Below are 72,089 nucleotides of genomic sequence, written 5' to 3' on the forward strand. Positions count from 1 at the left end.
GGTTAAGACATTTGACCTGGAACAGTCTGGAAGGGAAACTGTCTTTAATCTGTGTACAAGAATTAAATGTTTGTTACATCCGTTACTGCTATATCTATATATCTATAAATATATACGACTAGTGTCTGTGTGTCTGTCTGTGTGTCTGTCTGTGTGTCTGTGTTCGCGATGCACGGCCAAAGTTCTCGATGGATCTGCTTCAAATTTGGTGGGCATATTCAGGTAGACCCCGGACACAACCTGGTCGATGAGAATTTTCAACGCGTGCTCTCAGCACGCAGCGCTGAACCGATTTGGGTTTTTCTGTTCATCTTCCCAGATCCATTCCCAGTAACTCTTCCTTATCTTCTCCAGTGTTTTGCGTTTATCTCCCTTCCTTCGTTTGGCGTCAATCCATATTCCCGTTACTATTTTTAGTCCACAACGCTCAATCCATATTCCCGTTACTATTTTAGAAGGTCACTGTCCACAACTCTTCCTTATCTTCTCCAGTGTTTTGCGCGTTTATCTCCCTTCCTTCGTGCGCCGGCGAAGCCGGGTATTCGGCTCTACCTCTTCCCGGCGAAGCCGGCTACCCGGCGAAGCGGGTATTCATCTAGTATATATATATACACACACACACGGCATACACACACACACTGGCACACACACACCACACACACACACGTGCAGCAATAGACGCTGTGTAATTCTGCGTATGACCAGAATTAAAATATGTCTACAATAATATCTTAATTATAGTTAGTAGACAGAGCAGACGGTGATTTAAGTCTGCCGTAGTAGGAACTATAACTGGTTTTTGTTGACTACACACGAGCCGTGAGTAGATTCCTGTAAATTAGATATCGTGTGAGGCTGTGAGTTCACGGACTGGTTGTGTAGTTTTATACCTAAGTGAATAGTTAGCTGTTGCTTTTCGGGTCCAGCGGACCATAATAGGCCAAATCAGGACCCCAACCACCTAAGTGAAGGGTAGAGAGTTTTGTTATTGCAACTGTGTACGAGATTGTAATCTCGAGTTGGTTTTTTTGCCTACACAACTGTGAGTACTGGATTTTTGAATACCTAACATTTATGTTCATGATTGTGTGTATTTGTGTGTATGTCATAGCCGTATAATACAGTGGAGGGAACGTACCTTTGGCGTTGTGTTTGATTCCTGTATGACAGCATATTAGCGCAATTACATTCATTCACACCACGAAGTTGTTCCGCATGATTTAATACACAGAAACGAAAGCGGTTTGTATGCATGCTGGCTGAGTCAGTCACAGTAAAGAAGTTTCAGGGTACAAAAAGAAGATGAGTTAAGTTATGCCCCCTGGTGTTTCTGTACTAAGCAGCATTTTTTTGTGAGCACAATCACGCATGAAACCTTGATTTCATCGAAAATTTGACTACATTCGAGAGAAACATGGTAAAGCACCAAAGAAACGCTGTTCATTTGCTCAATATCCACAAAAACAGACGTTTCAGACCATGTCTAACTTTTTTGGGAAAGGGCATAATGATTAAATGTATTACGAAAAAGTACCAGAACAAAATAAAAGGGTATCCCATGTGCTCAGTGTTATGCGTCCCAGACAATTTTATATTTTAAGTGTTACGCGCCCCAGTCCCTCCGTGTTACGCGCCCCAGTCATTGAAAATAGTCTTTATAACGCCGTCCAGGTTCATACACAAACTGAGATTATTTGAACCCAAATCTGCTAGTTTTACGTGATAATGCTCAGAAGGTTTGCATCTTAGTCTAGTAACTCTTGTTCTTTCTTTGTTACATTTAAACAAATGGATTTCAGATGTTACTACTGTTACTACTCTTACTTTGAACTCTTCAAAGACCACATAAACCACGGTGTTAATAGTCCGTGATCTAACTGGTCCAATTGTTATCATTCATGGCTCCCACATATTCTCTACTGTTTTGTGAAGAACGGTATCGCTGATATCTTAACTCATTGTCTCCCAGGTACGGATATATCCGCTCAAAACTGTTAGCTTCAGTCGCTTCCTGTAACGTCGATCTAACGCCTGCATTCGAGCGTATTGATACACTGACAGTGTCTACACAGTTCCTACAATTCTGAGTGACCTGCTGCAGCACAGCTGGTCTCAGATAAAAAAAAAAAACTTCAATTGTGAAGTTTGTTGTTAACAGCCTAATGGTGTAACGGGTTCTTTGTTGTTTTTTGTTTTTGTTATTTTGTGTGTATATGATGTAGCTGTGCCTAACGTTGAGATTGCGGAAGAATACCGCTTCCCTTCTGCCCTGCTTTCCTGTCCTGGCAACAACAACAAAACCAAGTCGCGTGAAGCGATATAAACACATTTAGTCAAGCTGTCGGCATAAAAAGAACAGATTAACACAAAAATAACAGTCATCGCCAAGACTATATTAAGATAGTCTCGACTAACCACACGGAACAACCGAGATAGTCACGCTCGTCTCCGCGTAGCGCGCGAACGCAGTACTTTTCTTTGATTCTGAGCACATTTTTTTTATAGTAAACATAACATATGTATTCGAGTCTACCCCTTGAAAAAGGGATGCTTGTTTTTAAAGTGTACTTTTCACGAATTTTCACTAGCAGATTTAAAAATTATTGCATCGTATTCCGCAATTTCTCCTGATTTCAAAAACATAATACGAGTACATATGTTATGTTTACTAAACAAATGTGCTCAGAATCAAAGAAAATAAGAAATAAGAAAATAAGTACTGCGTTGAAGATCGGTCTAGCAATTTTGTCTAAATTGCTCTGCACATACACACAGACAGACAGACAGACAGACTGACAGACTGACAGACACACACACACACACACACACACACCACGACCCTCGTCTCGATTCCCCGTCTATGTTAAAAATTCAGTCAAAACTTGACTAAAGTGCAAAAACGAAGAAAACACACAAAAACACACATGTGTTTATCGACCGACCGTTTGTGTTTGTCAGAAGCACCGTCATAGAAGGCGCAATGAGTCTTGTTGCTAGATGGTGCCTTTGTAATAACAGTTCTTAAAACTTAAAATAGTTTATTTAACGTCACTCTGTAAAAACATTGGCCGACATTTATCTTAGATTAAAACACACAAATGCGCGCACACACACTTTCCCTTTTTGTACAGTATGTTACCACCCTCCCTATATCCCGCACACTCTCGCTCATCTAATTAACAGTGGTAATAAGAGATACTTGGATATAAAAGGGTACTCTTAAAATGTTCTGATAAAAGTATAAAGTAGCTATGAAAAGCAATGGCGTTAGTTACAGTAATATTTCTTCAAATCCATGCACCAAGTGAGTGCGTGTGCAATAGTCTAGCGATAAGTTTGAGAACTTATAATAAAGTAAAAACAAAGAAGAGGCGCATTTTTTCTCTTTCTCACACCTGACAGGTGTTTCACTGGCCTTTCGCACCACCTCTATTCTTTTCACACCTTTAATCTTTTATCAGAAGACTTTCTTCCGGCTTGTCGACTCAGGTTATCGCATCACTTGACTTACCCCCACAAGACACCTGGCGAGGTTTGCCAACAAGATTTGACGTTTTGTGACTGACATAGGCAAACAAACTACAGTCAAACAAGAGTTACCTTGGCCAGTTAAAATTGTGCCCATTTTGGCGTCTCTGTCGCCATACTACAGTCAAGTAATAGATAGATCAAGTTCAAACCTCTACTTTTCGTTGTGTCTCTGTCAGTCTCAAAGTATGGTTGTGCGAACGACAACATGCAATATGCAACGTTTTGTGCGGAAAAGGATTTTTTTTTAAACAACTACAGTCAAACTACAGTTTTCTTGTCAGTCAAATCTCGCCTTGTCCTGGCGTCTGTGTCGCAAAACAATGGAGTGAAACACCGAGTGTAAACCTGAATTGTGTTGCTTCTGTCACTGTCAGTCAATGGTTGCCGACAAGATGGCGCAGATCCTCAACTACCCACACTTTTCGCAGAATCCTTTGTGCAAAGTGGCAAGAGTTGTCTCATGATTTGACTCAACTTTGGAGCATTTCAGAACTTTTCAAAAGGAGCTCGAGGTTTTCGTTGCCATCAGCAGTTTTGTCAGTTGAGAACCCTTGGTAGAATTGGTAGCATTGGTGAATACTCGCTTCCGTAAATCAGTCCATTACTTTTTCTTTCCAGGTTTCCTTATATGCTTTCATAACAGAAGCGTTTGGGTACACCGACAAACAATTGCATGATGACCGCGCAGTCTGCCACCCGTGACAACTTGACCATCCAAGCGTGTCTTGGCCAATGTACGGACCCGTGTCCGGTTCAGGAGCAGTTCCGGCTCTTTCAGACTGTGTTCAATCAACTGAAACTGCCGCCCATCGTGGACAGGCGGGAACATCCACGCTCTGATGCACACAGGGGCATCACCATCGTTGTCCTCGCTGAGCTGGAGGAAGCTCTGAACGTCTTCCTTGAGGGTGAGACAATTATTATTCAACCTGCATCATATAATGTCTTCAGAGTGTGCCTTCCTTAAGGCAAGGTTGTTACAGCTACAACAACATTTGTAAAGCCGGTGTAACACGAAATTTTTACTCCACGAAATATTGACTCCGGAGTAAACATTTCGTACGAGAAAAGAACTCCCCAAGACACGAAAAATTACTCCCTCCACGAAATTTTTACTCCCCATTTGTTTACTTCCAGTAAAAATCTCGTACGCGAAAATGGGATGCGGGTGAAGGGATAATGCCAATATGTGATCTCGCGCAAACGAATGTCGCGCTACCCTCCCTCAACCCCTTCCACCACCATGACTAACAGGGGACAAGGGAGTATAAATTTCGTACACCTGACATGGGAAGTTAAATTGCTCGTGTTAGGGTGAAGTAATTTATTCGTTTTTTATTCGTCTGGGGAGTAACATTTTAGAACGAAATGTTTACTCGGAATTCACCTGTCGTGGGGAGTAATTTTCTCGTGTAATGGGGGAATACTTTTTTCGTAAAGGGGGAAACATTTTCGTACGAAATTTTTACTCCGGAGTAAAAACTCTCGTGGGAGTAATTTTCTCGTGTTACACCGGCCCTTAACTGGGCGACGCTGGCCGCACGGCACGAAACTTTAGCACTGAGTTTTCGGTTAAAGGACTTCGCGAAGTCAACTTCGGGCTCAATTAAGGATCGCCTTGACGCTGTCCTCTCGTCCAGACGATTGCTGTATCAGCAAGAGCTTTCATTGTCTGCTGATTGGCAGTCCTGATATTGAGACTTATACAGCAGAGGTAGCATTACTTGTCCGAAGAAACCATGTTAACAGCTAAGTTTGCATTAGGCTTGTCGAGGTTAACGAAAATAGAGGTAAGTTTATTGTTTTCATTTCTGAGTCGTGCATAAACAGACACAGGTGAGGCTCACCCTGCATTAGTTATTGTGTAGTGGAAATTGTTCTGAGGTCTTCTTTATATATCCCTATCTTGGGGTTCGCATCACGTTATGCGTGGAGTTTGCTTTCATGATTCAAAGTAGTTTAGCTTCAGTTCAATATGTGTTCCTCGTCCATATCTTACTTTCAGGCATATTACTCAGAACTCGGTGTACGGATTACAGAAACACAAAAATACCAAGCATGCAACCCTCGAATAAGGAGTATGACTGCTTAAATGGCGAGAAAAAGAACGACCTATCACGTAAAAAAAACCGACTCGTGCACTATTCACGTACTCAGTCTTCTAAAAGACACAGCAATATCATCTGCGACAAGATGAGATTCGTATGTCTCATTATTCTGAATATATATCTTCAGCTCACAATCGGGCCAAATATAGCCAGTCTTTTTCACGGGATAAGCCGATACCTCCGTTTGGACACATACAAGGGCACAGTGGCGTGGTGGTAACACATCGACCTCCTATTCGAGAGGTCGTGAGTTCGAATCCCGGTCGCTGCCGCCTGGTGTGTTAAGAGTGGATATTTTTTCCGATCTCCCAGTTCAACTTATGTGCAGACCTCAGGGCCGGACCCAGGGGGGGGGGGGGGGGGGGTTCCAGGGGTTCCGGAACCCCACCCCTGGAAAAAGCATGTACCTTGCTTTGAGTGGTGGTTTTTTTTACTAGTTTTAGCACCAAAACAATGCTGCTCTTAACCCTCAAAACAAGGCCCAGAATGCACCAGATTGCACAGATTTTAACCGTTTTTCAAAAATTTTCCGGGGGAGCATGCCCCCGGACCCCCCTAGTTCGCGCGCCTGCTTTGCAGGCGCGCGCTTGTGGCTTCGCCACTTCGCTGATTTTCCCCCTCAAAAAAGGAGGAACCCCTCCCTTACAACTCATTTGGTCCGGCCCTGGACCTGCTAGTGACTTAACCCCCTTCCTGTGTACACTCAAGCACAAGACCAAGGGCGCACGGAAAAGATCCTGTAGTCCATGTCAGAGTTCGGTGGGTTATAGAAACACGAAAATACCCAGCATGCCTCCCCTGAAATCGGCGTATGCTGCCTGAATGGCGGGGTAAAAACGGTCATACACGTAAAAATCTACTCGTGCTAAAAACATGAGTGAACGTGGGAGTCTAAGCCCATGAACGAAGAAGAAGGACACATACACACAAAAAATCAATATCCTGGCTGTTTCCTGTGCAGAGTTAGAAATTGTCGATGAATCAATTTTACAGATCTATAAAAAAAAAACGCTCGCGCTGGACCCGAGTACTCTTCAGACTGGCTCGCTCCCCCAGTATGAAAGTTTTTGTCTTGTGCACGTTTAAGACCAAGTGATTGCTCTGTGTGAATTACAGGCATTCCCTTTGCTATATAAGTACATTGCATGCGAGCCGAGGATGTGCGTGGTGACTGGCCTTTCTCTTTTATTTGATCACAGTGAAAAATATACTGCCGACCCTCTTCATAACTGGTGAACTGGTGGCCCACGAAGTTCTTTTACTGTCCTGGCTCGCGGATTCTTGCATTTATCACGCCCCAGGTAGTTTTACCAAATTCTTTAATGTAAAGTGAAGGTAAAAGACTGAAACATATGTAAACAAAGGAAACTATAAGAAAAAATACAAATAATATGATAAGAATCAAAACACAAAATCGCGACCTCTAAACCACCGCAGTCGCGACCGAGCAACCAACGCTTGGTAGAAAATGCGGTACACAACAAATCAAATTATTCAAACACACAACGCGCAAAGCCTGGCAAATCGTCTCGCATGCGAGACGCATGCTATATTTCTCGTCAGTGTGTGACGCGTTCGGCTTTTCTCATCAGTGTGTGACGCGTTCGGCTGTTCTATCAGCTCAATGGCTGCGTGTTGCCCCGCCGGTGTGAACTCCTCCTACGGCCAAGTCGTTTTTGTGGTTTATTTCGCATTTAGGTCCCAGGTAACATTATGAAGTTTTAATACGATCAATCAGACCTATTATCAAGTTAGTGTATCAACTTTTGAACGAACTGCGCCCAGTAGTTTCCCAGCAATAAGCTGTTAAGTGGAGAAAGACACACACACAGACAGACACACAATTAAAGTCTGCTGAGCCCAAGTACTAGCGTACTCGGGGATAAAAGCGTCCGTAAAGGAATTCATTTATTAAAAAAACAACCTACCCTGCATAGAAAACACACAAGCTGTTGCTTTTGGTACATGTCGAAATGCATAATCCTGGGCAAATTTGAAATGGTCAGTCGAATCGTTTCCATGGGAAGGACTGTGCCAGTAAACTCCCAGGTCTCCATGTCTTCCAAGGTAACCGACAATGTCCGGGTGGCGTACTGCTGGCCATGAGCGCCGGGTGGATGTCACGGAGACCGTCACCTGACCACCCGGACCTGGACACGCTCTACATCCACCAGGCCATGACGGCTGACAGGGGTGGTCAGACCTACCTGGACGTGTTCAGAAATCCGCGACGGGTGAGCTACCTGGTCAACCACCTGACTGGCTTCACCACAGAGTTCCGGAGGACGGAGGGGGAGGAGCTTGCGGCCTTTGGCTTGGACACGCCCACCAGTTCATCCTTGTTGCTCAACCGCAGGGCTGATGATAAGCTTCTGACTACCTCTATGTGTGCTAGTAAGCCTTTGCTTTCTTTTGCCTTTGTATTTTTTGGTCTTGTAATGGCCGAATTATACAATTTTTAACTCACATTTTTCAAATAAGGCATTTTTACTGAGTTACTGTAATGCATTTTACGACTACATTTCAATATAAATGTTTTGCACACACATCTGATCATTCAAGCAAGTACGTCCTTTGGTATTTAAACGCAGCATGGTTTGATGGAAGATCAAACAGCTGATCTACCATGTAGATAATCAACGTCAAGACTTCTCATCGAATAGTAGTTCCAACAAATAGCCTATGTCATGGCTAATCGCAATGGTCCTCCATATCATCGTCTGTACTACCGTAGTAACCTTCACAGACACGCTCAGATCGAATATTTGTTGTCAAGTTGTATTGTTGCACGTGCTGACAGCTGTGGGCGTGGCACACCCTATCACAGTGGGGTTCTGGTTGCCAGGAGACCACAACCTTCACCAACACTACCCCAACAACTACCCGACTGTCACTGCCGTGAAGCTGACGTCACGCGACCTTGACATCAGACACGTGGAGGCCAAGGTCAGAGAATTCCTCACATCAGGGATGTTGGCGGACTACGAAAAGGTACCAGTATGAACTCAGTTATTAAACTGTCTTTGAACTGCCGCTTGTCATTTCCTGTGAAGCAGAGCTCTTAATTGGGAGGACAATAGAACCAAGGGCAAGTGGGCGTGGACATGGTTTAACTAAATCACAACAGCGAGTGTACTCCTAGACGAGCTTAACATTTGCTGTGTATTGTGTACATACAAGCCTGTCCCTTTGATATATCAAACCACGTAAGCGCTTTGTCCTAAGAATGCCCAGGACTCAACCGCGCAGGGTTATTTCAAATGTCTTTCTGAAAACGCCATTTCAAAACATTAATGTGATTTGCATTGTCGATTCCCTAAGATCGGTTAAAAATAGAATAATGTACATGTATTGTGTTATCTCTACTGATATCGTCTTCTGCGACCTAATGTTTTACATTTCCAAACAGGTGGTGGTCAAACCGTTTGGGCCTGCATGGAATTCCTGCAAGGGAGTTAGTTTTCATGACACAAATGACATCACGGGTGTCCTTCAATCTGTCCTGGACCTACTCACCGTTATCAACCTCGGTGACGGTGTGCTCGTGCAGTCTTACCATGCGACCTTTAAACCCATGATAAAACCCGGCCTTGGGCGTCACGCTATCAGTACCGACAGTAAGGAACATTTTTTTGTCATTGCTGTTTTCAACTGCCAAGGTGACAAAGAAAATATGTATGCACTCCTGTTTTCTTGCATAATTATGCAGTATACCTGAATCAGAAAAGTGAAGGCAACAGAGAATATTTCAGGTTTTGACACTCATGTTCAAACTCAATCATTGCGAAAGTAAGTCTGCGAGATTGAGAAAGGAAGTTAATAAAAAAAACGGCCCTCAGCAACTGAGTTAGCTGAGGCCGCCAAATACAAACGAAGCAAAAACAAATATATGACTAATAGTCACTTTAATTTTTTTTATATATATTTGTTTGTATAGCATTGATTATTCAGTTCTACTTTTTTTTTTATCGAATTAAACAAGTTGTTTCATCTTTCCTTTTTCTGTTGTGCACTCTGTAAGTACAGCATTCTGCATAATAGTACATCATTTAATCAGAGGTATTAGCACTGGCCAATCAAATGAAACAAAAGGCCGTCACTCATTTCGTTCATTTTACAGATGTCAGTCTTGGTTTCCGTGTGAGGGCGATTGTGGCCAGGACTCCACAGAACACAGCGCGGATGACACAGGTTGGACCAGTTATTACAATTTGTGTGCATCATGTGACTAATGTGACAAACCACAACTGCTTGTCACCATTCAGTCAATCCGGTACCTTGTCTGCTTATCACATACAAAATCCAACCAGGACAAACTAAAACTTGAATTAAAATACAAACGACGGACTCAATTTCCCAATGTTCATACAATCACTGAACGTTAAAACATCCCGATCATAATGCAATGTTCAGCACGACTGCTTGACAATGCCGATTTGGACCTGAAAAGGCGTTCCTTAATTGAGCCGGAAGTCAACTTCGCAAAGATTTCGCGATGTCATTTTATCGAAATCTCAGTGCCAAAACTTCGTGCGGCCAGCTTCGCCAAGTATAGTAAAATTGTTGTGAACATGCCAACCAGAATAACGAACAACAGTAGCACCTGTCTGGACCTGATTTTAACTCAAACACTCCATTTAGTAAAGAGCGTCGACGTATTGGCACCCATATGCAGTGACCATAGCGTACCATGTGTTATTATTCATAATACTGCAAAGACCCAACAGCCATTTAAAAGAACTATATATAATTATGACAGATTAAACGTACACAATTTTTGTGCAGACTTATCAGATGTAAATTGGAATGAAATTATCGAAAGAAACTCTATCGACGATTGCGCCGATATTTTTTCAGTTACTCTTGTGAACATCGCCAAACAGCATATGCCTGTCCGAACGATAACAGTTAGCCCTAAAGACGCGCCGTGAATAAACGCTGACACTTTGTCACTCATAAATACACGAAACCGGATTCATGCCAAAGCAAAGAGAACAAACTTACCAGAAGATTGGCAATTATTTCGCGAGGTACGAAATTACGCAACCGACAAGAAAAGAGAACGGATTACTGACTATTACAATAAAATGGATTCGAAAATATGTAACTTAGACAATGTAAATAAAAAAGATTGGTGGAAAATTGTGAAAAGGTTTATGGACAAGAAAGGAATTAGTTCTGATGAAATACCACCTATTGAGCATAACGGTAACATTTATTATGATAATGAAGGAAAGGCAAACGTCTTTAACGACTTTTTTTTGTACAGTAGACCACTCTGGATAATGAAAATGATGATTTGTCCGTCGAAGAGGTGATTAACATTATAAAAAGTCTTGATATTAGTAAAGCATGCGGCCCAGATCACGTACATAATAGGCTACTTAAAGCAGCAATCAGTATTATTTCACAACCGCTTACATCGCTGTTTAATCGTTGCCTGAACGAAAGACAATACCCTATATTATGGAAATATGCACATGTTACTCCGATATTTAAAAAAGGATCCAAAATGAGTTGTTTGAATTGTAGACCTATATCATTGTTAAGCTGTGTGGGGAAAGTGTTTGAAAGTGTGTCCACAACCATATTTTTAATTTTGTGAAGCTGAATAACATAATAACGCCTGTGCAATCTGGATTCATACCAGGTGACTCGACTGTAAACCAGTTACTCTGCACCTACAATGATCAATGTATAGCTGCTGATAAGGGACTCCCAACACAGGCCATTTTTGTGGATATATCAAAAGCCTTCGACCGTGTGTGGCATAAAGGCCTATTGTACAAATTAGAGGCCATTGGCATAAGAGGACGCTTATTATGTTGGATTAGAAGTTATTTAAATGATCGATTACAGAGTGTTGTTGTAAAAGTACACATGTCGGCCCCACAGACTGTACCAGCTGGAGTTCCCCAGGGATCTGTGGTGGGGCCACTATTGTTTTTGATATATATATATATAAACGATATTGTCTTAAAGGTTCAATCCACTATAAAATTGTTCGCAGATGACACAAGCATGTACCTGTCAATGAACTATTCCCAATTGCGTAAAGACATTTTAAACTCGGATTTACAGGAACTAAGTATATGGGCCAATGACTGGAAGGTAAATTTTAATAATTAAAAAAACTGAGCTGTTAAACTTTAAACGACGTGATATTGATTTTGATTGTTTGACATTTAATGACATTGATGTTCAGGACACTGCCCACCACAAACACTTGGGCGTTGTTTTACAAAATGATTGTAAGTGGAATGTTCATATTAACAGTATTGCAAGTAAAGTAATGTTATTGATTAAAGGCACAGTAAGCCTCCCGTAAACCATCACAGAGCTCCCCGAGCGTCTACATACAGTACAAGCATACTTCCATTTGAACGCTCACCGAACGAGAACATCCTTGCTGCTTTCTGTCGAGCGTGAGAAATTTTCAAAGAATTTATTTTCGTGGACTTGCTCCTCTACAACAATGGCGCCTCGTTTTGGTGCTGGACGGCTGTTAGGAATATTCAATACCGAAAATCACGCCCGGACAGTAAGCCTCCCGTAAACCATCACAGATACTGTCAGGCTTTTACACAGTACAAACACCCTTCCATTTGAACGCTCACCAAACGGGAACATCCTAGGTGCCCTACGTAAAGAGCGAGCAATTTTTAAAGAATTAATTTTGCAGATTGTCTCGAACACTTTTTGGACCCATCCTGAACTCAGGTCAAACATGAGTTACTTCCCTTCGGGTCTCATTCTATCGATGTAAACTGGCGATAGCCGTGGATCGATGATTATCAAAATGTTTTTGGACCGTGGTGCGTTTTTGTGCTAGACCTAACTTTTAAAATCTAAATAATAAATCGACAGCTTGTTACACAAACATTCTTACAAAAGAATTCTTTTTTCATCAAGACAAGATCAGTACAATTCGAAGTTATGAAAGTTTGAAAAAAGAAAAGCCCGGAAGCAGGGTCACGCAAGGGTCGTAGCAGACGACGGTTTATGCATATTGCTGTTCCTCTCAACCGTCAAATTTAAGCCATCGCTATAGTTCTTGTGAACCACAGCCGTTTCTTTCGTGCATAAAAACGTGCTATTGTAAATAAGCTTACATTTGAGTCGCATTCAAATGACTAACTGACGACTACATTGTGAAAAAGGGAAACTGGATCACACGGGTTCACGATGGCTCAGGGGTAAGATAAACCACGCAAAAATAAATTCTTTGAAAATTGTTCGCTCTTTACGCAGGGCACCTAGGATGTTCTTAATCGGTGAGTGTTTAAATGAAAGGGCGTTTGTACTGTGTGTAAAAGCCTGACCGTATCTGTGATGGTTTACGGGAGGCTTACTGTGCCTTTAACTGTTTGAAATTTTATAAGCACAGGTTTAGTAGAAAATCTTTACAAATTATGCATAAATCCTACGTATTACCACACTTTGATTACGCCGATGTCGTCTGGGACAGTTGTACAGAAGGGTTATCAAACATTTTGGAACAGCTCCACCTCGAGGCCTTAAAGGTAATTGTCGGAGCAGTTAAAGGAACAAGCCACCAAAAATTATATGACGAATCAGGCTTCAGTAGTTTAAAACTAAGACGGGAAAGACATAAATTAATTTTGTATCACAAAATGATACATGGGAAATGTTCACAGAACGTGGCTGATTTATTGCCTCCTCTTGTCTCGACTGTGAACCCCTATCATAGACGAAACCCACTTGAACGGGTCGTGCCACCACACAGAACTGAACTGTATAACAAGTCATTTGTTTTCAGCACTACCCGAACATGGAATTCTCTACCAGATAATATCAAATCAACAAAATCAATTAGCCAGTTTAAACATTTTCTAGGTCGTTCAGATAGTAAAGTTCCTCCTCAATATTATTATGGTAGGAGAAAAGATGGAATTATACACTGCAGATTAAGATTAGAAGTGAGCGATTTAAATAATGATATGATGAAACGCCACTTAAGTGATAACCCGACTTGTCAGTGCGGATATCGAAATGAAGATGTTGAACATTTTAAGTTATTGAGACATCCCAGTGCACTAAGGGATTTATAGAGCAAATCGAGAAAATTCATTATTGAACGAAGCGCATAGCGCTGAGTTCAATAATTATTTTCGAGATTTGCTCTATAAATCCCTTAGTGCACTGGGATTGTTTCAATAACGATATTGTCAGTACCGCCATAGAAAAAAGAAGATTCCAAACGCACACTTTGCTACGCGCATTTGAATAGGCATAACTGTGTGGTCAGGTCGTGTACAGTAAGATCTATTTTTGTGTGGGCCGGTACGTGTCTCAAGTGTGTCGTGCTTTCGTCACACGCATTTTAATTTCTGTTGGTAAATTCCAGTGTAGCGTTAAAGCTGAACAGTGATGATCTTTCAGAGAGACCACATTTGAACTCGAAGAAAGGACTGTGCTCTTCATTATTCGCGATTCGAAACCTTCAGTCGAGCGTCGATGGATTGACTGTGCGGAGTGACTCCCCTTGAATTGACTTCCCCACGAAGGCCTCGACAGTTCGCACATTTTCAAAATAAATGTGGCATATATCTCGTGTTGTATCTTCACTCATCGGGGAGTCTGATACTAAATATGAACGGTAAGAATGCTCTGAACCCTACACGTATTAGACCCTATATCCCCATCGTTTTTGGGTTTATGTCGTCTGCTACTGCTAGGCTAGAACAATCGAACCACTGCAGTCTGCACTGTCACTGAGTCTGCACGAATAAGGCAGACTGGTAATAAGTCTTATAATTATATGGTAAGAACGTTCTGAACCCTACACGTTTTCGATTACGATTGTTCTTGCCTTGAAATAATAATTCGGAAACCATTCATTTACTGAACTGATGCAGTCGTATTTCAGTGTAGTCTGCTACGTATGACAGAGTCGATCGAATCAGTCTTCCAAATGCTGTGTACGTTATCGGAATAACACTTGTGTTTTCTGTTAGCCGCTGGGAATTGTATGCTAACTCATCATTTGGAAATGTGGATGATAAGCTACATGCCACTAACACGGCATATTATGAGAAGAATCTATGCAAGTCGGCGAAAATGAGATGAAACACAGCGGCTTCTATTGTTAGATCAGTGGCACAGGCACATGCAATCTGTCAGAAAAAAACCCCACTTCTGCTTTAATTGAGAAGCAGGGAATTTATGGTCATTTGGTATTGTGGAGAATATAAGCTACATGTCATTAATTAATTCTGAGGATGAGAGAGTGCGCTAACAGTTTTAGCGCATCGCCATTAGCCAATCAACAGGTTCACATCAGTCATGTGACACCAGTACTTACTGACAATATTTATTATTTGTAGTAATTACGATGATGTCCGAAGAATAACAATACACACATTACCGAATGATCATCAAAATGTACAATGTTTATTGTTTGGTCTGCCAAACCTACGTTTTACCGAAAACATTGAAATATTCGAAAAGGTACATAGTTTTATAAGGTTAAGTGATAGATTTTGATTACCCTGTGGTCACCATGTTAATGATCCAGTATTTGATTATTGGCAGGTCATGTTGTTTTACGCTTTTACTGAAGGTCAAGTTTGAGTGAATCTTTCTTAAAGGTTTTTCTGTGCTTTCACATGACTAATCTCAGCTTAATTAGTTTGGACGACACTTTGGATGAAATTATAGCTGCTGCAGGAACATTGAATTGGCAAGTCTGTGACAGTCATCGTCTCTCTGACCCCCCCCCCCCCCCCCCCTGTATACCCACCTTACCGACTTATATCTCCCCGATATTGCTGAAAAATAAAGTTAAATCCCTTCCCGTCCTCTGTCACATCCTCTGATTCTTTTGCTGTATTTTTTCCTCTTTTTTGTAAAAATTGTATCTTGTCTGTCTTACATTTCTAATAAGGGTATACGCGATTCTCTGACCTTAACATAACGCGAAATAACATTTCCTATCTAGATGTACATATTTATAACCACACTTAATATAAGCTTAGCTTGTTGTGTGGTCACAAATGTTTATATCGCATATACACGCCACCCTGTATTTCCTTAATAAAATCTTGTTTAAATCAATTGTAAAAGGCTTAACGGTCGCATATATGCCACTGTTTCGCACAATTAGCCAGCTCCATTCAACTTAACTGTGTCGTGTACCTTGGGCCTGACTGTTCTTTATTCATCACACAGGTGGTATGTGCCGTCAACGAGGACAGCAAGCCCATCGGCAGAGTGAACACGGCCCCCGCCTCCCTGGAGCTGACGTTGCAGCAGTGGGGGGTGACGGACGTGCGTCAGCAGCGCAGCATCCGCCGCTCCTTGCGTCACAGCAGCGAGAGACTGATGACGGAGCTGATGCAGCAGGAGAGGGGCCTGACGTCACAAGAGAGAGGAGGCCATGGAAGTCAGACTGAACTAGTGGGTATGTGCATCCTTGTTGATCTGGTCAGCTCAGTGCTGTACAATCAAACCTAACTTTGTTATATACCCGCTCAATGAAATGTGGATTTAAACATCAGCATGAATGAAGAAAATTTCGTTTCTGTTATTAATTTTTTGGATGTCTGCCTCTAAATCTGGACACTGCCTTGGAAATAAAAATCATCCACTCATATGTGCACGGACGACATGCAACCTTGAATACAGCTAACAACTGCGCACATGTGCATTTTTAACTATCCTGAAGCTTTCTGTGAAGCATGATTTTTGTGTTGACCTGATGTGCCCTTTGATAGTTCCTACCATTGCCATATGCATGTTTATAGCCGCCTTTATGCAAAGCATAAAGAGGCTATTTAGGATTCGCTCTGGTCACACGGCCACAAGGCGGCTAACTTGACCTCCGTTAAGGTCAATGCTTGTTTTGTCAGGAATCGACTTGATCCTGACGGAGATCAAAGGCGACATAGTGCCCGTGGTGATTGAGGTCAATGCGCACGACTGCCTGTATCACGCGACTGTGTTTGAGACCATGCAGCCCCACCGACAGGGACAGGCCACGCGCACGTTTCTTCACACAATGATTGACAGGTTGGTTATGTAGTCTACTGGCTGATACATGTAGTCCTTATATGGCCGGGAAATAACCCCTTGAAAAATACCTCGGAAAATGTTTTAACGGTTTTGGGTAGTTTTGTTCCTGAAGTTTACAAATCCGCAAGATGACACCTTTTAAATCCTTGGGCAAATTGAGACAAATTGATTATAGAAAAATTATGAAACCTTATACTCTGCAAAATAAGTGCCTTTGCTTACTCTGATTCCACATCCCCATGTCGCAAATTTTAAACACCCCCCCCCCACCCACCCCCAGCAGTGCGTAATGACTGAGGTGGTTTCTATGTTGACTGAGTGGCAGACACTGCGAAGGATACACTTAATCCTGTGCAGACTCTAGCTGAAAATAAAGACAGTGTTTAATTTTGCTTTTGTAGAGGCAGCTGCTGTCAGTGTTTTCAATGGTTATGATATAAAACATTGGCAGCTTTAAAAACGTCAGTAACTTCACTTGGTGTTTTCATCATTGTATTCATTGTGTTAATGACTGTTTTTGAGCAGCTTTAGCTATGCTGTTGCTGGCATGAAGGGTGGGTTGTCTGCCTGACAACATTCTTGTCAAAGTCAGTCTGTCATATCTGGCTGACATTGTGTTTTGATGGAAATCCAGATGCTTGTTTGTACTGATTTAAACTTGAAAAATAATTTTCTTTAAATGTTCCAAAACATGAAGGAGGCGATATAAACCAGTCACGTCCAAGTGAAATAAAATTGAAATAAAAGATAGCCCTAAAACGACACCTCATTTTGAATTATCACAAAAGCTTTCTTTATCCTTTTACAGCAATGTACAATGTTCTTCCGTAGGTCGCAGACGTTTCTGATGGCAGGAAAGACGGTGGTGGTGATTGGTGCAGGAGGGTACAGCAAGAGAAACATCTGGAAAGACGCGGACCAGTATGGTGTTAAGGTATGTGACATTTATTTATTGACATTTTCTGCTTTGTATATTTGTGAAATAAATGTATACCTCGTACCTATCTATTTATTTGACGTACAAAACTAACTCTACGAGGAATATCATGTTTGGCGTTCAAAAAAAAGAAAAACGGCTGCCACAGATCGTTCTGGGTTTTTACATGAAACAGTTTGGAAAACTGAACATTTCATTCCGCTGGCGTTAAAGTAAATTCTAAATGATTTTGAGTTTAGCTATGGCACAAATATAATTCAGAAACGAAGACGTCTGCTTGGTTCTGCTGCCTGCGCAAAGCAAGGGATATCAATCTTGCAGACCTGTTCAGTGAAAAATAATTTCCGAAAAAAATTCAAGTCGGTTACATATCCATAGGAACACAAATCAGTCAATTCCAGTGTGCAAAACACGGCCCTTTTTGTAGGCTGACAGTTTACTCTCGGTAGCCTTCGAGCAACAAGTCATGGCTCATGGGAAGGAATGTGGAGTCCGATTTTTGAATCACAAAACAGCCCTGTGTTGTCAAGTCTTTTTTCAAAAAGTAAATTACACAGGTATTACATTTACTTTTGAGAGAAAGAATATTGACTGTATTGAAACAACCAGTTTAAATAAATAAATGAATACAAAAATAAATAAATAAATAAATAAATAAATAAATAAATACATAAATAAATAAATAATTAAATAATCAAATAAATAATTACATAAATAAATAAATACGACATTCTCTGTTCAACTATGTACAGGTCATCCTGGTGGACTCGAACCCAGACCACCCGGCCAAGTCTGAGGTGCACACGTTTCTGTACGTGAACATGGTGGACCACACACAGGACAAGCAGCACGCCAAAACCATCCTCGGCCTGCTGGCCGCTCAGCTACCCGGGGTACAGCCAGACGGGTGCCTGACCTTCTGGGAAGACTGCGTCCCTCTTGCCGCGCTCGTGGGGGAGGGTCTCAACCTGACGCACAGTCCCTCCTTCAGGTGATTACATAAACACCGAACATTGCACGAATCGGTCGATTGGGGTGCTGTACAGTTGGGGTGTCAATTGAGGTATGTTTGCAACGTATCGTCAAACCATGGGGAGGTATGTGATGCGGAAAACAGTGACCGTGTTGCAGGCTAAACAAATCGAGGACGGTGAAGAGGCCCGATTGATATTTGACAACCTAAGGCTTTATAAACTACAGACAGGGAAGTAGCTTGAGGCCCAGAGACCGTGCTCGTCTGTAGATGGCTAAGAAAAAGGCTGAGCACTTCTGCCCCAAAATGTGTCTTTTTTTCAACAGCTGTGCTGATAAAATTAAGGTTCGGGTTACTTAGACTTGTCAATGCTAGCACTGCAATAAGTGGGTATCATCTATGCTCTTGCGCCACTAGATATAACGGGAGGCTTTGCTGTCCACAGGGCGGCGATGAACGCCAAGTCCAAGGTGCTGACACAGTCAGTGCTGTGGGCGCAGACCTCAGAGTCACCTAACGACCTGCCGCTCGCAGCCTACGCCAGTCCATCCGTCAAGGTCAACGACATGAATGATCTGGAAGAAGCGGTTAAAATGGTGAGAGTACCTCCGTGGTCGGCTTTCAATACTCCATGCAGACTTTTCGTTCCTTTAATCTATTCTCATCGGGTTCTACTTTATCCAGTCGCTATAATGGCGACAATTGTGTGCAAAAATGTTACTTTAACATCCGTGCTAAAGCTCTGTAATATGTCGTACCTCTGTAACCTCATAATAGAGCAGACCAAATATAAAGAAAGGAGAAAATGCTATACACTTTTTTTTTTTTTATCACAGATGATCGAATTAAGGCGGGACAACTATTCTTGAAGCCCCGATTCTCATAGTTTGTTTGTCTATTGTTGCTTGTTTGTCCCAAGAACTCAGGGGGTCACGCAAGACCGATTTCGCATCAGACTTATTTTCTGTTTTGTTCTCGCCCTACTCTTTAAAAACTACTCACATTTCAAATGTATCACAGTGAAAATGTAGAAGGTTCCTTTATGCTCAGATCCGATGTCAGCGAAACTCAAGCCAGTAATGTTTCCGTTTGCCACAGGTCCCCCTGCCAGCAGTGCTGAAGCTGGAGTTTGGCTCAAGCCAGTAATGTTGCTGTTTGCCACAGGTCCCCCTGCCAGCAGTGCTGAAGCTGGAGTTTGGCTCAAGCCAGTAATGTTGCTGTTTGCTACAGATCTCCCTGCCAGCAGTGCTGAAGCTGGAGTTTGGCTCAAGCCAGTAATGTTGCTGTTTGCTACAGATCTCCCTGCCAGCAGTGCTGAAGCTGGAGTTTGGCTCAAGCCAGTAATGTTGCTGTTTGCCACAGGTCTCCCTGCCAGCAGTGCTGAAGCTGGAGTTTGGCTCAAGCCAGTAATGTTGCTGTTTGCTACAGATCTCCCTGCCAGCAGTGCTGAAGCTGGAGTTTGGCTCAAGCCAGTAATGTTGCTGTTTGCTACAGATCCCCCTGCCAGCAGTGCTGAAGCTGGAGTTTGGCTCAAGCCAGTAATGTTTCCGTTTGCCACAGGTCCCCCTGCCAGCAGTGCTGAAGCTGGAGTTTGGCTCAAGCGCGGTGGGCGTGAAACACGTGCACAACTTTCAGGAGGCCGTGGAGCACGTGAAACACTTGCAAGACACGCTCCGCTCTGAGGCCGACCGCCCGGGGGTGGGTCTGGGACACGGGTACAGCCTACTGCTGATGCCCTGCCTCTTGGGCACCGAGCACGACGTGGACGTCGTCCTCTTTGAAGGGCAGCTGGTGGCGGCTTTCCTCTCTGACAACGGTCCCACTCGCCTGCCTCTCTGTGCGGAGACTGCTGCTGTCATGCCCTCTGTGCTTCGTAACGGTGAGACTTCATGCGGGCAGCACTCTTGTGTACTGCCCTGGTTGTTAGAGACGTATAGAACTTATAAGAATATATATCTATACATCAGCAGTCTCAGTCTGCATGCCATTAGCTTCTATGTGAGGATTGGCCCAGCATCATCTCACGACAATCTGTATAAAGGTCATCTGATTGTTTTACTGATTGACTGACTGAGCGAGTTTGTAGGCGAAAGAGTATTCGTTTAACTCATTAATTTGGTCCGTCTGTCCACCAGAGCACCAGCGACAGTTAGTGTCCGCAGCGGCGTCGTGCTGCCGAGGTCTGGGCCTCAGCACAGGGGTGTTTAACGTGGAGATGATGCTGACTGCCCGCGGGCCCAAGCTGATCGAGGTCAACGCGCGAATGGGCGGGTATTACCTCCGTGACTGGATCCGTCAGCTCTACAACGCCGACCTCCTTCTCTTCGCCCTCATGTGTGCCTGTGGCGTCAGGCCCGTTCTCACCGGCTACTGCAGCGGCCTTGACGATGAAAATGGCTTCAGCTCTAGCAGCTTTGATGACGTCACTGAGGACGATGGAACTCTCGAGGATGCTAAAGGACCCATCAGTGTCATCGATGACGTCAGCAGCAGCCCTGTCATCATGAACGGGGATGTTAGTAAACAAGGCATGTACAGGGGTGTCAGAGCCAATGGCCTCCACGCTGATGATAAAGACGTTTCGGAAAACTCAAATGACATCACTAGTATCAAGACTTTCAAAAATGTAATCCAGAAGAACTGTCTCAGAAAGAATTACATCAATTCTGAAAATAGCATTGACAACCATGTCAGCTTCAGTAACGACCGTAACGTCACCAGCAGCGATGGTGACGTCACCAAGGTGCATCTGATGGGCATCATGCTCTACCCATCACGTCACGCTCTGACCACAACGGCCACACCTCAGTGTCTCAAGCAGTTGCACGAAACCGGTCAGATCATCTTCACGCAGTTTGAGACGGAGGTGGTCGATTCTGCTGAAAATGGATCGCCGTTTGAAGAGCCCTTCGGCAATCTTGCTGTCAGAGCTACCAGCCTGCAAAAGTCCAGGGCAAAGCTTGTCAGCGTGTGTACCAGCCTTGGGCTAGAAACCAAAGAGTCCCTTCGCGAAATCCTGCAGGACTTCGTCAGTCTCACGTAGCTAATGTCGATCAACCGTGCACTTTGTGCGTTAGCAAAAGAAGGCTCGTGTTACTTTTAAAACCTTAATTATTGCATGGGGGTCCTTGCAAAGCAATGGATTCTGTTCTATCACAGTCATGTTTTGGAGTTCCACCCGGGAAGAGTAGGTATGAAGGGCATAGCGTAACAAATGTGCATGCCGACATCTTTCTGACTTTGAACCTCTCTCTGCTTGTTGCGCAATTTAGCAGGCCTGAAATATCTGCCTTCCAGGCTGGCAAAATCCAGGGCAAAGCTTGTCAGCATGTATACCAAGCTGTGGAGAAACTATGGAGTCCCTGCGCGAAATCCTGCAAGACTTTATCAGACTCACTTGAGTCGACCGATGACGTATTGTGTGCATGAGGAGAAAAAAAAGCTGATATTCGAGTTTGAGATTTTACATTGCTTGCTGCAGGGCGGCCATTGAGAATGCAATACATTTTCCTCACAGTCAGGTTTCGGAGCACCATCTCACCAGAGTAGATTAGGAAGAGTCTAGATGAAAAAGGCTGGATGCTGACATCTTCCACACACTGTAACCATCCTTATTGGTAACACTGTTAGGCAGGCCTGAGGTACAAGTATCTTCGTGACCAAACAACAACAACAACAACAACAACAACAACCACCACCAAAACATTCCTCCGAAAGCGGCGTATGGCTGCCTAAATGGCGGGGTAAAAACGGTCATACACGTAAAAATCCACTCGTGCTAAATGACATGAGTGAACGTGGGAGTCTGAGCCCATGAACGAAGAAGAAGACCACCAAAACACAGCTTTCAGCCTACCAACAGGTACAATGTTTTCTTACTGACGACTTATCTCCTTGTCAGTTGCAAATTGTAGACTTTGTTCGAGCTTTGCATTTTGTGTGTGCACATGTTTCTTTCCTTTGTTTTTACATTTGTTTTGTATCGTCCCATAATCCCTGAGATATTCGGGTAATTTCTTCCCCGTGGAAAGCTAGCAGCAACAACAGTCCCACTACCCAGGTGTATGTGTGTGCTTACGCGTTATCAGCCACCTGCACATCTGGCAGAGTGATGTCTTTTAGCTGCCACAGCAGTGACACGGGGGTGGGACAGGGATACTGCATCTGAATCTGCACATCTAGTTGACCCAGGTCTATCCCGGCCTGAATTCAACCTGAGTACATCACAAGTCCCCAGCTTTAACACTTGAGCTACCAGGTCCACAGTGCATTGATAGTGTTGCTGTTTTACAGTCATACCAGTCGTAACCCGCATCGTAGCTGTGTAATATGCGGTCGTATGATATGTAAATATAACGATGCTGCCCACATTTTGATATATTCTTGTAATAATCATGTTACTATCTTCAGCTGTAAAGCGTTTCGAGCTGTGGGAAGCGCTATATATATATGCATGTTCTATTATCAATATTTTTTATCTATCGTTCACAGCAAATAAGGCCATGCTGTTTAAAAACACTTCTTTTGAGATTTTTTAACGAGGGCCTTAAAAACAAAACAAAACGTGAAAAGCTTTCCAAAGAAACAAATCTTAATTTCCGTGCCATCTCTGCCCTACTTTCCTAAGACCTGCTTCTTTTGGCATTCATTGTACGTATGACTCCCCTCGAGAAGGCAATGAAAAGCAAGTCGCGTAAGGCGAAATTACTACATTTAGTCAAGCTGTGGAACTCACAGAATGAAACTGAACGCACTGCATTTTTTCACAATGTGCGAAACGCAGTAAAACTGACAAGCCTGTTTAGCGCGGTAGTGGTTTCGCTGTGCTGCATAGCACGCTTTTCTGTACCTCTCTTCGTTTTAACTTTCTGAGCGTGTTTTTAATCCAAACATATCATATCTATATGTTTTTGGATCAGGAACCGACAAGGCATAAGATAAAATTGTTTTTAAATCGATTTCGGAAATTTTATTTTAATCATAATTTTTATATTTTTAATTTTCAGAGCTTGTTTTTAATCCAAATATAACATATTTATATGTTTTTGGAATCAGGAAATGATGAAGAATAAGATGAACGTAAATTTGGATCGTTTTATATAAAAAAAATTGATTACAATTTTCAGATTGTTAATGACCAAAGTCATTAATTGATTTTTAAGCCACCAAGCTGAAATGCAATACCGAAGTCCGGCCTTCGTCGAAATTTGCTTTACAAAAATTTCAATCAATTTGATTGAAAAATGAGGGTGTGACAGTGCCGCCTCAAATTTTACAAAAAGCCGGATATGACGTCATCAAAGACATTTATCGAAAAAAATGAAAAAACGTCTGGGGATATCATACCCAGAAACTTTCATGTAAAATTTCATAAAGATCGGTCCAGTAGTTTGGTCTGAATCGCTCTACACACACACACACACAGACAGACAGGCGGAGCAGCCACTAGATTGCCAATTTTAAAGTCTTAGGTATGACCCGGCCGGGGTTCGAACCCACGACCTCCCGATCACGGGGCGGACGCCTTACCATTGTGTGCAATGTAAGGAATTGTATTCAGATTATTGTTGTTACACGTATAAACCTGTAATTTTGGTAATAATTTGATCCATGTTATGTAAAATGTAAAATTCGGTTAATCAATAAATGAGTATTTTCTTGATCTCCAAACGTTTCCTTGGCGCGGCAGAAAGCACATTTGTGTTACATGTGTGTGTGACTTAAATCTTAAAATACAAACAGGTGGAATATGACAGTAATGTCCTTGCGCTGACTTACATTCGTTCATTCTCTGCGAGTCTCAAAAATGTACAAGGAGGAACACATCATCGCATTTAAAAAATCGAACAAAACATTTAATCATGAGCATGAATGCATAGACATGATACAAACAAATCTGTGTCTGTCCGTAAATAGAGCATGAAAATCTCCACAACTTGTCGATAGGCGATGTTCGGAAATAACTCTGTCGGGTTTGTATGGGTTGTGAAAGAGTGAATACTCTTGCTTTCAGTGAGACAAACAATCCACAAGTGCTTCAGTCTACATCTTTTCTAGACACGCCCTTCACTAGTGATTGGCTTGTGTGGATTGCTTGCCTCACTAAAAGCAAGGGTATTCACTCTTTCAACAAGAGGCGAAGCCATCAAGGCTCACGTAAGAAATCGACAAACAGTAACACAAACTCAATCACTCCGTCACACATACACACACACATACACACACACACACACACACACACACACAAAGAGCATAGGTGAAACTGTGCAAGAAAGCGAGACACTAGATCTAGATCTGTCTGTCTGCATGTAGCCTACTTACAGGGACACGACTGCCAACAGAGTCTCGGCCCGCTCAAAATAATAATGACCGAGACTTTCAGTACTTCCTTCGCGTGACGTCTAACCCTCTTACGTCATAATGTGACGTCAATGTAATGTGACGTCTTCAAATGTTAGAGTTTCTACCACAGACATACACACGCACAAACACACACACACACACGCACACACACACGCACGCACAGACAGACAAAGTTACGATCGCATAGGCTACACTTACGTGAGCCAAAAACCATACAACCCCGACAGTTATTTCCGGACTTTGTCTTTTGTCTGTTCACTTGAATCGAGGGAAAAAGAGTCGAATCTGGACTCCTGCCCATTCTACTTTGTTTTGGAACGCCTTTGGCTTCAGTAATTTCACTAAACACCTGATCTAAGTATAGTGATTTTAGTTGAATGCCTAGTTTTACTATTAGCATACCAAGAGGACACTGCATGCAGTTTGTTTGTTTGTTTATTTGTTGCTTAACGTCCAGCCGACTACGCAGAGCCATATCAGGACGAGGAAGGGGGGGATGAAGGGGGCCACTTGTCAAGCGATTCCTGTTTACAAATGCACTAACCCATTACTTGTGTCCCAGCAGGCTTTAGTAAAACTAAATTAATACCTACTGGAAGATTACCAGTTTCCAGTATGTTAAAATAGGCTTAACCTATCTACTGCTGGACTTACATCAGAACACTAACAGATTAAACTATACATGAATCGCGAGACAAGCGGCAAGAGAAGAGATTTTTGGAAAAAATACAGGTGAATGAGCAAGAAGGCAGAAAAAAGAAAAGAATTCATGAAGAAAAAGAGAGCATGACAGGAAAGAGGAACCAAAAATCTACCTAACAGCAAACTAGAAAGCTCCTGCGGTTCCAAAAACAGGAGGGGCTTTTAATTTCATAACCGCAGTGCCCCACTGCGGGAACTGCATGCAGTGTTTTGCTACTAAAGTATAATGATTTTAGTTGAATGCCTAGTGTTACTATTAGCATACCAAGAGGACACTGCATGCAGTGTTTTGCTACTAAAGTATAGTGATTTTAGTTGAATGCCTAGTTTTACTATTAGCACACCAAGAGGACACTGCATGCAGTGTTTTGCTACTAAAGTATAGTGATTTTAGTTGAATGCCTAGTTTTACTATTAGCATACCAAGAGGACACCGCATGCAGTGTTTTGCTACTAAAGTATAGTGATTTTAGTTGAATGCCTAGTTTTACTATTAGCATGCCAAGAGGACATTGCATGCAGTGTTTTGCTACTAAAGTATAGTGATTTTAGTTGAATGCCTAGTTTTACTATTAGCATACCAAGAGGACACTGCATGCAGTGTTTTGCTACTAAAGTGATTTTAGTTGAATGCCTAGTGTTACTATTAGCATACCAAGAGGACACTGCATGCAGTGTTTTGCTACTAAAGTATAGTGATTTTAGTTGAATGCCTAGTTTTACTATTAGCATACCAAGAGGACACCGCATGCAGTGTTTTGCTACTAAAGTATAGTGATTTTAGTTGAATGCCTAGTTTTACTATTAGCATGCCAAGAGGACATTGCATGCAGTGTTTTGCTACTAAAGTATAGTGATTTTAGTTGAATGCCTAGTTTTACTATTAGCATACCAAGAGGACACTGCATGCAGTGTTTTGCTACTAAAGTGATTTTAGTTGAATGCCTAGTGTTACTATTAGCATACCAAGAGGACACTGCATGCAGTGTTTTGCTACTAAAGTATAATGATTTTAGTTGAATGCCTAGTTTTACTATTAGCATACCAAGAGGACACTGCATGCAGTGTTTTGCTACTAAAGTGATTTTAGTTGAACTATTAGCATACCAAGAGGACACTGCATGCAGTTTCTTTTCTTTATTTGGTGTTTAACGTCGTTTTCAACCATTCAAGGTTATATCGCGACGGAGGGAAGGGGTGGGGGGGGGGGGGGGGGGGGAGGGGGGGGGGGGAGATGGGATAGAGCCACTTGTCAATTGTTTCTTGTTCACAAAAGCAAGCACTAATCAAAATTTTGCTCCAGAGGCTTGCAAGGAAGTACAATATAACCTTACTGGGAGAATGCAAGTTTCCAGTACAAAGGACTTACATACTGCTTGACTAAAATCTTTACAAACATTGACTATATTCTATACAAGAAACACTTAACAAGGGTAAAAGAAGAAACAGAATCCGTTAGTCGCCTCTTACGACATGCTGGGGAGCATCGGGTGAATTCTTTCTGGTCCCAACCAATATGGGACTCCCCCTAACCCGCGGGGGGCACTGCATGCAGTGTTTTGTTACTAAAGTATATTGATTTTAGTTAAATGCCTAGTTTTACTATTAGCATATCAAAAGGACACTGCATGCAGTGTTTTGCTTCTAAAGTATAGTGTTTTTAGTTGAATGCCTAGTTTTACTATTAGCACACCAAGAGGACACTGCATGCAGTGTTTTGCTACTAAAGTATAGTGATTTTAGTTGAATGCCTAGTTTTACTATTAGCATACCAAGAGGACACTGCATGCAGTGTTTTGCTACTAAAGTAAAATGATTTTAGTTGAATGCCTAGTTTTACTATTAGCATACCTGGGAACCCCTGTTTTGTACTTGGAGTATTCTCAAGCAAACTTGGCATATTTTCTGACAAATTTGTGTACTCCCCACTCCATTTTAACATCGGTGATTCAAACATGCTTCGCACGCGTCCATTGCACCGTTTAATTAAGTTTAGCAATAGATTTAAAACAATGCTTCTTTCAATGTTTGGTGACAACAGCTGTAATTATTGATCAAATGCAGAGTTACACAGTTATTTTTAATCAGTAAAATAAACAGTGGCCCAGTAAATAGACAGTTCTTGATGACAGGGATGTGAAGAACAGTATTGTGGGAACAAATTTCGTCATATTTTTTTTCAACCGACCGTACTGATCGTATTGTGGACAAAAAAGGCGTACAAAATAAGGCAAAATCACATGGGTTTACCCCCAAAACCAAACAAAAGTAATGGTCAAGTAAAAAAAATAGTAATTTTGATGACCAAAATAGTAATCCAGTGGTTACAAACGCCAACAATAGCAACACAAACCTAATTAAGTAATTTGAACCACATTTGAAAGTCGTAGTTTGGATTCAAATGGAGGATTTAAAAACAAATAAATCAAAATCCTAAAAATTAGTTATAAATTACTCCAATATTGAGGGTAAACAGGACTGCATTTAATACTTAGTAAACCGTTCAGTCATTTCAAGGCGCAAAACTCTTTACAAAATCATACAATCAGTACAAACAGTCTGTTTGATTGAACATTCTCACTTCTAGATCATCTAAAGCCCGCTACTAACTACAGCCGAACCAAGCTGAACTAGGTTCGGCGAACGTTGCACTACGTCATCTTCTTCTTCTTCTTCTTCTTGCGTTCGCCGTCACACCATCAGTTTAGTCTGCGAGACGAATGACGTCGTGGCTTCCAGGTCTTGTCTGCTCCCATAGAGTTTGGACTACGTCATCAAATCAGGGGATTCCTCTATTTTTGGGTTGCAACTGCAACGGTCGAGGTTCGTCGATTCACTCTTGCAAACCTTGCAGCGCGTCATCTCTAACCTTAGACGAACTGACTTTTTATTGATTGAATATTTGTGTATCTTCATCCTTGAAGAGTGACAATAATGACGGCTATAACCGGTGTCACCGAAACATTCGCCGCTAGTTAGTACACCGAACAAGGCACGGTTTAACATTCGCTGAACCTATTTTGGCTTGGTTCGGCTGTAGTTAGTAGCGGGCTTTACAGATTTTTAACTGGTTCTTGCTCAGATCAGTGTGTTTTTGAAATGAATGAAGAAGAAGCTAGAACCTGTGCCTCGGTTGATACCAATACATGTACATCTGAATCATCACAATGATCAGGCTAAAGACAAGTTATTTGACTAACAGGAATCATTATGAGTAGAGCTCCACCATGAAGCCTATAGGAAGCCTATATATACATGTATCCCTCCCAAAATTGGAAAACTGAGAACAGGACAGCACAGAAACCTTTGATTGGTCGATTAAAATCAGACAATCCGTAGCTTTACTCAGACTTTGACTGATTGTCAGACAGAAATGGGCAAATATATATACGTGTGTGTGTACAGACAAAGAAACTAAACTAGCATCCCTTTTTCAGGTATCATGCCGAACACCTCATTTCAAAATTCTCTTGGTAAGAGTCTTATCAAGACACAAAAACGAATCAATACAAATGGTATGGGTTTGTTGTACACAAAATGAACTGTCACATCATTTTGCATCCACTGAAAATGAAATGCCTTTCTTAATCTCTTATATGTTCATTCGTTCGTTCTCACTCTCTCTTAGGCTAGTAGAAAGTGAAACAGACAAGGTATCCTATCATGATTTCCAAAGTCCAACCTTGTTAGGCCCTTTCATCAATAAATTAAGAAGAAGTGCAATGCCAATGCACTGCATACCCCAAGCGAAGGAAAAAAACGCCTATCTCTCTTTCTCTCTCACACACACACACACACATACAAAACACAAACGTTCACATCCTCTATTCTGCCTTTTTCTCACTCACACTAACATACATATACACACTCAGCTCTCTCTCCCTCTCCTTATCTATCTCTCTATTTGTCTCTCTCACACACACACACACACAAACAACAATTCACGCACATATACCAGCACACATTTTATCTTTCTCTCTCTCACACACACAAACTCTCACACACACATACAAACGTTCACATCCTCTATTCTGCCTTTTTCTCGCTCACACCAACATTACCTGCTATTCCGACTTGGTCGTGTGACAGACGTTTTCTTCCACACGAGATTACGTTGATTGTCTAACGAAGCCGTCAGGCTGAGTTAGACATCAGCTAATCGAGTGTAGAAGAAAACTCTGTCACACGACCAAGTCGGAATAGCATTTATGTCTCACAGCTTCAACAGAGGAGAGAACAAACACGTTTTGTGTACTCAAGCTTGACAAACCTAAACACAGGAGCAGCCATTGTGGAGAGATCTACTTTTTGACGGAAGTGACCGAACAACTGTGAATGACGTCTCGGTATATGTGAATGACGTCACAGTCATCGTCACAGACTGTATTTTTTTAAGCATCGCATTCTTCATGACGTCTTTCTGTGTCTGCATCCGTGAAATGTTTGTTCATTCCGGAATCTTTGTCATCTATGTTCAGAACTCTGTCCTTATAGTGTCAGACTAACAGGCCTCCTGAGCGAGCCACTTTCCAAGGGAAGCTAAATTCGCGAAGGGAAACAGTACTGTCGTCTGGGATGCCGTTTTCAGTATTCTGAGCGTTGAAGAATTTGCAAAGAGAAGAAACGATAACAGCAGGAGAAATAAAATTCGTGTGTGTATTTTTTGGCTTTTGGAGGGACGATTTTGAGTTTGAATCCGTTCTTGCCATGCTCCTAAAGCGTGTAACATACAATCTTGCACACGTTTGCTTTAGTAGTGGCAAAGAAGGAAAGCGTGTGACATACACATATGTCACACGCTTTCCTTCTTTGCCACTACTAAAGCAAACGTGTGCAAGATTGTATGTTACACGCTTTGGAGCATGTGCAAGAACGGATTCAAACTCGAAATCGTCCCTCCAAAAGCCCCAAAATGCACACACGACTTTTATTTCTCCTGCTGTTGTCGTGTCTTCTCTTTACAAATTCTTCAACGCTGAGAATACTGAAAACGGCATCCCAGACTACAGTACTGTTTCCATACGCGAGTTTAGCTTCCCTTGGAAAGTGGCTCGCTCAGGAGGCCTGTTAGTCTGAAACTAGAAGGACAGAGTTCTGAACATAGATGACAAAGACCCCGGAAAGAACAAACATTTCGCGGATGCAGACACAGAAAGACGTCATGAAGAATGGAATGCTTCAAAAGATACAGACTGTGACGATGACTGTGACGTCATTCACATATACCGAGACGTCATTCATAGTTGTTCGTTCACTTTCGTCAAAAAGTAGATCTCTCCACAATGGCTGCTCCTGTGTTTAGGTTTATCAAGCGTGAGTACGCAAAACGTGTTTGTTCTCTCCTCTGTTGAAGCTGTGAGACATAATCGCCATTACGAGCTAGTCGTGTGACAGAGAGTGTTCTTGCACACTCGACTGCTGCTGTTTCACTCCGGCTAAAGCCGTCGTGAAACATCTACAGTCTCGTGTGCAAGAAAACTCTCTGTCACACGACTAGCTCGTAATAGCGGGTAATATACACACTCGGCTCTCTCCCTCTCCTTATATATCTCTCGGCTGTTCTACCAGCCCCCCCCCCCCCCCCTTTTCTCTCTCTCACACACAGATACACCCATCCACGCATGCGTGCACACTCACACATGCTTTGCTGGGATAAACACTGCAAACATAATCAATGGTCCATGTGTCCAAGGAGCCACTGGCTGCAGCTAGGTAATCTACGTTAAAATACAGAAAATGGTCGGTTGGGAAGACCCACAAAGAGGAGAAATTTGAAAAATATTGCTATGCAGAGAGGAGTAAGCAGATAATCAGAATCCTGATCCTTTTTCATTTAAATCTTTCTTTCAAGTTCTACATGTATCAGCAAGCTGAACATACATTCACAATGGAAATTCGTAATGAGTACTGAGATCTGTGTTTTATCAAATTTCTTGCAAGATGAAACACAAAGCAGATTATGCAGATAAAATGTGTCCATCGACAGTATAATTTTGAAACACATGATGCGACCTTGCACAGATGGCCTACAGTTTCAAAGAACCTTACATCGCAATGATCTTCCAGACTTTCAAAAAAGAGCACATAGAAAGTACTGACTGCTCTTAAGCAGCTCTCATTAAGTTAGACTCGATCTGACCCCCCAAAAAGTCTGGGATTGTTGAAGATGGAATTTTTACTTTCTCTGCAACTCTTTCGGACATTCAGAATTATATCTGCCACAGAAACAAGAGGATAATCCCAAAGCAGCCAAGGGGAATCAAAGATCAAGTTTCATCACAACTTAAACTCTGGCTACATTTTGATTTGTTCATTCACGACTGACTACACAAAGCGTTCACTCCAACAAAGGAAGAACTAATGCCTGCTGATTTGTTTCAGCTCACAAGAGAATACTGCATATACATATTTAGAGCCTTGTAAACTCTAGCTATCTAAAAAATTATCTACAGCAAACGTTTTGTCAAAGGAAGGAATCATCGCAGTCTTCTTCAGGTTTGACTTGTCTCTCCTGCATACGACGCTGCATGGCACGTGTCAGAGGCTTTGTCCACAGACCGTTCTCTATCTTGTACTCCCGGCTCTGGTGCTCCGCCGCTCCGTGACTAATCTGGAAGTCACACAGTGCTACCAGGGGGCGGGTCAAAATCTGCAAATGTGAAGCCATGTATCAGGAAAGGCCCTCTCGAGGTTGACACACTGCACATAGCTGTACATGAACAAAAATGACTGACAGTGCAGCATATTATGACAGACTTACATTGAAGAAAATCGTAACAAGTGCCAGAGAAAAAGTTTGGCGCTGTGCAGAACTCACTCGTCAGCTGACCCAGTTTGAATGCACCAGTTCAATGGAACTGATCACAACTTTGCTGGCCTCACTTCCTTACCTGGCTCGAAAAAATTGCCATGTCAAAATTTGGCAAATTCTGTCTGCGATGTCAAAGCAAAGACTTAGCTTTTAACACAATCAAATAACAACAAGAAGAGCAAACGCTCGATCGAGTCACTTTCGCAGTTCTGAATATTATATGAGGCATCAGATGGACAGGAAGAAATTGCTATTCACAACACAATGAGTCACGTTCACATAAAATTTGAGCCCGGTCACTTTTATAGTTTCCGAGAAAAGCCCAACGTTAAGTTGTGTGTTGCCGAACAGAAAAGGCTAGTTATCTCCCTTGTTTTTCTGATAACGTTCGTAAAAGGCTACAGATGTAAATACTTTGATGTAAAGAATAATCCTACAAAGTTTCAATCACATCCGATGAACTTTGTGAAAGATATAAAATGTCTAATTTTTCCTTTGACGCTGACCTGTGACCTTGAAAAAGGTCAAAGGTCAACGAAACCATCGTTAAAGTGTAGAGGTCATTGGAGGTCACGACTAAACAAAATATGAGCCCGATCGCTTTGATAGTTTCCGAGAAAAGTCCAACGTTAAGGTGGTGTCTACGGACGGCCGGACGGACGGCCGGACGGCCGGCCGGACAGACTAACACTGACCGATTACATAAGAGTCACTTTTTCTCAAGTGACTCAAAAATTGTCAGGCCATTTAGGGTTGACATCCGTTTTAGCAATTGAGCTTGAGCTACTAACCTCTAAAATCTCAGGTCTGTGCTCCAGAGTCGAAAGAGCCACGGCTGCAGTTTCAAGCGTTGACAGCGCACCCTCCGTAGGCTGGGTGCGAATCACGTATTTGCTCTTTTCTCTGTGGTGGATCTGTACCTGGAGATGAAACAGAGTACAGTTTTATTTAACCTTCTGTGATAAGCTAAGACAATGCTTACATTGACATACTGTAATTCAGTTTACTTGCACAAACTTCAGAAAGTTTGCCTTGTTTTTGTATAGCTTTTTTCTTGATCTATTCAATGCCAGGGTAAAGCTGAAGACACAACTAGCATATGAAATGACATATCACTTCAACACTTCTCCCTCCATAAAATCGATTTCAAATATGGTATGATCATTCAGCATGGGGGTGCAGGAAATGTCATACAACTGTGGCAGAGAAGCCGCATTTGAAAAAGTAAAGTGTAGGTAAAGTTTGTCTACTAATTGAAGGTTTGGGACTGCCATGACATACAGAGCCGTATCTGTTATGAAATCGCTGGCTGCAGCCTTCAAAATACCTTTTTACAGAAGTTCATTAATTAGAAGTGATAAATGACTATAACTTGCAGTCGATGTGCGGTGATACAAGTGCCCATCTGGCTTTTCCCAAAAGCCGATGTTACTAAAAATAGAATAGGTAATTCTAGGAAATCATTCACTGAAAGTGCTTGATAATCATGTAAGCATTTGATCAATTTGATCCAGCATACCCCACTCAAAAGCTTTGGAATGAAGAAAAAGAAATAAAATACAAGAGGTAAGAGTTCAGAAAAGAAGAAAAAAAAAGTTGAAAGCTTACAAAAAAGTTTTTGCTTGCTTTTGCTTGCTGGGAGACTTGAACTTGGCGGAGCAGCCACTAGATTGCCAATGTTAAAGTCTTAGGTATGACCCGGCCGGGGTTCGAACCCACGACCTCCCGCTCACTGAGCGAACGCCTTACCACTAGGCCACCGTGTTGCTGTAAAGGATGCTCTGTGTCAACGAACATGATGAGCATGAACGCAGAACAGACGTTACATTATCAGCCCTGCAGAGGGCTGTGCAGTGAACTCTACAAATTTTGGTCTGTGTCAGACCCAATGAAAAGAGTCACCTTCTGTAACCGCTTCAACGCGTCGTTTTGACAGTACAGTCCTTTAGCCTGCGCCCAGGTCCCATCCAGGATGACCAGGTTGTAGCCCTGCGGTCTGTGAAGGACCTCGCTCTTCTGGGACTTGTCCACCCCAGGCAGCTGACACAGGTCCACAGCACCGGGCCCAGGGTACAGAAGCAGGGTGTTAGGATTTTGAAACACATCTGCTAGCCATGGGTATCTGAAGTGTGCAGGACAAAAGTCAAAATGTGAATTTCTGACAGAGTAACTGAGCAATTCTTGTTTTCTTCTGCCCTTTAAAAGCAGGTGAGGTTAGAAGAGTGTATCTGATCCTATTTCAGCCGCACAAAGCAGATAAATAACATCTTAACAATGAGACAGAGTTTGAAGCTTAACAGGAAAAGAGTATAAAGGGTGAACACTTTGGCCAGCCATTCTACCCATGCTAAACACATGTAACGATATATATTAAAATATCAAATTGGATCTGTTAAATACAAATTCTAGTACTGCGTGAAAATAAGACAAATTGTTATACATTTGAATCAATAATATCAGGTTGGATACACAGGTTCAGGATAATATAAGTAATTTTCAATGGAAGCATATCAGCAACCTATGTTATGGTCTTCAGACACTACAGTACAGACACACAGAACTGAAATCGAAGGCCAAATCATGAACAACAACACAGTCTATCAACCGACAAGCCAGTCAAAGGGAAGCAACCATCTCTTAGTTCCATCCACCAAAATCCACATTGAAACTTTTCAAGATAGTTCTGACTTACTTCTTTAGAGAAAATCTTTTGCCCCTTAGGACTGTGACCCTGTCAGCAACAACACTTCTGCACAGGATGGGAACCGTCCGCAGGCGCCGTGATTCCTAGGAAAGTGACAAATCATTAGTATTTCTGTGCAGGTTTTTGGCAAACCAGTAATTTTAAGGTCATCTGATTTACGAGTATTATGTGTTTTAATTGATCAAATAACGTTTTTAATCAAGTGACACGTACAGCACGCCATGTTGGTTGTTACACCAGAAACTTGCAAAAGGATCTTTCCTTTGCCTTTAGTGACCAAAATACATTCATAAACCTACATCCAGAACAGGAACTTAAGTCCACGTCAACTGTTGAATGATCTCACATAATATGACTAACCTTTAATTTGAGCGTAACGTTTTTAAAGGCAGGAAAATGTTCCCTTGTGTTAGCAATAGTGCTACCATTCGGCCTTGATCTGCACCACTTATTGCAATGATGCATATTTTCCTTCTCAAAGAGTCAAAACAACTTGGTTTAACAATGTTACAATCACACTGCCTTCTTTCACTCATGTCAGTTGAACCAAGAATGCACTCTATGCATACATGTGCTGAATAACTTTTCTATTGATCAACCAAAGTAGGAGTGCTTTCTCTAGGTCTATTCCTCTTATCTGAATACATGGTCATCATGAATTGTTTTGACTGGAAAGTATTCTTCAAGATTCTTATTCTTAAAATTTCAGACTCAATGTTTATCATATATTTCTTGGCTGGGCCACATATGATTAGTTTTCACATGTGTATATATATATATATATATATATCACATTTTATTCTGTATACTGTTTATCTATGTAACTTACCAGCACTGGATAATGTAAACTCAATAATATGTAACAGTCATAAAATCATGTTGGGATGCATTCAATTACTACAATGGTCATGTGCACAGTGCATATGTATATTACCTGCTATTCAGACTTGGTCGTGTGACAGACGTTTTCTTCCACACGAGATTACGTTGATTGTCTAATGAAGCCGTCAGGCTGAGTTAGACATCAGCTAATCGAGTGTGGAAGAAAACTCTTGTCACACGACCAAGTCGGAATAGCATTTATGTCTCACAGCTTCAACAGAGGAGAGAACAAACATGTTTTGCGTACTCAGGCCTTGATAAACCTAAACACAGGAGCAGCCATTGTGGAGAGATCTACTTTTTGACGAAAGTGACCGAACAACTATGAATGACGTCTCGGTATATGTGAATGACGTCACAGTCATCGTCACAGTCTGTATCTTTTGAAGCATCGCAATCTTCATGACGTCTTTCTGTGTCTGCATCCGCGAAATGTTTGTTCTTTCCGGGATCTTTGTCATCTATGTTCATAACTCTGTCCTTCTAGATTCAGACTAACAAGGCTCGTGAGCGAGCCACTTTCCAAGGGCAGCTAAATTCACGTATAGAAACAGTTCCGTCGTCTGGGATGCCGTTTTCAGTATTCTCAGCGTTGAAGAATTTGTAAAGAGAGGAAACGATAACAGCAGGAGAAATAAAAGTCGTGTGTGCATTTTGGGGCTTTTGGGGGGACGATTTCGAGTTTGAATCCGTTCTTGCACATGCTCCAAAGCGCGTAACATACAATCTTGCACACGTTTGCTTTAGTAGTGGCAAAGAAGGAAAGCGTGTGACATATATAAATATTATATACACTGCCCAGAACTCCTGACCTCGAAAGGGTGTTGAAGAATGTAAATGTTGGTGGTGATCTGCAGTGGCTGTCTGGGCAGGAATGGACACCAGCACACTGTGCAAGGGCGTCTGCAAGCATAACAAATTATTTTATTACTTTCAGTCACAAACAAAATAACCCCCCCCCCCACTTGTTTACTGTACAACTTGTCTCTCATTACCTTTGCTTCATTTACTAAACAATAATTCAGATTTTATTCTTCTTTGCCATTCACTTCACAGTATGTTTTCTGCTTTTTACGACAATGAATGATGCAAGATTGACCTGTGGTCTCTTTTGAGCGTGTTTTGAACGTACCTAGCTGAATCCAACAACAATCTAAAGTATACTCAAACTTTTCTGCAAATACTTTGGTGCCTCCCGATACAATTTTGTACGCTTCAATCTTGTTCCCTTTTCGCATACGGACAGAAATGGGTATCACTGTCGAAGCGAAAGTGAATGAAAGTTTGAGAACAACCACATTCGACAAAAAATGTGTGCTTACAACAGGACCAACCATACATTTCTCCAAACAATGACCATAACAACTTACCGACAGCTATCACAGACACTTCTTCTCCCTTCTCGTAATTCAGACATATCGATTTCGTCCGCATATCGGCAAAACGAAGACAGAAAGTCGTCTTCGCTGTCGTTCTCTGCCATGATAGAACCGATTGCCATGCGCATGCGCAAAGGGTAGAGCACTCGCCACAAGCAAGTGTCTTTTGACTGCACGAGTTGTCGATCCATCTCCATTTCTTTCTCGACAGAACTGCGGGACTGATGAGAAGTGATTTAAATTTTTTTTATTTCTGGTGCCTCTTTACGTGGAAAACACCTGAACCAGATCTCGTAATATTTTTTTGATTTTGATTTTTTTTTTTTTTGGGAGGGGGGGAGGGGGGGAGGGGGGGAGGGGGGAGGGGGGGAGGGGGGGAGGGGGGAGGGGGGGGGGGGCGGCAAACCTACATCATATGTGCCCATGGTGTCCACTTTTTTCCCTTATTATTTTGTATATTTAAAAAAAGTGTGTTTGTGTGCGTTTAAAAAAAATTGTTTACCTAATGTGATCTATTTGCTGTTATTTTACAGTATGTTTCTGAAAGAATTGTTTTGTAAAAACCACACCCAGATTGTCAGCAATGGTTTTGTTGTGTATGTTCCCAACAACTTCAGTAGAGGTGAGGGTGTTACTAATGCTCTACGAGAAGATTCACTGTGTGTTTTAGTTTGAGTGTAAATGGAAAGAATACATATATGCAACAACAAATCATATTAAAGCACAAGCGAATCATCTACAAACCATCGTACAAACAATTATAAAAAAAAATTCAAACAGAAAAAACTACAAGTATAATTACATGTACATTTATTACACCTTATCTTTGGCTCGAAAAAAAAATGGGAACATGAGTGCACTTTGTTTTTTATTTAGTAGCATATGATTTACACGCACAAACTTAACTGTTCTTATCGAATCCAAAAACAGTTAAGTGTACTCATGTTCCAATTTTTATTTTCGCTCGGCTTCTTGACGAGTGGGCGTAAACTGATTCTATCAAGATAAGTTAGTGTGAATATTTGTTTGTCTGTTCACTTTAAAAGACCGTTGGGTCGAAATATCTGTGAATGTATTGTTTTGTCAATAACAAACGTTCCAACAACCTACCTTTCTTGTTTTTACATTTAGTCAAGTTTTGACTAAATGTTTTAACGTAGAGGGGGGAATCGAGACGAGGGTTGTGGTGTATGTGTGTGTGTGTGTGTGTGTGTGTGTGTGTGTGTGTGTGTGTGTGTGTGTGTGTGTGTGTGTGTGTGTGTGTAGAGCGATTCAGACCAAACTACTGGACCGATCTTTATGACATTTGACATGAGAGTTCCTGGGAATGATATCCCCGGACGTTTTTTTCTTTTTTTCGATAAATACCTTTGATGACGTCATATCCGGCTTTTTGTAAAAGTTGAGGCGGCACTGTAACGCCCTCATTTTTCAATCAAATTGATTGAAATTTTGGCCTAGCAATCCTCGACGAAGGCCGGACTTCGGTATTGCATTTCAGCTTGGTGGCTTAAAAATTAATTTATGACTTTGGTCATTAAAAATCTGAAAATTGTAAAAAAAATTTTTTTTTTTAAAACGATCCAAATTTACGTTTATCTTATTCTTCATCATTTTCTGATTCCAAAAACATATAAATATGTTATATTCGGATTAAAAACAAGCTCTGAAAATTAAAAATATAAAAATTATTATTAAAATAACATTTCCTAAATCGATTTAAAAACAATTTTATCTTATTCCTTGTGGGTTCCTGATTCCAAAAACATATAGATGTGATATGTTTGGATTAAAAACACGCTCAGAAAGTTAAAAAGAATAGAGATAAAGAAAAGCGTGCTATCCTTCTCAGCGCAACTACTACCCCGCTCTTCTTGTCAATTTCACTGCCTGTGCATCGAGCGGCGGACTGACGATGCTACGAGTATACGAGTAGTAAGGAAGAGGTATAAACCAGCCCTCATTTGTTTGCGCAATGCGCAATGTGCAAGGGTAGGGACCAGCATAAAGTTATAGGTTAAGGTGCCTGTGTTTAAGTAGTGATAAGGAGATATTGCGGATAAACGGTTTATTGCGTTTTATATTTTGTCATGTGATTTCATGTGCCTGTACCTGTTGCTCGGTACTAATGACCACTCCAGCTGGGGTAAGCACCAATAAAAAGCAGTAATTCCCCCCATTTTCTCCGCGCTTCGCGGAGCCCTCTCTCTTTAATAGCTATGTAGTTTGGGGCCCTGTCAGGGGAGGTGTCAGGATAAGGTAATAAAAATGGTATCCCTACTCTTTGCGGAGCCCCCTCGCCGATAAAACCACCAGAGGTGGCCAGCAGTTAGAGAAGTTTAATAGGAGGTGGTTTGCCTACCCCGAGGGTTGATTAGGGTTTAATGCTTAGATTAGTGCTAGACAAATGGTGTGGGGTGGGTGGAGGAGTTAGCTCGACTGGTGAGGCGGGAGAGATGAGAGCTGATTTACAAAAATATAAAAAGCTTTAACAACTAGACTCAGATAGCTACCTGTTGGTTTTATGTAGGTGTTATAAACATCGCAAGTACATTTTACACCGAACACGTTCTACAGTCAGTCATACATAATGTTAGGTTAGAGACTGATCACGTCTGAGTATTGGTTGTCCACAGAGACACAAGACCTCACATGCTAGAACATGTTGGTTGGTCAGCACTAAAAATAGAAACGGTTGTTCTACGTACAAGGTTTTGATAGGTACACCAGATAAGATAGGTATTATTTTGTTTTTGATATTTATTTTCTTCGTTGTTGCGGTGTTTAATTTTTTTAATTTTGTTGTTGATAGACTATGTAAGAGGTAGGGTTATATGTGTGATGGGAATAAAATGTAAGTGCAAACACACACACACACACATGCGCGCGCGTTTACACAAGTACTTCCAAACAAGAAGGTAAAAAAGTCAGACGTAAAGAGTAACAAAACAATACATAAAACTGCTCACGGTAGCATTCAAGAGTTATACAGACACATAGTTATTAACTTTTCCAATATGATCATTTTATTATAAAAGTGACAGCAGTCTTTTGAATATTAAAAATATTAAAAAATTAACATTTTGCATACACATACATTAAACAAACAAAAAAAATCCAAATCATGATTGTCAATTTAAAGGAACGAGGTGGTCCCCGGATTAGTTGTCAACTTCATAACCACTTCTTGGTGTCACAGGAAGAGGATTTACGGTTGTGACAGGACAGTAAGCTGGACATGTGGAATACAGGGGTCGCTGCAGCTGCTGAGGGTATTCCTCGCTTTGTGTCGAAGCCGTGGCTGTGGTTGATGGTGTTGAACAGTAGTAGTCTGACGGCGGACACTCTGTGTGATTTTTCGGATGTTTTTCCTCCTGCTTCTCCTCTGTGGGTGACAGAGAAGATACCTGTTGGTGGAAGTCTTCTTTGAGTTTTTTCTGCACTCTAAGCAGTTTCTGAAACTTTTTCAAGTCCAGGGTGACTCCTCTTTGGGTGGGGACAACACGCCCACCTTTGGTGCGGGTAGGAACAGCATAGTGGCGAATATGGATTTTTACAGCCCCTCTCCACGTTTTTACTGAGGCAAAAAGGCTTCCACCTAGCGGGTAGCGTGTAGCCGGCTGTGGTGGCTGCTTCATGGTCCCTGAAGGCATGGTCGACTCCGCAAAAATCCTCTGTAGTGGTCTTTTTACATCCGTCCTGTCTTATATACACACTCGCGGTTCATGTACATCTTGATTATTCTGGTTTCAACGGGTCCACACTGGGTTAGCCTAAGGTCACGTGGGATGGTATGCCGTTTTTCACTCTGTTGCATCACTCACAGAGCAGTTGTTCAGTCACATGAGTGATAACCCTTTTTCGAAACGCTGTCGTTTCTGTCCACTTCCACACAACAACCCGCAAACACCACCAGGAGACCCCGTCTGGATGTGTCTTGGGTAATGCTACATTCCAACGACTAAGAATTTTGTCTCGATTTAGGTGTTCCCAGATTTTATCTGCGACGGTTCTAATGGCGTCAACAGTCCATCGTGTTGAATAGTCTTTTTCTTCTCTCTTTTTTTCTTCAAGGCGTTTGCAAACATCTCGTTTTAACTCACTAACAAACATCAAGAACAAACTGTTTCGCAGGTGATCTTTAACTTTGAGAATACCAGCCTCCAATTCTTCCAACATCTGCTCTAAAGAGGGACTGGCCGTCTCCATCATGACTTTTTTTTGTTTTGTGTACCTCTCTTTTCTTACTGGCACTCTTCTAACCCTCTCTCTACTTTGGTGGGTACGAGATGAAAGTGGTGGTGATGATTCCGCCCCTTCTTCTTATATAGACACATACACACACACAAGACACACCCAATAAAAGGAATAAAACCGTTTACAGACCTAAAATAAAAAGACGAAGCACACGACCTCAGTTTCTTCTTAGCTGTTGGACCAAAAACCATACTCTTCGATCATTACCCCAAAGTCTGTTGGGGGAAAACACACGAAGCGTTCGAAATAAACTGGCGCCGCGGCTTTTCATCAAAACATAGTACAATACATACAAACCACAGGCTGAACTCGTCAAGTCTTGCAAAAGCCGTGGGTTGTACACGTGGGCTGAACTGTGTTTCAGCATAAAGTTTTCAATAGCGGGGTGCACGGGTGGTAAACCAAAACTATCGAAATATTCCGCTTGTCCAAGTCCATCAAACCAGACACACACCCAGTGTTCCCCCGGTCCTGTACTGCGATCTGTATTAATGACAAAAGCACTTGGACGTCGCGTGTTCACCTGTCGTGGGAGTCTGTCTCTAGGAAACACACCTCGAAACACACGTCGGGTATGAATGTCTCTCCCCAACACTCGGCTAATGTCTTTGCTGTTCATAGTGCAAAATCAGTCAGGACCTGGCGAGAGCGATCAATCTCGATCATGCTGTCCATTTCACCATACACAATCACCATCACAGGCACTGGAAGGGCTTCGTTGAACTTTAGCTCCAGACGCAGGGCACCGCTTTTCACCAGTTCAAACTGATCTCCATCCAGAAGACTAGGACTCAGGTCAAAACTGTAGATAGCATACCCCAGCTCAAAATCACGCAGTTCCATGTAAGATCCTGCATCGCTGTTGGCGAGACCCGTAGACGTCATGAGACTGAAGAAAGATCTCACATACTGGTGTTGTTCAAAGTTCGGTGTCAGGGGTTTGCCGGGAATCTGTTTTCCGTCTAGGTACAGGCTGAGAAAGGACAATCCTTGTGTCTTGAAGTGGTAGGGATTGCGTGAGGCTTGACCGTTGAAAGCAGCGCTGTCCACCAATCCAATCACCAGGCGGTTGGGTGTCTGACTCAGAAACAAGTTGTCCTGCACAGCACTGTGGTTGCCTGTGGGAATGGAGAAAGTCTTCACAACGACCCTTTTCAAAGGATACTTGGCCGTACCTTTTTCCAGCGCTTTGGCGTGAGCGAGGCTCACTGCGGGGTTTAACTTGATTTTGCGAACAAATAGGGAAGCATGTGTGATGACAGTGCGGAAACCCTGAAAGGGGTCAGGAGACATCAGGTGGAAGATGTTTTTGGAGGGAATGAGTCTGATCTTTACGTCCACGCCGTTCATCATGTAGCGTTCCTGGTGCATGATGTCAGCATGAAGTCGCCCCATCATGTCTGCCTCTCTGCTCCGCATGGTTTGCTCACGACGTACCTTCAAACCCCAGTTGTCATCCCCTTCTGTTTCATCCAGATGGTTGGAACTATCTCGGTAATACATGGCACTGGTGAGGTGACTTTTCTTGGCTTCTCGTCCATAGTTGAGGGTGGCTTCAAGGTAGGCACGGTAGGGGTAGGTGTTCTCTGAATTGGTCACCAAAGTATCATTGAGACTGATATCCACCTGGGAGAACAGGCTATGCAGCCAGTAGTTGACAGGAGCCACATGGGAGTCAGCATCCAAGTTTGATCCGTCTGCTTTGGTGATTTTAGCTCGCACATGGAGATACGTGTTGCTTAGATCCAGGTACTCGGATGTGGCACCACTGATGGTAAACTCAATAGGTGCTCCTGGGGCCAGAGTAGCCAGCGGATGATACTCTACAAACATTCCCTCCTGCACAGCTGTCTGTGTTGGGGGTACAGAAAACAAATCTAGGCCAGTATGTACACTTTCACATGACTGAGGGTGGGCAAGGGCCATGATGCTTATCCAAAAATATCGGCTGCTGTCGCCCTCCTTCTCTTCTTCTTCTGCCTCCCAGTCTGACCTTGGCGGTGTGGTGTAGATGATTTTATACGTTTCCTTGCAGGTTCTCCAGGTGGCGCGGCTGTTGTGCCTGTCACTCGACCCACGGCTTGGTGAAACAAGCGCTTCCCTGCATTGCTAGCTCTCTGCTGGAGTGACGACTTAACACTACGCCCAGACAGTACATCCTGAGCCACCTGCATACCTGTCCTAGCCCCCTCTTTCAGCAGAGCTTTTCCACCACTTCTCAAAAGAGGCACAAGGGCTCGACCAATACCCCCTAAGAGATTGCCAATGCCATGACCTCTGTAGTTTCTTCCTCCTACAAACACGGGGAGACCGTGGCCGACCTGGTTGCAGTAATAATCTTCATAGAGTTTTCCACTACCCTGGAAAGGGGTTAGACGAACCATCTTCTACAAATGGTCGGTGCGTCTACGACGAAAATGAAGCGTTACCACCGTCTTCCCTTGCTCAAATGCGATAGGTTTTCCCGTGTCCGTTGTTAAAAGCATTTCCACCGTGTTGAACTGACAACGAGTCAGTGGGATGTAATGAGGTTTTTCAAATATATGATGAACGACTTCTTCAGTCTTCTTTTTAATTGGCACCGTCCGCAACAATGGGACTAATGTGTCTCCGACCACTCTTTCGCGCACCAAATCACAGTACACGTATATTGCGTGAAAATCTTGATGTAAATCCATCATAGCCTTTCCGTCAAAGTGACCAGGGCCTGTGATGGTTTGTTGGGTGACATCTGTTTTCAAAATTCTCATCAACTCGGGGCTCATCCACAGCGAGATATTTTTGAGTAATTTAACACGTACTTTTTTTGCTGCTTTGGTGTAATAAAACCTTGCATAGTCAGTAAGACTTGCATCAACCAAGAGCTGGTTTAGTGAGTCTATAAAAAAAGCAGGTGAATCATACAACCCTTCTGGTAAAACTAGAGTATCACACAAAACAGCAACACCTATTGGGGTACAAATTCGAAACTGACACGTGTCTTTTTCCACATTCACATACGAGTTGTTAAACTGAATCTCAGCCAACCCACACTCGTAGTCGGTGCTTAGGTCAATTGTTTGAGGTAGTTTTGTGTAGTAGTGACTCGCGTTGTTGTCAGGGTAGTGCTGCAAGGAACTGTTGCTGGGGAGTGTCAGGTAGAACATGATGAACGAAGACGTTGTTACTGCACCAAGGGTGGCTCAATGGAAGGATTAGGAAGCACGTAGCCGAGACAACTTCCCAGTAGGGCCACCCACAAGTTATCCGGTCCGCGACCGGTTGTCAGATTGAACAGAGACACTCCAATCACCACATAAATAAGCAGCATCTGGCAAAGGAAGACAATCTCGCTCCGAGGGACACGACGTCCAAATACACGCCACAGCTTGGATGTTCTTGGTCGCTTAACAACACTGTCTGGTTCATCCAGAGGCGTATTAATCTTCTGAGTTTCCTCCATCAGAACCACTGAAGCTAGTCCGTGTAGTGGGTCAGTGCCGTCTGGGGAATCCAAGAATTGAATGACGGATCATAACCGAGCCATTTGACTAAATACTCTTTCTGTTTGCCTTTTCCAGGGCGTTGTTCCAAAACAGCTTCAATGCGGTATATTTCTTTCTCCCCCACTTTCTGCAGTTCCTGTTCATAAAAAGTCCCCAACAGTTCTTCTCCGTGATCATCTTTCAGCACATAGGTCACGGGTGTGGTTGTCTTGACTTGACTGATGGTAAAGAGTTCCTCTGTCCAAGAAGGCATATAACCTTTTTTAAAGACTCTTCTCGTCTTGCTGATTCGCACACGGTCTCCTATATTCAGTTTAGGTGGTTTGGAGAGAGTTGGACCACCATACAACCGTTGCCACACTTCCTCCTGATTAGCGATGGTTACGTCAGCAGGAGCTTTCTTAATACTACGGTGGTAGGAATGATTGTAACCACGCACCAGCTTAGCCAAGACTTCCACATACCTCACTGAACTTGTTCTGGTGAAATACCGCCACAGTTTGTCTTTCAAGGTACGGTTGAAGCGCTCCGCCATTGAGGCTTTAATGTCATCATTTTCTGTCACAAAAAAGTGTACCTTTGTTTTGTCCAAAAAATCCTGGAACACCTTGTTTTTAAATTCGCTACCCTTATCTGTTTGTAGTCTCAGGGGTTGACGACCTCGGACAAAAATGCTTTTGAAGGCTGTCACCAGAGAGGGCCCTGTTTTGTCCTTCAAAGGCACCACCCAAGCGTGTTTGCTCAGCACATCAATACATGTGAGTAGGTAGGTAAACCCGTCATTGTCTTTTTTTAGCGCTCTCACATCAATCAAATCTGCTTGCCACTGGTGATCTATGCCACCCACGATAATACGACGACGAGTAAACTTTCGCCGCACAGGTTTGTGTAGTGTATAGGTGTCTTGAAATGTCAACCACTTTTCAACTTGTTTTTGTTCTTGTCCGGTAGTTCTTCTCAAAGCCTCCACTCCACCCAAACTTCCAGGGAGTTGACTTCCATAATATCGACGTCGCAGCTTCTCAGCGACTTTTTTCTTTTCCACTGGCATTCTGCTCAAGAATAAGATAGCCACGTCGTCTTCTTGGGGGGTGGAGAAGGAAATGATACTCTTTCTGCAGAAGGAGATGCTGAGGAAGGACTCACAATTCTTCTTCTTCTTCTTTTTGTCCTGGTGGATGGTCTTCCTCTATCACCCCCCTCGCTGTGCATCCACTCCCATCGCCCTGTGTGACCAATGAGTTCACGAGGGATATTAACCGCTTTTAAACCTCTTGCAAACACTTCCCACCCTTGAGGATCAGGTGCATTTTTACGGTAACGAAGAGCATCATTCACCAGATCAGCCATGTTGGTTCCTGCTACTGTCTGTCCCTGGTACACGAGCTGTCCTTGTTCATTCCACTTGATGTCAGAGCTGTCCTTGGTTATAGCCAAAAGCAACTGAGCCTTCTTCTTCAAGGTTTTCGGGACACTCTCCAACACTCGTTTTTCTACCCTAGATAGGTCCTGAGCTTTCTCGACCTCATTTAGTTCTGTCAAAGGTTGTTTTGAGGGTTGTGCTATCTCCACTCTTCCAAGAGGTTTGTTTTTATATTCTTCAACACGCTTAAGAAACCGCCACAAGACTTGTTGGTAGGAGTCTGCTTTTTCATGTTTGTCCACATCCTTCTCATCTAAAATACCCCGCATCACTTGATCCATGTCCTTCAAACTTTGTGAGGTGGCATCAGGTACTGGAGGTCCACCTGCAGAGTCCCGCAAAGAAGCCAACACACGTGGTTCAATCAAAATCATCTTTTTGGTATGCTCCATCGCATCAGAGACCCAGGGTCCCGAGCAAACCAGATACAATGCCTAGCACAGGGTTCAAAAGAGCCTGAAGAAAACCGCCTTTCTGTAGGATTTGCTTTCGATGTTTGACAGATGTTGTTTTTTTGGTTAAGACCCGTAGGTTCTGTTTGTGTCGAGACAACCGTTTCTTCTGTGCGGGCGTCAGCTGCACATGGCCTTTTAAGATGTTCAGGGAGCACTCACACAACGCCTGGATCAAATCTGGAGAAGCTCCTTTCAATACGGCCTTAATCACGGCAGGCTTAGCCCCACACAACATCCGCAACATGGGTACATTTCTCTTCAGGCGTGCAGACATGGTTATTTTTGAAGGTACACCACGGGGTGCTCTGGCGGGAAAAGTTTTGTCCTCAGACGAAGATGATCGGGTGTCGCTTGTCGCAAGTCAAACAGCAAATAACCGTGAGGTATAGAAGTCGCATCTTTAAATGCCTCTTGGACATACTTTAGCTTCCCAGGGTACATCTGCTTGGCCAGATGGGTGATCTGTGAAGCATCTCGTGGGTTTTTAAACACCACCAGGTAGTGACTGTTCAAACTGATCGTCCTCTGCTCTTTGTTTTTTCCAAACAGGTTCTGTACAATATACATTACACTCAGATTCCGATGATGACTTTCTTTGGTGAATAGTTGTGTGACCTTGTCGTTTGTCTCACTCATCAAATCATCAATGATGACCAGTCGCCTTTTGACCCCTGTCCACTGTTCCACGTCGGGTAAACCCTCCACAAACGTCACATGTCTCATCTCATTGTAACCAGACTGCCACGCCCCATAACACCAAATCAATTCCTCTGGAGGGGGTGTCATCATAGCTTGTAAGTGATTCAAATATTGTTTGACAAAATGAGTCTTCCCACTCCCTGTGGGACCGGCAATCACACAGGTAAAAGGATGTTTCCACCTTGGATCCATTTTCACATACTAAACTAAGATCCTATCCTTATCTTTATTTATTAATTCAAAACAAACACACACACACACAAAAAAAACACAAAAAAACATCTACTTTAAATTTTATATTCAAAACTAACTAGTTATGTTAGTCTTTTTTTCTACCATCCAATACACACACACACACACTCACACACACACACATACACTGTCACACACACACACACACCACACACTCATTCACACACACACACACTTTCTCTGCGCTTCGCGGAGCCCTCTCTCTTTAATAGCTATGTAGTTTGGTGCCCTGTCAGGGGGGTGTCAGAGTAAGGCAATTAAACGGTATCCCTGCGCTTCGCGGAGCCCCGTCTCCGGTAAACCTCCAGAGGGGTCATCGGGTGCTTACGCCTGAGTTATTGCACCACAGAGACGCAAGACCTAAACATGTTAGAACTTGTTGATTGGTCAGCACCTAAAAATAGAAACGCGTAGTTAGAATACGGCGGTGATGCGGGCAAAGAGGGGTATAAATAAGCTTCTTCTGGGGCTAACTCTTGAGTGTCTCTTCGACTTTACAAGTGGGTGGTGGTGAACAAAAACAACTATGGCGACCAACAGCAGCAGCAGCAGTGACGCTAACACAACGCCACAACCGGCCTCAACAGATTTGGTAAGTTGATTTTGTTTTTATATCTTGTAAAGATAAAAAAAATAAAGTAGCGTGTTACTTTTTTCTCAGACATAGCTTTTTAGAAAAATAAATGTTTTTTATGTAAGATTTTTTTGATATTGTTTTTTTTGTAGCTCAGACATAGTTCTTTTTTTTATTGCAGCGTAACCAATGCCCGCACTGTGAACAGGTTTTTACACAAAACTACAACCTTAACGTTCATGTTAACGAAGCCCATAACAAAGCCAGACCTTTTCTCTGTGCTATGTGCGGCAAGTCGTTTAGCAGAAAACACGGCCTTGCTCGTCATGAAAACTCAAACAAAAACTGTCAAGATGCAGCGAGTCGGACACCTCCACCACCAGTGCCGACAGGCGGACAGAAAAGAAAAAGTTCGCCTTCACAGGATGCCCCTCCCCCCAAAAAGGGATTAAACAAACGAAGTCTAGAAAAAGAAAAAATCAAAAAGTTACCTTTTGAAGAAAGACAAATGTACGAAAAGCATTGGAATTCTGTTAAAACTCATAAGCGGCCTGGTAAACTTCAGTCAACCTATACCATTCTCTGGAACCCTTGTTCTGATTTCCCTGATTGGGACGAGTCGCTTCTTGATCTGTTCCATGAACAAAACAAGCGCTTCAAAATCAATTTTTCTCACTCTTTTCTTCTCAAAAACAAAGAGTCGGGTGACTTGTCTTTCTTTCATGCCTCAGTCAATAACCACTCTGTCTTACAACGACCGCGCCTGATCAACTCAAAGCAGGACTTTCTTTCTTTTCTCGGTGAAATCAGTGACCATGACATTCTAGAACAAGTTAGACTCGAACGCCCAAACTCTCGGTATTCTGTTCACAGCATCATGTCTTCCAGTTTCTATGTCACGCCTCTGCCTGACTTTCCTATCGGTTGTGCCTGTGGTAGTCTACCTGACTACATCACAAACACACAGTTCTTGCACAAGTTGCAAAAAGACGAGAATCATCATTTTCCTTATACTGACGGTCTGTGTCTCTTTCGCTGTCTTGCTTTGTACAAAGGAGCCTCGCGTCATTCTTTACAAAAACCCACAAAAACCTTGTTCAAACAGTGGGCCGGACATTCTCCCCCTGTCCACTTTCCGGGGGTCACTTTGTTTCAACTTGAGTCGATTGAATCTGAGTTTAATGTGAACATAGATGTGTTTGAGTTTGATGAGAACCAAACACCTGTCTGTCTCGTTCCTCTGCGTCGTAGCGCTTACAAACATTCTGGCGTTATGCGTCTCTTGCGTTACAAAGACCATTTCATGTACATTTTAGACATTGATAAACTCGGTCATGCGTTGGCTTGTTCCAAATGCGGGAAACTCTGGTCGTCTTTGTTTAAAATGAATCGACATGAGCAGACTTGTCAGGGTGAGGGCTCAAAGGAAACATTCAAAGGCGGGGTTTACTCACCACCCCAAAACATTTTTCAACAGCTACAAAACCACGGTGTTCAGGTAGCTACAGATTTTGTTTTTCCCTACAGAGCGACTTTTGATTTTGAGGTGTTTTTTGACACAGATAACCTGCCACAGACAAAATCAGTTGAGTCAAACTGTACACAGTATACAGCAAAACATATTCCTCTTTCTGTTTCTGTATGCAGTAATGTTCCCCATTTCACAGAACCAACCTGTTTTGTGAGTAAAGGTGACTCTCAAGAACTAGTGGATAGCATGGTTAACTACCTAGAACGTATCTCTGAAGCCTCCTGCGCTCTTCTTTGTGAAGAATTTAAAGATGTGTTTGATCAGTTGACTGAGATCGAAGAGACACAACAACACGAGACAGATAGCCTCAACATCCCCGTAGAAAGACTCAGACAGAAATTATATGAGTATTTACAAGAACTGCCTGTCGTAGGTTTCAATTCTTCTCGCTACGATCTGAATGTGATCAAACCTTTTCTCATTGAAAAGTTTGTCAAAGACAAAACAGCCCATAACGATCTTCCAAAAGACGAAAGTCAAACAGACCCTGTTTTTGAACCAGATGGTTTTGATACCGTGGGTGAAGAAGAAGAAGAAGAGGAAGAAGAAGAAGAAGACAAAGAAGTCAAAACAGAGGGAAAAAAGAAGGCCCCTAAAAGACCCCCTTTCAAGTTTGTTGTTAAACGAAACAATCAGTATATGTGTCTTTGTACAGACAAACTTCGGTTTCTCGACATCAACAATTTTCTTGCGCCAGGTTTTAGTTATTCCAAGTACCTCAAGGCGTTCGGTGTCGAAGAGGAAAAGGGTTTTTTCTGCTATGAATACGTTACTAGTCTAAGTACACTAGATGAAAGAGAACTCCCACCCCATGCAGCTTTTTTTAGTAAGCTCAAAAACTCAAATATTTCTGATACAGAGTACGCTTTTTGTCAGCGTGTGTGGACTGAAAACAAAATGATGACTTTGAAGGATTTTTTGGTGTGGTACAACAACCTAGACACAGGGCCGTTTCTGGTTGCTTTGCAACATCAGATTAGTATGTACGCTAGTCTGCGAGTTGATTTGCTGAAAGACGGTATTTCTGTCCCCGGTGTGACACTGAAGTATCTGTTTGACACGTTGTCTTCAGATACCTACTTTTCACTTTTTAACGAAAAACAAAAAGACGTTCACGCACTTTTGCGAAAGAACATTGTCGGAGGTCCGTCTATTGTCTTTCACAGATACCACGAAAAAGACAAAACATACATTCGTGGTAATCAGGACAAACCGGTACAGTCTGTTCAGGGATTTGATGCAAATGCGCTGTATTTAGCTGCACTCATGAAAGACATGCCCACAGAGCACCCTGTCATTCGTAGAAAAGAAAACGCTTTTAAAGCGGAAAAAACAGATCCCTACGGTCAGCTAGCTCGGGAATGGTTGGAGTGGGTCATGGCATCAAAACAGAGCCATCTCCAACATAAGTTTAACGCGAAAGAGAAGGCCCTTGGTCGAAAAAAGATTAGAGTTGATGGTTGGGATGCCACAAATCAAATTTGCTATCAGTTTCACGGATGTTTGTTCCACGGTCATGACTGTTCTGTGACCGCCGGTAAAACGACTAACCCTGTCACCGGAAAAACACTAGTTGAACTCAGAGAGCATACAAGCAACATCACCAAATACCTACGTGAGGATGTGGGTGTGACTGTCGTCGAAAAATGGGAGTGTGAATGGCACGCAGACAAAAAACAAAACACCTCCATTCAGGCTTTTCTACAAGATCGTTTTCCGACACTTAAACCCTTCCGCCATCCTTCTACCATCACAGATCAAACTGTCTTAGACGCGGTGCAAAACAAAACTTTGTTCGGGTTGGTACAGTGTGATATTTATGTACCTGATCATCTAAAAGAACATTTCAGTGAAATGCAGCCTATTTTCAAAAATGAGTCTGTCAGCCGAGAACAGATCGGGGATTTTATGAAAGACTACGCTGAAAAACACAAGCTCTTATCCCAACCACGCCGTACACTTGTAGGGAGTTACCACGGTGAACAAATTCTGCTAGCTACACCCCTCTTGTTTTGGTACATGCAGCACGGGTTGCTTGTTAAAAACATCACGCTGATCGTAGAGTATCAACCCAAAACCTGTTTCCGTCAGTTTGGTGACAGCGTTTCAAACGCAAGACGAGCAGGAGACCAAGACCCATCAAAAGCTATCTTAGCTGAAACTTTCAAACTGCTCGGTAACTCAGCCTACGGGAAAACCTTAACTAACGTGGCCAACCATCGTGATATTCATTACGTTTTGTCTGATGAGGCCTCAAAACTGATCAACAATGGTCGTTTTCAAAAACTAACAGAAGTAACAGATTCTGTCACTGAAGTAGAGATGGCTAAAAAAAAAATCAACTGGTCACTCCCCTCTCAGATTGGTTACTTTGTTTACCAGTACGCTAAACTACGCATGTTGGAGTTTCATTTTGATTTTCTAGATAAGTTTGTGTCCAGAGCCGACTACCAGCTTTTGGAAATGGATACAGATTCTCTATACATGGCGCTTAGCGCTTCAACGTTAGAAGAGGTGGTTCGTCCTGAACTACGAGAGCAGTTTTACCAAGTGTATAACCAATGGTTCCCTGCACAAGCCTGTGACCAACACGAGACAGCCTTCCAAAACACCCGTTTAGCTAACGCCCCATGGGACGCGACTCTCTGTCAGGCCTGTACAGCGCGTGTCCACTATGACAAACGAACACCCGGTCTCTTTAAAACCGAATACCACGGAAACGCGTTTATTGGTTTGTGTTCTAAAACCTACTTTTGTGAGGGAGACAGTGGGAGTAAATTTAGTTCAAAAGGCTTAAACAAAAACCAAAACAAACTGACAAAAGAGTCTTACCAACAGGTGCTTCTAACGCAAGAAAGTGGTGGTGGTACAAACACTGGTTTCAAGACAGACGGAAAGTCTATGTTCACGTATTCCCAAACCAGAAAGTCACTCTCGTTTTTCTACATCAAGCGTGTGATCGCTTCTGATGGGGTTTCAACCCTACCTACACCCGTCTAACGGGTCTCTTTCTTTTTTGACTGTGATACCCCTCTAATGGGTCTCTTTCTTTTTTGACTGTGATACCGCCGCCTGTGATATGGTTAACATTCCAATGCCAAACAACTTTGTCGTTTTTGTAAATAAATTTGATAAGACATGTTTTGCTTCTGTAAATAATGCTCGTATTGTTTAATCCCAAAAACCCCCAATGTGGCTTTGACATACCATGTCAAAACGGTCCCAAGCCCGTGAAAACACAGAGGGAGGGTCAATTACTGTCAGTACTCCAACTGCGATAAGCACCAATAAAAAAAAAGCAGTAATTGACCCTATGGGGGCAATTACTGCAGGGGAGCAGTAATCCTGTCATTACCCCACCTGGAGTGGTCATTAGTACCGAGCAACAGGTACAGGCACATGAAATCACATGACAAAATATAAAACGCAATAAACCGTTTATCCGAAATATCTCCTTATCACTACTTAAACACAGGCACCTTAACCTATAACTTTATGCTGGTCCCTACCCTTGCGCATTGCGCATTGCGCAAACAAATGAGGGCTGGTTTATACCTCTTTCCTACTACTTATACGCTCTTGCTGCCGGTAAAAATGCAGTGAGTTCAGTTTCATTCTGTTAGTTCGACAGCTTGACTAAATGTTGTAATTTCGCCTAACGCGACTTGTTTGTTCTTATCGAAATTTATATTCATCACACCGATATAAATAGCGTTTTGAATTTGGCCGATACGAGTCTTTGTTTCACGTGTGTCTACTCGGCAAGTGCTTGCTACATGTATGATGACACAGAGTCCGGGCGCTGCATATAACTCAAGCAGAAGCCGGTCTCAACCCTTCCTATAATATATTCATGGAAATGCACTAGTCAGTCACAGTCGTAAGTGGACAATGAGTGCACTTCAACAGTTCTTGAAGCGTCGAGGGCTGACTCCAGTTGCCCTTCTTCCTTCCACACCGGCAATGACGACACAAAGTGCTTACGTCACGTACTCAAAGAGACTACTTCCGGTCATGAAGGACCCGGCGGCAGGGAACCAGCGACTGGTAGTGTTGTCAAAGCAAGAGGACGTATCTTTAGATTGTTGTGTCACGGGTCAATGGCCGTTTCCTATGAACATTACTGGTGTGTTAGATTTCGTGACCAGGCCCAGCCCATAAGTGGCGGATTCATTACTTGTAAGTAAAAGTGAAATCAGTCTAAGTCCAAATCCTAAAGTTGCCCGACCGAGCAATTTCAGCCAAGTATTTCATTACGACATCGTTGCATTTATGATGGAATATTCGGTTCAGTTAGCCCACTTTCTCTTCTTTGTCCCTCTCAATCTCCAACCCACCCCCCCCCCCCCCCTTCCCTTTCCCCTCTATTGTTTCTTGCCTTTTTCGATCGCCTGGAAAGGAAAACGCACCCGATCCCGAGCGACGTTCTTTGCGTATCACTCAGCAGAGAACCGTCTCGCCGGCTTCTACTGGCAACACGTGTGCTTTCAAACCTGACGGCGGAAGGCATGGCCCTCTCCTAAATGGCACATTCTTCAAGTGCCTGTAGAAGCGAATAAATTTCCGTCAGACTTGAGAGCTGGAGAAAGAAAGAGACAGGGTGTAGCGGTGAGCCACGGAGGCTGAGTACACACAAGAGAACGGCTCCGGCCATGCCTGAGGTTCCCATTCCCGCGCCAGGTTTGTTTCTTCTGCAGCGTCACACGCCGCTCTTCGCCGCTTTCCTGATAGCTCTGGAATGTCGGTCTGAGGAAATTAGACAGGGGCCAAATGTTACAGCGCTTTCTATTGGCTGACACTCTCAACCAATTAGCGATAAGCATTTTTTAAGGGGGTTTGATGAAGATCAGTGAATTTGTGTACGCAGATGCACACACTGAAGAATGAAGAAGAACTGCAAGTGAGGAGAATAAAGAGAGAGAGAGAGGAGGGAGGGGGCTCATCTTCTGCAAGGAGGGTTTTGTAGCTCAGCAGGGCATGTGGGAGGCGGGAAAATACGATGATTGTATACTAACACAGTGTGTGTTGTGTTTGCCAAGATACACTCAGGCGCCAGCCACACGCCCATCTTAGCCGAAGAGAGAGATGGAGTTTTCACGGCCTTTCATCAACCTGAAGAGGGCCATTCAGGGTCAAAAAAAGAGAGAGAGAGAGAGAAGGGGGGGGGGGGGGTCTGGAAAACCTTTATCCAGGTCACATCCTGTGTCTGAACACCCCCTCCGACCACCGACCAACCCGCCCTCCCCACGATGATAAGTATTGTTTTACACCATCACGGCGAAACCATTGGGGCATTTTCCCGCCATCTCACCTCCCGTCCAGTTTATTCTCACTCCCACAACTTCCATTTGCCCAATAGTATTATATTTGTATATGTATACAGTTTCTCTACCATCTGCATCCTCCAGTTGTGTGACCGGCCTCCCTTCCACCTCTCTCGACACTCTCGGCATAGTTTCAGTTTCTTCCTTTTCCCCTTTTCTCTCACAGCCTTTTTGCCTTGTTATCGCCGAGATCTACACAAGTGGGCAGCAACGCGATCTCAGTGACACGACCCGAGGTCTTGGAAGTAGTTCCAGACCACTTCACTTCCACTCCAGGAGACCGCTCCGGCCCTTCTCCGCGCCCATTCCCATTTATCTCTGCCTGGCTGCGTTGGTCGTGTTCTGTGTCTATGTGTGTGTGTGTGTCTCTCTCTCTCTCTCTCTCTCTCTCTCTCTCTCTCTCTCTCTCTCTCTCTCTCTCTCTCTCTCTCTCTTAGAATAGTCCCTCTCTGGGCGAGGGCTGGTTGAAAAGAAGCTCGTTTATATTGCTTATGCCACAACCCTCGTAAAATAAAATTTGATTTGATTTGATTTGATTTGATCTCTCTCTCTCTCTCTCTCTCTCTCTCTCTCTCTCTCTCTCTCTCTCTCTCTCTCTCACTCTATCTATCTATCTTTCTCTCCCTCTCTTTGAGTCTAACTTACACTCTGTGCGTCAGTTTTTGTTTCAAAGAGCTCGTGATCAGTGCAGCCACATCAGTTTCTGGGGAAAATTCAGGTGCAGGGCTTGAAACAGCAAAAGACACTTTCAAGTCAGCATTATTCCCCAAACATAAGCGTGCGTGTGTGTGTGTGTGTGTGAGAGAGAGAGAGAGAGAGAGAGAGAGAGAGAGAGAGAGAGAGAGAGAGAGAGAGAGAGGGAGAGAGAGAGAGAGAGATCGGTTTCTTCCCTTTTGCTTTGCTTGTCGAAAGTCATTCTCTTGTTACGGGAATCCCATTCGAAGCCTTGAAAGGTGTGTTCGGTGGGAAATGTGACCACAGTGGAGAAACTTGATTTTGAAGCAGAGGATACAAATCGTTTGTGATTATGTTTTTCATATCATTTTCTCATCATCCTCTGTCATGATTCCCTACCCCAACCTCAATTCGTTGTTGCCCCCCCCCCCCCCCCCCCCCTCCCAGTCAACTAGCACACACCATTGACTCACCTTCGTACACTTTCACTTCCGGTAGCTTACTTCCCCTTGCTTCCCCAAAACTCTCAATGCAGGCTGAAGTGTCAAACGCTGCAAAGAGTGGAGGAGAGCTGTTTTTGTGACTGCTCTACCGTTGAGGTATTCGCGGGGGTAGCAATCATGTGCTTCACCGATATCTTCAAGTCTGAATGCTGGGCCAGATGCCAAACTGCAGGCTGACAGGTTAAAATGTTTAGTTGTTTTAGAATGATTGATGCGCGCGGCAGAGTTGGTGTAGTTTGAGCTCTGGTGTTTGTGGATTCAGCTCTATACGTCTCTGTTGACATCTGTTGTGAGCGTTGCCTTCATCTTACCAATATACGTACCTGTGGTTCTTTCATTTTTTTCTTCATTTGTTCTGGTGTTTCAATAGTTTACTATATTCGCAACACTCTCTCTCTGTATATCTCTATGGTTGCCAAGTTGGTTTTTTATTTTCCTCTGGGAGGAATGAGATGCAACCAGCAAATAGGACGTGAATAAACAAACTATGCCCCTTCGAAATGAATGACCTCGTATATATTATACTAGATGATTACCCGCTTCGCCGCGAAGAAGTAGAGCCGAATACCCCGGCTTCGCCGGGTACCCGGCTTTGCCGGGAAGAAGTAGAGGAATACCCGGCTTCGCCGGGATGAAAGCGTTGTGGACAGTGACCTTCTAAAAATAGTAACGGGAATATCCGGCTTCGCCGGGATGAAAGCGTTGTGGACAGTGACCTTCTAAAAATAGTAACGGGAATATGAATTGACGCCACACGAAGGAAGGGAGATAAACGCAAAATACTGGAGAAGATAAGGAAGTGTTACTGGGAATGGATCTGGGAAGATGAACAGAAAAACCAAAATCGGTTCAGCGCTGCGCGCTGAGAGCACGTGTTGAAAATTCTCATCGACCAGGGGCCGGTTTCATATACCGCTCTTATCCTAACTTAGGAGCTCTTAAGGGGTCAAGATGGGGTTAAGAGCAAAGTTAAGATAGGTGCGTTTCACGGACCGCTCTTTGGCCAAAGAGCGCTCCTATGTCGCTCTTATCTTAGGACAGCCCCCCCCCAGCCCTAAGTTAGGTAAGAGCAGACAGAAGCGCCCCCAACTTGCAAGGGAGATAATTTTAATCCTAAAAATGGCGGCCGTAAATGAGACTGTGAGTCGACTCGACTCGTGCATCATTTTGCGATATAACATGCGCCATCAACACATTTTCGTCACCGCACGGATCCGCGGAATGCCCAAGACGATAAGGAGAGTGCCGCACGCTTTCATTTGTCAAAGCATGGACTCCTCTTTGAAATATGTTGACAAGAGTGTGGACGGTATGCAGTTTAGCACTTACAAGCACCCGCGAAGACTATGATTGCACCGTTTTCTGCGTGATTGATGTCTGTCAGTCCATGCACGGCGACATATTCTACATCAGCAAGGAAACGAGTCTTCGCTGCATCCACCGAATGTATATTCTGCCTTGCACGACGAGTGTGAACCCGACAGGAAGCGGCTAACCACACGTACTCGTGAGCAATTCCAGATAGCTTGTACTTGTAGTGCACTTTTTCGGCGTGTTTGTGGTGCTGTTTACACACATTTTCGAACAACAGTCTATCAGTCAGTCAACGAAACAAAACAGCACGAGTATAATATCAACAAGGAAGGATGCCACGCCGTGACGGCTTCTACAGGCATTGAAGTAGTTGGTGACGAACATCTTTGGACCGTGTGTCGTGTTGTTCTATGGCCAGGGTGTGAAAAGGGTACCATGATTTTAAATGAGAGTTGGGTGTGTCCTGCAATCCAAGCACCTCTGGGCTTGTTCATATACGGTGACATTGGCTACATCTTGACACCCTGAATACTCAGTCACACCCTATATCTACAGCAGTGCTCCAAGCAGGTTAACTCAACACGTGAACTAGACACGTCAGCAAGACACGTCAGCATTGTTTCCTGTCATGATGAAAAAAGGTAATGTTTGGAATAGATCTAAAGCATAATTGATCAAATGTTCCTTTCAAGGCATGCTACTTTTCAGATTGTGTTTGGGAATGTTGTTGCAGAAAATGTCAAGGTTATAAAACAGCTTGCATGAGAGAGAAAACATTAGAGCAGAAAAGGCATGTTTGAAACTTAAATGGGTTGTTATTGTTAATCAGCACCATATTATATACTGACTGTGCTCGTTGTAAGTTTGACTTGGTAGCTGTGCTGACAGTGTTGTCTTAGTATCATCTGCACTGCAGATCTGTGCAGCGTATTCACCTGGTAATTGTAAATGCATACAAGCAAACACTGAAACATTCAGCAAACGCTCATAATTTTCTTTCTTGTATCACCAGAGAATAAACTTCATCACCGTCTGCATCGTCTGGCACCACCATGCTCTCCTCCAGTGTCATCTTCTACCCGTGGACACTAACATACAGTTACCAAAGCAAGGGCAGAGACAATGAGGAATGCCAATGAAAGCATAAGTCTTAGTGAACGTGGTGTGCAAGAAAAGACTGGACATCATTTCAGGTAAATATGTTATGCTTGTAATATGATACTCATTCAGTCATTGACAATTCTGTAGAACATTTGGAAAACTAAAGAAGAGGCGTTCTGGGATCACATAGTACTAACTTGTGTAATAGTAGTAGTATGCATACACATTGAAAGAGATGTGTCAAAACGTATTGTTCTCACACACAGTGACACACACAAAAACTGGACAGTGAGTAAGAAGAATGCTGTTTCAGTGTTTGACTTCTTTTTTAAACTTTTATCTGAAACTTTGACTTTAAATTTTACTACTCCTTGATATCAACAAAACTGATTCTTAAGTGACAATAACTAGTAATTTACTAGTACTAAAAACATGTATTTACGCTGTTATTGTTAACGTGGGGGGGGGGGGGGGGGGGGGGCATAGATTGTGAGGAGAATAGAACATGCTCTAGGGGATTTCAAGAAATTGTGCTAATTTGTAATTCAGTTGGTTTGTTCCATTTCCTGAATTGTTAGCCTTGTCTGATTCATTTTAAAGGACTGAGTCATTTCTGATATACAGAGCTTTCTTTTACTTGTTTAACCCCTCTAAATTAACGCAAGACCTCATGTTTTTTACTGCTGAAGCGATTGACACCTGCATCAGCAGTAATGGCAGAACACAACTTTTAGTACAAAAGTTAACCAAAGAAGACACCCTGTTCTGGACAGATAATTGATGTTCTTCTTCACGTATGTAAACGTTGCCAAAGCGCTTTGAGCTGTGAAGAAGCGCTATATAAATGTTCTATTTTCATTATTATTATTATTGTGTCTATCCTGAACTTGAGTCGATTTTTAAGTGGTACTTTGTGTTTTTTCGGGTCAATTTTTGGGGCATCCTTTTTTGAGCAGCGGAAGAGTGTGCCACATTTCCAAGTGAAGTGCCTTTAATGGCGTAGAAAGTTTGAACAAAATGATTCGGGAGTGATTTTTTTTTAAAGTACACAATTTGTACAGATAAAATGGTTTGCTAAGTGTAGTATGAATAAGAGCAAGTTTTAGAATTACTCACTGTCTTCTCTTTTTCTTGTAAGATTATGTGGTGAAACTGCTCTGTTGCTAACATTTAATACAAGAAACCTTCTGCTCTTATGACTATGTTGCTGTTCCTTGTTCAAGGACCTCTACCCACACACTGATGCTGACACTCATTGAGGGGCCAACTACCAACACTGATTGTGATACTCGCTGAGGGGTCGACTACCAACACTGAGGCTGACGCTCGCTGAGGGGCCAACTACCAACACTGATGGTGATACTCGCTGAGGGGTCGACTACCAACACTGATGGTGATACTCGCTGAGGGGTCAACTACCAACACTGAGGCTGACACTCGCTGAGGGGCCAACTACCAACACTGATGCTGACACAACACTGATGCTGACACTCGCTGAGGGGTCGATAAGGCTGACACTCGCCGAGGGGCCAACTACCAACGCTGATGCTGACACTCGCAGAGGGGCCAACTACCAACACTGACCCTGATACTCTCTGAGGGGCCAACTACCAACACTGATACTGACGCTTGCTCAGGGGCCAACTACCAACACTGATGCTGACGCTTGCTCAGGGGCCAACTACCAACACTGATGTTGACGCTTGCTCAGGGGCCAACTACCAACACTGATGTTGACGCTTGCTCAGGGGCCAACTACCAACACTGATGTTGACGCTTGCTCAGGGGCCAACTACGAACACTGATGCTGACGCTTGCTCAGGGGCCAACTACCAACACTGTATGTAGTGGCCACTGTGTAACCTCCCTTGCACAAAACAACAAATTTTATATTTAAAATGGTTAAAGGAATTTTTTAAGCATTTACATTAATTATGCCAGGAACAGTCTGCAGACACAGAAGTATACAGTGGTTTTGTCAATATTAGTTAGCAGTTAAAACATGTCCAACGTTCATATTCTATTTCTATACTACCTGTCAACAACAACAAACTAAGCAAACGCGTTTGAGGGCAGATCATTTTAATGAGGCCATTTATTGTAAAACCAATTATAAGACTGAAAAGGCCATTCATTGTCCTATGTTATATAGAAAACAGATTTAGTTTACGCGAGGTACTGTTTATAAAGTAGAACCTACAAGACTAGCATCCCCAACAATCAAATTCGCAAAATCAAGTTTAACGTGTTAAAATCGACATATACTGTTCAAAAAAAGAAACGCATAGTTGCTACTTGCCAAATTTGTTTTATTTTTCGAAAAAATTAACAGAAAATCCAATATTTAGATTATTTGTTTGAAATTTGGTATGGACACAGTTGAATGCACACACAGTTCATTTGCATCTTCAAATCAATCAGTCAATCAATACGATTGGGTGCCGAGGCTGTCAAGTCAGTAGGGGGTGTGACTGCCTTGAGCAGCAACAACTGCCCGGCACCTTCTGGGCATGGACTGGATCAGATGCTGGATATCTTGCTGTGGGATGGTGTCCCACTCCTCCTGAAGTGCCTGCAATAGATTGCGGTGATTTGCCGGCGCTTCTTCTCGCCTGCGCACACGTCTGTCCAATTCATCCCAGAGGTGTTCTATCGGGTTCATGTCTGGCGACATGGATGGCCAGGGAAGCACCTGGACATGGTGGTCGGTGAGGAACTGGGTGGTGAGTCGTGCTGTGTGCGGGCGAGCATTGTCCTGCTGGAATATGGCATCCTGGTCAGCCAGAAGAGGAAGGGCGTGTGGGCGCAGAATTTCCTCCACGTATCGCTGGGCAGTTATGCGCCCTTGGACGTGCACCAGGGTGCTCCTTCCAGCAGTATTAATCGCCCCCCACACCATGACGCCTCCACCACCATGAACGGGTGCCTCATCCACACAGTTGGGCGCGTAACGTTCGTTTACTCTCCGGTAGACCCTCCTCCGACCATCATGTCGCTGGAGCAGGAAGTAGGACTCGTCGCTGAACCACACGTGTCTCCAGTGATTCCGGACGGTCCAGCGAAGGTGCTGGTTGCCCCACTGCACTCGATTCTGGCGATGGCGGCGGGTGAGGACAGCTCCTCTGTGGGGTCTGCGAGCTCTCAAACCAGCTTCATGCAGGCGGTTCCGCACGGTCTGGTCCGATAATCGGTGTGGCCCGGGGAGAGCCTGGACAGAAGATGAGGCCGACAGGAAACGATTCCGGAGGTGGCGGAGCCGTATGAAGCGGTCGTGAGCAGCAGTTGTCGCCCTTGGTCTTCCCGCTCGTGGCAAGTCAGCAACGGAGCCAGTGGCTTGAAACCTGACCCACAGTCTACTGATGGTGCTCTGGGACACGTGGAAGTGCCTGGCGATTGCACTTTGACTTTGGCCTGCTTGTAAACGACCCAATGCAATTTGGCGGTCTTCTCTGCTCAATCGGGCCATCTTTCGTCGCTGAATTGTCGTCTGATTTCTTTGTGGCGAACAATCCGCTTTTATGGGTTTTGGAAGACATGGTGAGAGCTCAATATTCCCCGAGTTTCACGAGATTACACTGAAGCATGACGAGTGGTCATGCCAAATGAGCAATTTTGACATTGTAGCCACTGATAACGCATGCGTCACGTGCAGAGCTCACTTGTGGCAATAGACGAAAGGTCGACGACCAGATAAACATTTTCTGCAGTTTGGTGGATATCCTTGTAGCCATATAACTAAATTAACCAAATATTACAAGCTATGCGTTTCTTTTTTTGAACAGTATACTATCAAAACTGCTGAAAGGAAACCTGTTGTGCATGTTATTAGAAAGAAAAATTAAATATGCATCCAAACAGTCAGCTTAGTTTACATATCTTGTCTAACAATGGCGTAATGGCATGATGAACGGTATGTAATTCTTCTGAGAAGCCGTAAAATGCGGTTTCTGGGGCCATTTTAGTGGGTAATCAGAAGAAATCCAGCACATTTAATAAATTTCTCAATGCATTGCCTTCAAACGTCTGGTAATTTATGCTAAGACATGTCGTTAAGTACATCGTCATTCGAGAGATTAGGTTTGCTTTTATTTGACATGCCAGAAAGAGTCCTTAAAATAGTCGGTTGGTCTAACTCTAAGCTGACTCATCAAACAAATTTAATTTGTTGCTATTTTCAACTTCAAATAAACCAAATACTCAAATTTCATGTACATATTTTATCAGACATGGATGGTATGAGGATTTCAAAGCGAAAGTAATCTTTAAGAAGTGGACTATTTTCACAGCGCTGAGCACAAATAGCCCACATCAAGCTCACTGCTGAACATTTAACTGCTAGCTGCTGAGCAGGGCTTTTGAGAGAGCATTTCCCAAGAATGTTTGTACGCGTTTGAACAAGTGGTCTGAGCAGCCGTCGTTGATTATGAATTACATTTCAGTGTAATTTGAAGCTTTAATGTTTGTTTAAAAAGCCTGCATATTTAAAAAAAAATCTGTTTTCTTTGGAAAAGGTACATCTTTATTTTTTGTAATTCTTTCTAACATGTCGCATAACAGCAGTACTAACGTTTCAAATGACTTGACATTTTGTTTGTAATTCGGTACATCTGATTGTCTTGTCTTTCCATTATTGCCCACAATCAGCAGTAGTGATTACTTCGGCACTTGATGGGATGTTGCGCAAGTCCAAGAAAGCAGCGTTTCCAGCATCCAAAAGTCCATTTAAAATTCACAGGTTGGGGAGTATGGGGGGGAGGGGACATGAGTCACAGTGGCTACTGGTTTAGTGCGAGGCGCGCGACACAAAGGTGTCGACAGTGCGGGCCTCGACGACAGCTGCTGGTAGAGAGTTCCAGTCCTTCACTGTGCTGGGTAGAAAAGCGGCACTCCGATACTGAGTGCGGCAGGTGATGAGGCCGAACTGCTGGCAATGGCCTCTTCGCTGGCGTGGTGGTAAGGGGGCCAGCTTCGACTTGATGCCCGGACAGTGGACGATGCTGTTCGTGATCTTGTAGAGCATCGATAGGCGGGCAAGCTTCCTGCGCTCCTCCAGAGACTGCCACCCAAGGGAGTCCAGCATCCGGCTGACACTTGACGTGTTGTGGTAGCGGTTGCAGACAAATCGGGCAGCTCGTCTCTGGGCGGTCTCAAGCTTGTCGATGTTCTTCTGGGTGTGCAGGTCTCATACTGACGAGACGTACTCCAGGATAGGCCTGACAAAGGCCTTGTACGCCTGCTCTTTCACGGATCTTGATGAGATCTTCAGATTGCGCCGCAGGAACCCCAGGGTCTTGTTTGCCTTGCTGACGATGTTGTTAATATGGTCGTCCCAGCACAGGTCACCCTGAATGGTCACACCCAGGTACTTGACCGCCTTCACTGTCTCCAGCGTATGCCCATGGAGCTGGTAAGAGGGCTGTAGTGGGCGTCTGCTCCTCGTAACAGGCAGGGTGTTGCACTTTGCAGGATGGAACTGCATGTCCCAGCTCTTCTCCCACTCGGCTAGGCGATGGAGGTCTTGTTGTAGCTGGGCCTGGTCGTTTACGCTAGTCACCACCCTGTACACTGCAGTGTCGTCCGCAAACAGGCGCGCTAGTGCCGTCAGTCTCTCCGGGAGGTCGTTAATGTACGCTAAGAATAGCGTCGGCCCCAGCACTGATTTGTTGCTTAATTAATTCATTTGATAATTGTCGGTAAAAATACCGGCTAACACCTCACAATCGCAAACCTGTTTAATGTTGTCTTTTCTAATTCATGACATGTGTTAGCACGAATCACCAAATATTTGAACGCAATGCGTTAAAAATTGCAGAAATTCAAATGTATTGTTTTGTTTCATTACCCGCTAAAACGGCTTCAAAAACTGCCTTTTATGCCTACTGAGAGGATTACCACATATTTTTTTTTGTTTGCTTAACGCCCAGCCGTCCACGAAGGGCCATATCAGGGCGGTGCTGCTTTGACATATATATAACGTGCGCCACACACAAGACAGAAGTCGCAGCACAGGCTTCATGTCTCACCCAGTCACATTATTCTGACACCGGACCAACCAGTCCTAGCACTAACCCCATAATGCCAGACGCCAGGCGGAGCCACTAGATTGCCAATTTTAAAGTCTTAGGTATGACCCGGCCGGGGTTCGAACCCACGACCTCCCGATCACGGGGCGGACGCCTTACCACTAGGCCAACCGTGCCGGTTTACCACATATACCTACTGAGAGAATTAACACATACACCGCTCAGCATGGCATAGTAACAAAATTGACTGTTTCAGATGCACATTTGATTGCTCTGAGTCTGATTTGTTGTCGATTTTAACGCAGGAACCTTGATTTTTCGAATTTGATTTTTGGGGGTTCCTGTGTTGTAGGAATCACTGTATGTATACACACTTCCTCATGTGAACTCAAACAGCTTTTTGAATAAGGGCAATCAATACATGCCCCTTTTCAGTCATATAATTTGTTTTACAATAGACTGCCTCATCAAAACATTCTGCCCTCAAACGCATCTGCCTAGTTCTTTAAAAGAATCACGCTTTGGACTGCACAGTCCTGATGATGTGGGTCGTGTACAATCCATACTTTCCAAAGAAGGATTAAAAGTAAAATAAAAAGTATGGGTCGTACACTACCCACGCCATCCAATTAGGAGTTTTGCCGTCTCTTTGCTTAGTATGGGTCGTACATGACCTACACCATCCCAATTAGAATACACAGCGTAAAATTCCTTACGGAATTCCATATGGGTCGTCCGCAACCCACATCAGCCCGACTGAGTAGTTCAAATTACTTCGTTTGTGTTAAAAGATAATTTTTCAAAAGTTGTGGTCAAATGACTTGAAGAGAAAAACCGGTGTATTTTATGGTAGTTCCTGCCCTCAACTTCCTTGGAATATGCACCATTTTGATCACTGTTTCTCGTAATTTCCGTTGACTTGTGCTCTTCAGTGTACTCAATTGCGATGAAATTTAAAGCCACATTGATTTTCGGGCTGTTGTTGTTGAAGATATTGAGTTTTTAAGTTTGTCTATGTAAATTTAATAATAATTCTGTGACCTAAAAAAGAGAGGGGATAGTACTGTGACAATTTTCTGAATTTTGATTTTAACCCCAACCTTGTTCTTAGGTGTCCCAGTTCAACACACAGTGACTAGTATTTCTGAATCATACACACTTTGAAGGCAAACTTAATGCCTTATTGCACCCATTTTCGTACCCTAACTAAAACATTCATTTCCGTGTTTATTCATTTAAACGTTCAATGGCATTTAAAGGTAAAATAATTGATTTGGCTTTATCCTCGTATGTTAAAGTTGCCAAATTGTGCCTATTCTGAATTTCCTTTGATGTATAATTAGTGCCTAACGTTTTTATAGGGTCGATTTTGGGGGGTACCCTTAATTAAGAGGCGATCATGTAACCCATGTAAAATGAATCTTTGATTCCAAAAGTGTGCCAGATAGCCAAGTGACAAAGAAAGTTTGAATGAATTGACACGGGAATGAATGGTCTAGTGGGGGTACGAAAATGGGTGCAACATATTTTTTTGGCAGAGTGTATATCCAATGGCAATAGTAATACCTGCCTTGCATGAACAAATAAAGGACTGGGTGGTCGAGTGGTAACGCACTTGCGCTCGGAAGCGAGAGGTTGTGAGTTCGACCCTGGGTCAGGGCGTAAGCAATTTTCTCCCCCCTTTCCTAACCTAGGTGGTGGGTTCAAGTGCTAGTCTTTCGGATGAGACGAAAAACCGAGGTCCCTTCGTGTACACTACATTGGGGTGTGCACGTTAAAGATCCCATGATTGACAAAATTCCTGGCAAAATTGTATAGGCATAGATAAAAAATGTCCACCAAAATACCTGTGTGACTTGGAATAATAGGCCGTGAAAAGTAGGATATGCGCCGACATGGCTGCGATCTGCTGGTCGATGTGAATGCGTGATGTACTGTGTAAAAAATTCCATCTCACACGGCATAAATAGATCCTTGAGTCTAAGTCTGGAGATACGCGCGCGATATAAGACTTCATATAATAAAAGATTGATCAGAAAATTGTGTATGTAACTTTGTCTCACATAGCCATAAACAAGCTGGTAGCTGTTTCCCAAACCAATATAAAAAGAAACAACAAGTAAATAAAAAATATTTTAACTCACAGTCACCCCATGAATTTGGATCAACAAGCCCAAGAATATTGTTTTTTTTCAATAATACTAAATTATTTTTTAAACATTCTTCAGTAACAAACAAAAACTATAAAACATATTCGAAAATGCTTTGTCAGGTTGAACTTTTAATCAGGTAAAAACAAAATACATACCTTATGCTTTGAATATTAATGTACATGTCTACTATCTGATACTGTATCGCATGAACTTCACACAGTCTGACTCAATGTGCCTTGTGAAATTGGGCAAGTAAACATTGGCAACAAACCTGTGATCTGGATTTTGACATGGTACTTATATTTTAAAGGCACAATCTTTCCATGTCAAAGAATTGTTCTCATCATCACAGATGTGGACTGTCTTTTGCATGGATTGGTGGGATAAGACAAGTCTTACACTTGGACAAACACTGGGGGAGGGGGGCCTTTTAAAATTCTCTTTCAAATAAAGAATATGTTCGTACTCTATTTTAAGGTTTCACCTGGCCATCCTCTGTGTATCTGATACAGCTGTATATAAAAAAAAATCCTTGTTATGCAAACTATCTTGTCAACCACCCCATTTACATTATGGGATTCATAATCCGGTATTTATGGCGTTTATGGCTATCTGGAAAGAAACATTTTTTACTTTTGGGTACATGTCTAAAGGCAGTTTTGATTGATTGATTTTTGGATGATCACAGGTGGCAGTGACTGAATGTAATCAACAAAAGCCTCATAGTCTGCAATTAATAATTATCCAATGTACAAATATAAACGCATTCGTGTTGGTGTTTATGATTGATGCTTTACAGTGTTAGGAAGGTATGTAAAAGGTAACCAGAAAAAGGTCAAACAATAAAACCCTGCTATTTCTCGTGTTAAGTTGTGGTGAAAATCGATGCATCGCATTGAAATAAAGACAGATGTGAATGATCAGAAAGATTTGAATGATGTTTTGTTGGGTTCCATGCTTCTTGTTGGCATTTAATAACTGCTTGGAGATAAAAGTCTGTGTGTGTGCTTGTGTGTCTGTGTCAAGATATACATATAACGCAAATAATGCTTTCTTACTGAAATGACCATCCGTAGGATATGCTGACTCTCTCTCTCTCTCTCTCTCTCTCTCTCTCTCTCTCTCTCTCTCTCTCTCTCTCTCTCTCTCTCTCTCTCTCTCTCTTCAGTATGACCTATCACGACTGATTATTGCAGAGTCAATGTCTTCATAAGTACAGAAAATAATTCATATAGATCTATGTAAAAACTAAAACACCCACACATATTTTGACACCCAGTCTGTGATGTCTGAATGAAATACATAATTTTTATTTACGTCACAATTGCATGACAAGTACGCGAGATAAATTTAACAACTTTGACCTGACAACACACACAAAACAAAAAAAAACCTCCCTCTCTGTCAGCAAAGCCTTACGCAGATCGATGCAAGGTGCAGATCAATCAAACACACACACAATGTTGTCAAAATGGCACAAGACACGTACAGAGTGACCCAAGAAAACTGCAACCCTCACAACTGCTAATTACTTCTACATCTCTTGACCGGATCACTATATATTTAGGGGACATAAACTTCAGCCTATGCATGACCCTTCCCTTGATTGGCAATGTTGTAGAACAAATGGTCTGACGTTTGTGCAATTTCGAAACAAAGTTTCCAAATTCGACGATCGTCTCAACAGAACAAGGTTTGACATTTAGCGGTAGCAATACTTACCTGATTTAAACCCTCCATACTTTTACTGTTTGGATTATCTGAATATCTGAGAATACACAAACACCCCCTTCACCCCCTTAGATCATCGGTGACCTAAAGAAAGCAGTTACAGCTCCCTAAACAGCAAAGCTTTCGTGCCACTCACAATTTCGGAGGGGTAATTTGAAACACATTTTGTAGAAAAGGTAAATGTCCGATCATTATACCTAGAGACTCGAAACTGTGTAGAATGGTCGTGGATGAACTGAAGTGTATGCACAACTATGAACATATTTGCTAAACTCAAATGACTGAAAAAATAAACCCTTCGTTGTACAGTTACACTTTCGCAATGCCACGCAAAATTCATTTATGACAGGAACGCTTTCATCCATTTGAAATGCCCTGATCCGGCTTTTAATTGCTATATTCAAATAACTGACTGTCTGATGTTGATTCAGGTATACTAAGTCATTCAAATTATCCCAAAGCTAACAATCTTGAGTGCTGAAATCGGGTTAGTTCGGCGACTGCTCAATTTCAAACCTCGTGCTGTTGAGTCGATCCCCGAATTTGGCAACCTTTTTTGAAAATGCACAAAAGTCAGACCATTTGATCTAAAAATTTGTCAATTTGTAGAAGGGTCATGCATAGACTGAAGTTTAAGTATCCCATATATCAAGTGATTCGGTCCACAGATGTAGAAGTTATTAACAAATTTGAGGCCTAGAAAATTCATTATGGACGATGTCAAGGACGTCATTCAGATCTAGATCTACATACATACGTATGTACAGGTACCAAGTCTCATGTTTTATTCGTTTTGTAACGGGGCTAGAAAAACAAGCCTCCACGATCGCGTTGCTTTTGTTAACATTGGAAAGGAGGGTTATTATTTCTGTATGTGTAAATGTGTCCTTACTTTGTTTGGATCGATGTTATCATCAGCTTTTCGTCTGCTTTCAACCGGATGTTGTGACCTTCAACCTGATGTGACGTAACTAATCGGGAAACTCCGTTTAGCCACTAAAAATAGCGCTTTGCTCGCTCTTTGCAAAGAGCGATCCCAAAGATGGATCATGAAACGCGTCGTTCCTAACTTTCGTCCCACTCTCAGCAAAGAGCTCTTAAGGCTCTATTCCTAGGAACGCCTAAGAGCGCGTATATGAAACTGGCCCCAGGTCGTGTCCCGGGTCTACCTGAATATGCCCACCAAATTTGAAGCAGATCCATCGAGAACTTTGGCCGTGCATGGCGAATACACAAATACACAAATACACAGATACACAAACACACAGACACACAGACACACAGACACAAGTCGTATATATATATAGATATATAGATATTTTGAAACTTCACCAAAGCGTTATGATTAACTGTATCAACATGCGAGTTGTTCATCGCCAGCGTTTCGTCAGACTGACAAGCAAGTTGATACGAGATGCCAGCTCCTGTCCGTAGGGCTGTGCGAAGCGGTCAGTCTTGACACAGATAGAACCAGCCATTCAGTGACGGTGTAAGCGTATGTTTGTGTCTGGTGCGGCTTTTCATTGTTGGGAGTACTATGCACAACATCGAGCGCATTCAAGTCGTCTGAATGACTGCAAACAATGTTGCTAACAAACGAACCACACTTGTGAGTGCGTTGTAAAAACCCTCCAAGAGCTGAAGTCATAGTGCCATAATCATATCTGCGAACCTGCATCGTGACACTGACTGATCGGCTAACCAAGCAGCAAAAGCGCTTCCCCGACTCTTTGATACATCTGCGCCCGATCTGTGCACCAGGCCTCCCCCCCCCCCCCCCTCTCTCTCTCTCTCTCTCTCTCTCTCTCTCTCTCTCTCTCTCTCTCCCTCTCTCTCTCTCTCTCTTTATCTCCCTTTCTCTCTTTTCTTTTCCGCTCCTCTCGACGAACATGATTGTTTTCTCCTTGTCAGGTGTTTGTATGTTTTTCAGCTGGCCTTCTCGTTCGTGTCTCATTGGCCACACGTCGTCTTGTTTCGTGTTCACTTTTGTTTCTTTAGCTTTATGTGCTCCTCGTCAAAACTGACAAGTCAGTACTGAAACCCAGGCCGTTCCGCGTAGCTCTGTCAGAGGCAGACGAACAGGAACCGACAGACAGAAAAAACAAACAGGCAAGCAGACATACAAACAAACAGACAGACAGAGAGACGTTCTGGCTAACAGATCTGAAGATTTGATTATGGATTTCATGGGAGGGGTGAAGGCAACATTGTTCATCAGTATGGGAGGGGTGAAGGCAAAATTGGTCATCACTGAGTTTGTGTAACACAGGAAGTTGTGAAATACGTCACCCTATGGGAGGGGTGAAGGCAAAATTGTTCAACAAAAACATCATATGTCGAACTGTGCAGGGTCAACCCACCCCCGCTTACCCCCCCTACCCCCACCCTGCTTACCCCCCCACACACATACACACCCCCCCTCCATCCACCCTCACTTCAAGCACACAACTGACCTCCCATCCTCCCCTACCCTACCATAACCACTTCCAGGACTCAGATCGCTACGCCCCACTCCAGTACTTCTCCTCTCCCCATCCCGCTTAACCCCCCCCCCCCCCCCCATTCACCCCCCCCCCCTCCATCCACCCTCACTTCAAGCACACAACTGACCTCCCATCCTCCCGTACCCTACCATCACCACTTCAACGACTCAGATCACTACATATGACGGCTTACTAGTGCCAAAACCTCATAATTGTAATTATCAAAGGAAAATTAGTAATTTTCCTTGATAATTACCATTTTCACGTCTTTATTACTAATTTTCCCGGGAAAATTACTCATTTTCCCGGAATAATTACTAACTTTCACCTGTTAATTACTAATTTTTAGTTTTGGTTCACTTCCTGACCCGTCGCAATATAACCTTCGTGGTTGAAAACGACGTTAAACACCAAATAAAGAAAGAAAGAATCACTTCCTGACGGATTGCTAGTGGCAAAACTAAAAATTAGTAATTTTCCCGTGAAAATGAGTAACTAACAGGTGAAAACAGTCACTGACAGCGTTAATTAGTAATTATCACGTGATAATGGGTAACTAGTAAGCCGTCATAGAGCTTACTTGTGCCAAAACCTCATAATTGTAATTAGCAATTTTCCCTCGATAATTATCATTTTCACGTGTTAATTACTAATTTTCCCGGGAATATTACTCACTTTCACC

General features: G+C 42.9%; 2 protein-coding genes and 1 long non-coding RNA gene across 3 annotated transcripts; 2 read left to right on the forward strand and 1 right to left on the reverse strand.

Moving 5' to 3' along the window:
- Window positions 1–3,698: 3,698 nt before the first annotated feature.
- On the forward strand, window positions 3,699–24,568 carry LOC138945553 (carnosine synthase 1-like). Its single transcript, XM_070317006.1, has 12 exons — window positions 3,699–4,439; window positions 7,707–8,033; window positions 8,440–8,630; window positions 9,049–9,256; window positions 9,760–9,830; window positions 15,831–16,062; window positions 16,511–16,670; window positions 17,505–17,607; window positions 18,363–18,601; window positions 19,029–19,179; window positions 20,144–20,462; window positions 20,719–24,568. Exons 1-12 carry the CDS (start codon window positions 4,205–4,207, stop codon window positions 21,624–21,626), a joined length of 3,144 nt encoding a protein of 1,047 aa, XP_070173107.1. The 5' UTR covers window positions 3,699–4,204; the 3' UTR covers window positions 21,627–24,568.
- Window positions 24,569–31,242: 6,674 nt separating this feature from the next.
- LOC138945567 (tRNA-uridine aminocarboxypropyltransferase 2-like) lies at window positions 31,243–37,691 on the reverse strand. Its single transcript, XM_070317011.1, has 6 exons — window positions 37,416–37,691; window positions 36,858–36,948; window positions 35,152–35,246; window positions 34,362–34,581; window positions 33,251–33,379; window positions 31,243–32,297 (listed from the first exon to the last, which is right to left on the reverse strand). Exons 1-6 carry the CDS (start codon window positions 37,619–37,621, stop codon window positions 32,112–32,114), a joined length of 927 nt encoding a protein of 308 aa, XP_070173112.1. The 5' UTR covers window positions 37,622–37,691; the 3' UTR covers window positions 31,243–32,111.
- Window positions 37,692–57,479: 19,788 nt separating this feature from the next.
- On the forward strand, window positions 57,480–60,513 carry LOC138945577 (uncharacterized). The gene is made up of 3 exons (XR_011449038.1): window positions 57,480–58,557; window positions 58,929–59,109; window positions 60,241–60,513. It is a non-coding gene; the product is annotated as an uncharacterized lncRNA (long non-coding RNA).
- Window positions 60,514–72,089: the final 11,576 nt, after the last annotated feature.

This window comes from Littorina saxatilis, linkage group LG1 (genome assembly GCF_037325665.1).
Source record: "Littorina saxatilis isolate snail1 linkage group LG1, US_GU_Lsax_2.0, whole genome shotgun sequence".
NCBI lineage: Eukaryota > Metazoa > Mollusca > Gastropoda > Littorinimorpha > Littorinidae > Littorina > Littorina saxatilis.

What these genes read in the sequence shown, in the direction of transcription:
- LOC138945553 (XM_070317006.1), top strand. Translation starts at nt 4,205, where the DNA reads ATGATGACCGCGCAGTCTGCCACCCGTGACAACTTGACCATCCAAGCG. An exon ending in TCACGCTATCAGTACCGACA is followed by an intron (nt 9,257 to 9,759) that starts GTAAGGAACATT and finishes TTCATTTTACAG; the next exon opens with ATGTCAGTCTTGGTTTCCGT. An exon ending in CGGACCAGTATGGTGTTAAG is followed by an intron (nt 17,608 to 18,362) that starts GTATGTGACATT and finishes AACTATGTACAG; the next exon opens with GTCATCCTGGTGGACTCGAA.
- LOC138945567 (XM_070317011.1), bottom strand. Translation starts at nt 37,621, where the DNA reads ATGGAGATGGATCGACAACTCGTGCAGTCAAAAGACACTTGCTTGTGG. An exon ending in AAAAGATTTTCTCTAAAGAA is followed by an intron (nt 34,582 to 35,151) that starts GTAAGTCAGAAC and finishes TGCACACTTCAG; the next exon opens with ATACCCATGGCTAGCAGATG. An exon ending in ACAGACCTGAGATTTTAGAG is followed by an intron (nt 32,298 to 33,250) that starts GTTAGTAGCTCA and finishes TCACATTTGCAG; the next exon opens with ATTTTGACCCGCCCCCTGGT.